Below are 72,089 nucleotides of genomic sequence, written 5' to 3'. Positions count from 1 at the left end.
TTCTTAGCAGCTTTATTGAAAATAGCCAAAAGCTAGAAACAAATTGGCAAGTGAATGGATGAACAAATTTTGGTATATTTGTAAAATGCAATACTACTGAACAATAAAAATGAACATATGTCCCATACCCTTAACAACATGGATGAACCTGATAGGAATTATGCCAAGTGAAAGTAGCAGGACACAATAGAGTACATGTTTTAATGATTCCATTAACATGAAATTCTATAACAGTGAACTGTCCTCTAGTGACAGAAATCAGATCTGTAGCTGCTTTTTGTACAAGGTGGTGTGGGGAGAAAACAAGTGCAAAGCAGCACAGAGAATGTGGGGAAAGATGGAAATGTCCTGGATCTTAATTGGGGTGGTAGTTTTACTGATGGGTTATATGTGATAAACTGATTGACTCATACTTAAATGGTGTAAATTTTATTGCATGTAAATTATACCTAATTAAAGTTGATTAAAATAAAGCTTTGAAATTTGCTATATTTAATTTATAGGTAGACTTTCTATTTTTAAAAAACATAAAAAATAACACGAGAAAATTCCTAGGCAAATATGTATTCCAAATACTTCTGAATAGGATTATTATTCCAGTATTTATTGAGCAAAAAGTAATGGTTAGTAGTAGCTCTCACTCTGAAGAAAAATACTTAACTTCAAAAAGGACATTCCCTACTCATATGCCTTGAAATTATGATAGTTAACTATTTATGAATGTCTACTACATGTATTTGTATGTGATACAATTTAAATTTTTAAAAATTTGTTTTTTCTCCCAGCAGTTCAATTTTTTTTTCAATAGCAAAATCACAAAATCATATGTGACATTATATTTACCTTTGAGAAAAAGTAAAAAAAAAATCCCAGACTTTTCTGAAAACTCTACAGTCTTTCATAATCCTGAAGGGAACTATCAACATTAAAACATTCTCAGATCAGTGGAAATCCATCCGAAAATCCATGAAGATTTCTTTCATGCATGATTAAAAGCATTTTCTCAGTAAGACACAAAATCAAGACCACTTCACTCAGATTATGTGTCTCAAGTTCACAAGTTCATTAACAAGCTCATGACTGCTTCAAACAGCCTAAAATAACAAAATTCTCTTTTTATTAGTGCATTTTGATTATATAGAACAACGGGCTTCCTTGTGCCACATTTGTACATAGAAATAAACATTCTGATATAATCTTTCTAAACTAATATTTTTCTCTAGAAATACTAATTCTGATATTATCCCAAGAAAGAGCTTCTTAAAGAAAAAAAATCAATAGATTGTCTGGAATTCATAGTATAATGAATTAAAAAAAAAAACAAAGAACACATTAGCAAATTGATGTTCCTCCAAGATGACTGGAAAGGGTAATACGGACATGGAAGACAATGTGAAGAGACATAGAAGAAGGCTGTCACCTTACAAGCTAAGGAGACAGGCCCAGAACCAATTCTTCCTTCACAGCTCTCAGGAAGAATGAACACTGCTAACCACCTTCATTTTGGCTTCTGCCCTCCAGATGTGTGAAACAATTTCGGTTAACCCACCTACTTGGTATTATTTTGTTACAACAGCCCTACCAAATTAATACACCCTACTAGAAAGGTCAATATCTACTAAGTAATCACAAGCACATCACTACAAGATCAAGCACATTGGGAGGAGTGCGATGATAAAATGTACTAATTTTGAGAGTGTGAATATTTTTACAATGGCTGATTTCAAGCTATCAATATTTCAACAATCTGATATAAAATTCCTGAAAATACAATAATCAGCTTTTACAAGCTACTATAAACTACCTCCATCACAAACCAAACACTCATGTCTTATCAGGAGGCTGAGGCAGGAGGATCTCAAGTGCAGGGCCACCCTGGGCAACTTAGTAAGACCCTGCCTCAAAATTGAAAACAAAAAAGGATGGGGATGCAGCTCAGTGGCTGAATGCTTGCCTATTATGTACAAGGCTGCATTCAATCCCCAGTACTGCAAAAGAACAATGATTAACACAGAAAATAATCATGCCTTGCTATCTTTTACTATCTACAGATGATTCCAATGTGCAGGCAAAGTTAGAACCATAGCTGGACATTTTTGGGCAAAATCATGAAAGCAATGACTATTAGAATACAGAATATTTTAAGAAATAAAAATAGCAAAAACCTGGAACAACCATGTGAGACTAGCTTAAGAATGATAGAAAAACAAGTGATGAAAGCAGGAGGTAACATTTACTGAACACTTAACAAGTTTCCAGGCATTGTTCTCAGCCTATTGTGTGTATTAAGCCACTTAGTGGTTACTGCAACTCTATGAAATAATTACACACCTGCTTTTGAATAAAGAAACCAAAGTACGGGGAGGTTAAGATTTACAACAAATAAGTAAGGAGAGTAGGATCCAAGTCCAAGCTATCTACCCCAGCCTCTGTACTCAGAACCACTGTTTTGTGCTGCTACTGACTATACATGATACTTGTAGAATACAACAATTAGTCTAGTGTAGCTAGAGCCCAGAGTGAGAGGAATCAGATCAGGCTGGAGAAAGCATGCAGTACTTGTGGCCTCAGGTGTATGCTAACTTTATACCAGTTTGCAAGTTAAACTTGAAAAGTGAATCATTTTAGCCTTTTTGCACAACTTTTTACTTAAATGCATCAAATCAAAATAAAATTTGAAAAAAAAAAAGAAAACCTAGAGGTCTGCAAATGAAGTTCTCTCTGGAAAACAAAATCACCAACAACTTTTTTTTACCTTATTTCTAAATCCTAATTTTTACCTTTAAAGACTTTTACAAGTAAAAGCAACTGTAATCACACAGGAGCAATCAGCAGCAGCCTAGAGTCTCTGAGAACAAAAGCAGGAAAATCATACCAGTTCCTAAGCCACAGATAGTCTGGAAGATGAGACTGCACCAATTAAACACCTGGAGCCCAGGCTACACCCAGTACAAGAAGCTTAAGTTTTCCCCTTCTGAGGTTTCAAGACAGAAACCCACAAACACTTCACATCACCATGGTCCCGGAGGACCCTGTGGGGGAGACTTCTGAAAAATCTAGCATTCTTTTCTACATTCAACCAGTACACCTCAGGAACTGTACTTCCAAAAAAAAAGTCAGTCTTTATATCTGCACAGAATATTGTGATATATCAGCATTTTGACAAAGCTACACGGGATAATGAAAGCAGTAAGCAAAACACACATCCCTGAAGTAAAATATTTACATTGTTAGTACAGAGGCAAGTATGTTAGCAGGTAGCTTCTCTCCTCCTAGAAGCACATATTTCAATGTGTAAGAACCTTGGAATTGACCTAAGGAATCCCTTACCTTTGGAGCTCCAGGAAAATGACAGAATATGAAAAGAGGCTAAGCTATGTGTCACTCTGTGGGAATAAGCAAGTAGGAGAGAGGCAATCCACAGACCAGGCTATTCTCTAAAAGGCAGAAGAAATAGGATTTTATTCTGTATGGGAAGGTAATCTCTTACTCAATTTAATCACCCACAAGTAAATGTGTAATATCAAAGGCTGATACATAAGAGTTACATAAAAGACAGTAAAGTATACTTACCTACGAGGTAATTTATATATACATAAATGATACCTAACTTAGTAACCAGAAATTGCTCAAACTAATATTCATTTTATCAAGGACTTCCCAAATGCCCAATATTTCAGTCAGAACTAAAACTCATATTTATATTCCTATTGGCAAGAAAAATTATGTCTGTTTAAATAGTATTCAACACCAGTCATCTTTCAACCAGTTTTTCAAAATGTAGTAGAAGAAACAGGACCCCTAAGGAAGAGAAGTAGTGATGTGACTTAATTGCAGTAAATAGCTAACAATTAACAAAAAGTTCTTCAAACCCAGGACTCATATTATAAATATAAAAGATTTTACATCATTACCTAGTGCCTATACCTATTGCTAGTGTTTTACTCCTATTCTCCTGTAACAAATAACCATAAAGTTAGTGGCTTAAAGCAACACAGATTTATTACCTTGTAAGACAATAAATTCTGTAGGTCAGAATTCCAACACCAATCTCACCAGGATAATCTCAAGGTATACCATTCTGAAGACTCTAGGAGAATTTATTTTCAGCTTCCACAGCAGCCTGCATCCTGGACTTTACTTCTCGCACCTTCCTCCATTTTCAAAGCCAGTGTGGGCAAGTAAGATAGATACATCACTTTGACCTCATCCACCTGCTGCTCCATATCTAAAGGACTCTTGTTTAAATGGGCTCACCTGGATAAACCAGGATTACCTCCCTTTCTTAAGGTCAGCTGATTAGCATCCATAATTCCAAATGCAATCTTAATTTCCCTCTGCCCCGTAACCTAACAAAGTCACACACTCCAGGAATTAGGAAGTAGCTAACTTTAGGGTTATTTTTCTGCTCACCAGATACATGGATAGATAATTCTACTTCACCTCTCCTCTTTCCTCATTTATAAAATACACATACTAGTAACCATCTCAAAGGGTTGTTATAAAAATTACATGAATTAATATCAGTACTAGTCACATAATGTATGAGCTATTTTATACCAATCATTTCACCTAAAAACTTTTTTTCTTATTGTGGAGTGTAACTTCCAAAAATCTGTCTAATTCAGTATTACTTTTTGTCTAATTAGTAGGTGTAAACCACGTGCAGACACTGAGCAACTACAAAGTCACTAGTCAGAACTGAGATATGTTAGAAGTGTAATACATATACTGCAGTTTGAAAACTTAGCATGTAAAAGAATTACATGTGGAAATGATAACACTTGTGCTGTATTCAACAAAATATATTTATTAAATTAATTTTACATGTTTCTTTTTTTACTTTGTGTAAAAAAAAGAAATATGTGCTAGGGAATATAATTTCACACTAAGCATGCCTTTCACACTAAGCATGCACTCTACCATTGAGCTATACTCCCAACCTCTCTTTTTATTTTATATTTGCCAAATTATATTGTTATATTGTACACATAAATAATATGTAATGATAATCCCACCATTATGTGCAACTGCAGTGCACAAATAACAAAATAAAACAAAAAAGCCTGTGAACTACTTCCTTCTAAAATCTCAACAGTTGATAAAATTAAGTAGTGAAAATGGTACCTATATTCTTAACTCCCCTACTTTAGACTGGGATTGGGTCATGTAAGTATGGAGGCTGAGAAATTCCAGGATTTGCAGTTGACAAGATGGAAACCAAGGAGAGCCAAAGTGCAGTTCCCAGTCCAAGTCTAGGGCCTGAAAACCAGGAGAGCTGATGGTATAAGTTATAGTCTAAAAGATGGCAGGCTGGAGATCCAAGACGAGCTGATGTTTCAGTCTGAGTCTGAAGGCCAGATAAGACCAATGTCTCAGTTCAGGTGGCCAGGAAGCACTTCCCTTAGCTAGCCCTTTTTGTTTATTCAGTTCTTCAATTGATTGTACAAGGGCCATCATATTAGATAGAGGAATCTTTTATTCAGTTTACTGATTTAAATGTTAATGTCATCTAGAAACACCCTCACAGATACACCCAGAATTATATTTGGCCAAATGTCTGGGCACCCTTTTGTCTAGTCATTTTATGTGTAAAATCAACCATCACAGTCACCAAAGTATACCCCATTTTCTATAATTGATGTATCATATCTTGAACACATAACCATGCAAGAAATCAAGCCTCTTGTCTTGATGCCAAGTTTTTCAAGAGGAAATAACTAGCTCCACGATCCATCTCCTCTGCTCAACATTTTTAGTTTCCTTTTCTTTCTTCAATATGGCTGAAGGCATCTATTCTAAATGAGCTTGACTTTGATCAGCCATGGAGTACTCACTAACCCATATTAATTATGAAGAACTGGACCTCTGGAAGTAAACTGCTAGGGTCCAAACACCATCTCTAACCAACCTCTCTTCTTACCTTTTTAATGTAACTACCAGAAAATTTTAAATTATACATGTGGCTCACATTTGTGGAATACATTATATTTTTAGTGAACAGTGCTGCTCTAGACAAATTTACTCTCTACTTCTGTGGTCTTAGTATTTAGTTTAGTTCCTTAGTATTTAGTTTAGTTTAGGGAACTAAACTATATCAATCTGCTTTGTGCTGGAGCAATCTGTATTCATGTTGTCTCTCCAAATGGATTGGGAGCCCTCACTAGCCAACCGTCATGGACCTTTAAATAACAGTAAGATTCATGGTAAATTTACAATGAACATTTGTGGAGCTTATTAAAAGTAAAGGAAAATATTAACTGCTAATGTGCTGTCTGAATACATTATTTGATCTACTATAAACCAAAATATCCAAAAGTCAATTTGTCCTTTTGGAAGCAATTTTTCTTGGGTAAAAGTCAGGATTGGGATATACAGCAAATGGGGGTGAGGGGAATTTCATGAAAAAATACTCAAGCTTAGCAAGCCCACATGTAACCCCAGTGACTAGGGAGGCTGAAACAGGAGGATTCCAAGTTTAAAACCAGCCTCAGCAACTCAGCAAGGCCCTAAGCAACTCAGTAAGACCCTGACTCAAAATTGAAAATAAAATAAAAAGGATCTGGGGATGTAGCTCAGAAGTAAAGTGCCCCTGGGTTAAATCCTCAGTACCAAAAAGAAAACAAACAAACAAATAAAAAAAAACCCTCAGGCTTATTACATACAATGTATTCAAATATCATCAACTCTATAATATCCTATTTCATTTTTTAAGTGGTAACTACAACCCACAAAATTGTTCCATAATCCACTAATGATGTGTGACCAAGTTGGAAAAGCACTGCCCTAATGTTTCAGGAGCAGACTTTCCTGGCTAGAGACAATCCATCTTAAAGATCTACAGGTCACTTAGCACTCCTCTGTTCTTGTATCTCCCAACAGGAGGGACCAACCCTGGGGCCAGCCATGGCCCTGGGTGGCCATCAGAGAAGGCATGCAGACCCACTTACCATGCAGTCTTCTCAACCAGCCTTCATACTAGGATTGGGGACAATGGAGGACACCACACACAGTGTTCCAGGATCCATGTCCACTCCCATGAGGTACAAAGCCCAGCTCTGCCTGGCCAAGAAGAGTTGGTCAGAGCTGAAGGTACACAGGAAGAAAGAGTTCATGCCGTTGTTCAGAGAAAGACTCTAGGAACTTGCACTAGATTATTCTGGCAAACCTGAGAAAATATCATCAACTTCAGAGTTATGTATGTTAAGTCAAACTAGAGAAAGATAATATCAAATACCAGACAGGCATTTTTATTAACAAGAAAGGGAAGAAAAACTGTAAGGAAAAAATCTATCAGAACTTCACACATTTTTGCCGCTTTAGTGATCAAGCCTTGGGCAAGAGGCTATAAAGTATTCACACACACACACACACACACACACACACACACACACAGACACAGCATGGGAGTAGGAAGAAATTCCCAGCCTGAAAACAAGAGAGAATAATCTCAGAGTAATGAGGGGCAAATAGTAGAAATTAGTAAGAAATCTCCTTTCAGCAGGGAGGTTTGATAGGAAGGAGTCACTAAAAAGACTGATAGACAAGGCTAAGTCCACAAAGATAAGCAGGCACAGAGGAGCTCTGAAGCAAGTCTTTCACTTAAGACAAAGGAACAGGAAGCTTTGCTAGAAGGAAACAGAGGGAAAGGAATCTCTCTGAGCAATAAAAAAGAAATAGGAAAAAAAGTTAGAAATACTGACATCCTGAGGACAGCTGGTAACTGCATTAAGAGTTCAATTACAGGGGGATTTCTACCCTTTTATATGGATATCAGGTTATATCCTAATGAGGGTAGAAGGTCAACTCTTCCTGGAGGATCTAGTAAGCTTTGCCACTTACTCCCTACATTATCTTATAACTCTGAAAGAGGATTAACACTTCAGTATTTCTGCACCTCACTGTAAAATGAGGATAACTACATTTGCTTCACAGGCTTGTGTAAGAGTTACTAAAACCAGAAACAGTGTAACTGGAATATGGTAGGGAATCCATCTTTCCTTTCATCTCCTGAAATCACTTTTCTTCCTTCAGCCCCACCTTGCAATTCATAGTTTCCCCATCTTCACCTGAAATGATAGAAACTACTTTGATATTTAGTGTAGAAATTTTTGTTTTTATCAGTGCATGATAATTGTGCTCACTGTGATATATTCATATATGCACATAACATGATTTGTTCCAATTCGTTCCCCAACATATTCTCTTGCCTCCCTTCCTCCTTCTCGCTAATGTAGGACTTTTTTGCTGCTAACATAAATGATTTAAAAGTACTCCCCTCTTCCCTCAGTACTGGAGACAGAACCCAGGGGAACTCTACCACTAAGCTATATCCCCAATCTTTTTTTTATTTTTTATTTTGAAACAGGGCCTAATTAACTTGCTGCCCTTGAACTTGTAATTCTCCTGCCTCAACCTCCCAGGCTCTGAGATTACAGGCCTGCACCACCATGCCTGGCTGAATGATGACTAATTTTTAAAACTATTTTTTGCAAATTAAATATAAATAAAACTCTCTACAGCAGACTGGAAAGGCATACTTTCAGGATATTAAGATTTACAACACAAACCTCTGAGAAAAACCTTAAGGGACAAAGTGCTTTGGTTAGTGAGGAGACTGTGCAATTAAATTTTCAACCCTAAATGAACAGGTGCATTTACAAAAGTCCGGTAGAATTAGTAAAGCAAATGCTATACACCTCATACAATTGCTTCTGAAATTTCTGTTCAAGCAGAGTGAACCCCCCCACCCCCCGCCCCTCAGAGCTCTCTGTAGTAATCAGTAAAATCATTTCCTGGAGGCTCCTCAAATACTGTTTCTTCCTATTCAACTCCTGTCAATAAATGTACTGCCTATATACCCCATTTATTCTTTTCAAGTAGATATATTACTAAGAAGATTTACTCAATGAAAGAAGCTCATTATTTAAATGAACCCTAGAGCAAACATTCTTACAGAGTAACAATCATCTATTAATTTATTATGTTTTAAAATCTGGATTTTCATATATGAGTTAAGCATGCCTATTAAAAGCACTACCTAGGGGCTGGGGTTGTGGCTCAGTGGTATAGTGCTCACCTAGCATGTGTGAGACACTGGGTACAATCCTCAGCACCACATAAAAAATAAACAAACAAAATACAAGTATTATCTACAACTAAAAAAAATTAAAGCACTAGCTACATATGCAAAAAGAAATCAATATCAAGGAAACTACTGAAAATACAATGGCACTTCCTCTTGGAAAGAAACAGATATCATTTTTTAAAAGGATGAGCACTCCCCATATAAAACATATAAAACAGATTTTTAATACTTCTTTAGAATACTTCCTCTCAAAGTGCTTTCCTGGAGATAAGCATTTTCCTACTGTGTATGAAATTTATTTCTATTATTGAATCCACTACCATCTCTGCTAACACAAGTTTTTAATTCTGGATTTTCTAAACAGCTAAGTAAAATTATAGTTTAATAAACATAATAAAGTAAAATAACAAAGAACTCAACTTTATAATTACTTTCTACTCTAAAAAAGAAGATGAACTAGAATATAAAGAGAAAAAAAATGATTTCCTAAGAACACAACAACAACAAAAAAATTTCAAGTGCCAGAGATGGGACTGAGGCACAGTTATGATCAACATCAATCTTTAAAATAGTTACTTAACTCCTTAATCATAATTTAACCATGTAGCTTCCATTAATAGATACTATAAGAGAACATCTTTAAAAAATGTCAGGATGCTTAAACTAATTTAAAGTAATTTTTTTATTTTAAAGAATGAAAATAATGGAAAGAAAATGATAGGAAATTAAAATGGTCTTCCCAAGAGAAGTAAATGAGTTGACTATATGTATCCCATGTAACTATACACTGATCATCACACATATTTTATGTATGAATTTCTAGCTAATCCAGCAAACTTTCTAGGTTTATAAAAGGCAAATCATTTTTCTTAAATAAAAAGGAGAGCTGAAGTTGTGGCTCAGTGGTAGAACACTTGTCTGGTACATGCAGGGCACTGGGTTCGATCCTCAGCACCACACTAAAATAAATAAATAACATGAAGGTATTATGTCCATCTACAACTTAAAAATATTAAAAAACAAACAAAAAGGAGAGATCCATTATTTTCCTTATTCAAACTGTCACTTATTTAATCATTCATTATCAAGCACATAAAGTACTTACTGTATGTGAGCTACTATGAGAGGTGTTAGGGACAGAAAAAGATCACTATTATACTATTCCCATCACCATCCATCTCATCTCAGTCTTTTTCACATAAAACCCCATATCCAACCCCTTGTCTTCTTGCCCCTCCACTGTTTCTTTCTCCTTGATTCTTTTTTTTTTTTTTGGCTGGGGGGAGCAGGGATTGAATTCAGCCCTATTTTTTATTTTATTTAGAGACAGGATCTCATTGAGTTGTTTAGTGCCTCACTTTTGCTGAGGCTGGCTTTGAACTCACAACCCTCCTGCCTCAGCCTCCAGAGGTACTGGAATTACGGGCATGCACCATGGAACCGAGCTCACCTTGATTCTTTAACTACTTTCCACACCTTTTTTCTCCAAAGTCCACCTCTGTCTTGCCTCGGGTCACCATGTTCATGCAGAACAGCCTAACCATATGAGTTTTACTCCCCACGACTTCCATCTACCTGGCCATAATTTTCCCAGTCTCAGTTCTACCATACTCCTCAGGGATACTCTGCCTGATTCCTTTGGGCAAACCCTGATGCTCCCATGCTAGAAGTATTTCTTAAAACCTTAACAATCAATACTTCCATACTGGTTTGTTTCCACTCCTACCTTCCTCTCTAGACTGTAAGTATTCCAAAAGGTAAGAATTATATTCATTTTTACCACCTAGTAACAAACTTAGCACACAGCACCCAATAAATGTTTCTAAGAATGATTAAATGAATGAATACATAATAATATTCAACTAACAGAATTGACAGTAAAATGAGATTCTACTGGAACTATCTGTCAAGACTGAAACTTTTCTTAATAGGAAAAGAGCCAGGAGTGGTGGTACACACCTATCATCTCAGAGGCTCAGGAGGCTGAGGCAGGATTGCAAATTCAAATCCAGCCTCAACATCTTAGTGAGACCCTGTCTCAAAATAAAAAAAAAAATTTAAAAAGGGCTGGAGAGGTAGCTCAGTAGTAAAGCACCTGAGTAGTAAAGTAAATCTCCAATACCAAAAATAAAATAATTTTAAAAGGATAATTGATTAGAATTTACTGCTAGCCACCTAAGTTAAAAAAATTAACTTAAACTCTTTTTCTTTTCTTTTGTGGTACTAGGGATGAAAGCCAAAGCCTAGTGCATGCTAGGCAAGCACTCTACCACTGATCCATACCCAGCCCTAGAATAAAATATCCCAATAATAAAGGAGAGCCAATGGAGAACAGCCCATTTTCAAGAACTTAAATGCCCTTTTAAATCAGGAAATCATTATCTATCTTTCTCTATGCCATGACTTTGAAATTTTTTTAAATATTCAAACAATGGTCCAATTTATATTAGATGTAACCTAAACAAACAAACAGAAACTAAATAACAAGCAGATAAATGTGACATAGATTGTCCCACCATGTATTCTAATACATTCCCTAATTTCAGCCATTCCTCCTCCATCTTCAATAATGTCACATTTGTCACATTAACCTGAGAGTTTTTGTTAAATCAACTCAGGTTTTTAACTCAAATACCAGTGTAAGAATCTTTCTACACCATAAAAATTTATGAAATCAGGTTTGATTCACTAATCACATGTTTTTAATATATCTTAAGTAAATATTTAACTACAAAAGTAAAAAATGCTTATTTGTAAACCACTTAAAATTCTATCAGGTTCATAAAACAGGTGCAACACAGCTCTACCTGTGGTGGCCAATGCCCCGGGTAACTCAATCTGGCACCTTTCCTACTTTAGGGCCATTCCCCTTTCAACTAAGGGCTCTGTACATGATTTATGCCTTTCTCTGGGCTCCATGAGTCTACTTGGTATTGAGGTTCATTCACATACTTTTGATTTTTAAGGTTAATACTTAATTTTTTGTGTTCAATAAACAAGAAAGGATAAACTTTATAAGAAGGTGATATGACCTAATCACATGATGGAAAGCTAGCAAAATTTTACTATTACTTTGTGAATGCTTAAATTCACCAAGAATGAGACAACAATTTTTTCCCCACTGATTGTTCTTTAAAAAAAAAAAACCCAAAACTAACATGCTTAAACTTCAAGTGATTCTAAAAATACAAAAAGCAACTTAAATTACAAAAGAAAAAAAAATTTTCTTTTAAACAGATTCACCCACAAATTCAATTTTACTGCAGGAAAGATTTACAAATTGGCATTATCCAAGCATTCATTTTTATTTAGATTAAAAGAATATCAAAGGGTGTGCTGAGGTTATAGCTCAGTGGTGGAATGCTTGCCTAGCATGTGTGGGGCACTGGGTTCGATTATCAGCACTACATATAAATGAATAAAATAAAGGTCCATCAATAACTAAATACACGTGTGTGTGTGTGTGTGTGTGTGTACACAAAAGAGCCGGGTGCAGTGGTGCATGCTTGTAATCCTAGCAGCTTGAGAGGCTGAGGCAGGAGGACTGTGAGTTCAAAGCCAGCCTCAGCATTTTAGCAAGGCCCTAAGCAACTCAGTGAGACTCTGGCTCTAAATAAAATATAAAAAGGGATGGGGATGTGGTTCAGTGGTTAAGTGCTCCTGGGTTCAATTGTGGTACAAAAAAAAAGAACATCAAAAAAAACAAAGTTTATGCACTAAAATAAGATTGTGACCAAAGGATGTCTGCTCCAGGAAGAAGTAACAGATGTATTTTCCTTATTTCTATTCCTCCCACTAAGTAAAGCTTCCTGTATGTTACATAAAAAACAAACATTAGAGGGTGAGGGGTGTAACTTAGTGGTAGAACACTTGCCTACCACATACAAGCCCTGGGTTCAATATTCAGTGCTGCCAAGAAAAAACAAGAGAACAAAACAAAAAACTAAGACAACTCTGAAAGGTAGAGAAAATGTGGATGAGCTGAGAAATCTGGAATCTGAGGAATGGCACAATGTTTATTCTTCATATTTAACCCAAAATTGGAGTTAAGCAGCTGACAATCTAGAAAGGTCAAGGGGGCACAGATCCCCATCCCCAAAAAAAGTCCCACAAAATCTCTTGTCCCTAGATAAACACACAGGAAAAGTCAGATTAAAAAGAGAAAACTTTTAGACAATAACTACTCTACCTAACCAAAGTCTACAAAGAAACCTATGGTCTCACCTCTACCTGTATTAGCAGTGACTAAGGGACACCTAAATATCTACTCTCATCAGGCTGATGTGAAGCACTCCAAACCCCTTGCTAATTATGTCAGAGAAGCACAAGTAGAAACCCAAGACTCTCATCCTCACTGGCCAGGAAGGAGCCCTTGAACCCCATGATATCTGAGGAGCCCATGTAAGGAGCATAGAATTCCACTCCCACCCAACAGTAATGAGGCTCCTCTCCCTCTGACAATGATATGTCAGAGAACTGATGGCAATCATATGGGGAACTGGAACTCCCACCCCACTCAGCAGGAACAAGAAGCATCCATTTCTCTCAGGTAACAACAGAGGCCACTTAGGGAACCCACACTTCTATCCCACCTGTCAATAATGAGTCAGCACACCTCCATCCTGCTGAGGCAGCATCAGGGAAATCAGAAGGCTTGAATAAAATCCAGATTCTTAAAAGCACAGGAATAAAAAATCACTCATACCAAATAACAGGAAGATCTCAAACTAGATTGAAAAATACAATCAATAGTCAACACTAAGATGGCACAATTGTCAGAATTATCTGGCAAAGCTTTCAGAACAGCCACAATGAAAAATGCTTTAATAGCAAAACATATATGCCTGAAGCAAATGGAAAGATAAAAGCCAAGGCAAGGAAAACTTCTCTGCAAAGAGATGACATAGTGAAAAACTAAACAAAAATTTTAAAAGTGAAAAATACAATAACCAAAACAGAAAGCATAATGGATAGAATCAATAGCTGAACAAAGAGGACAAAGGTAATTATCAGTGAACCGGAAAAATGGAACAAACAAATGACATAACCCAATCTGAACAGAAATCCTCAAGGCCTGCACAACCAAAACAACAAAATCTAACATTTTTTTAAATCAGCATCCTGGAAGGAGAGAAGACAAAAGCAGGCTGAAAAACAAAAAAGAAATAAAGTATGGATGGGGCTGGGGCTGGGGCTCAGCGATGGAACACTCGCCTGGCACATGTAAAGCACTGGGTTATAAATAAAATAAAGGCATTGTATCCATATACAACTAAAAGTATTAGAAGTAAAAACTCTTTGATTTAAAAAAAGAAAGAAAGAATGAATGGATGAATGAAAAATTCACAAATTTGGCAATATTAAATCTACAGATTCAAGAAGCTGAGTGAACTTTAGACAGAATAAAACCAATGATCTCCATGCCAAGACACATCATAATTAAAATCCTAAAAACTGAAGACAAAGTAAAATTTGAAAGGAGCAGGAAAGAAACTATAATTTAACTACAAGGGAAAATCAATTTGAATGACAGTAGATTTCTCATGAGAAGTGGCATAATATTTTTCAAGTGCTGAAAGAAAAGAATATATACCCAGAATCCCATATCTGGCAGGAAAAAAAAAAAACATCCTTCAAAATGAAGGAGAAACTGATATTTTCAGATGAAGGAAAACTAAGAGAATGTCACAAGTTGACCTCCTCTAAAAGAATAACTAATGGAAGTTCTCTCAACAAAAAGCAAACACGAAGAAGTAAACAGGACACAAGGAAAATAGAAATCTGCTTAGAACACCATGGAAAAAGTTGTTGCTAACACTTCATCTTTATAAATTATCTTATATTTAATGACTTTGCTGAATTCTGATTATCTCAAATAATTTGTCACTTCTGGATATTCTATGTAGGCAACATATAATCAGCAAATCATGTCAACTCTAGAATTTTTAATTCATTAGCCTGTAATTATTCACTTCCTTTGAGTTGTGTTATTTAAAAATATACTTCTGGGTAATATCTAATCAATAAAACATATGAAATAATCACCAAACTACATTAATAAATTACATTTAACTGATATTAAATTAGAAGTTTAAATTATTTTCTTGGACCATTATAAACATGATAGGTATTGGAGAGAGGATTAGAAATTATACACAGATAAAACTAAAAAAAAGATTTCATAAAATACCCACCCTAACCACACATTTGCACTATTCTATATCCTATTCTAAGTCAGTGTTAGTTATTAATGATCAAATTGATTTCATTACCTTCAATTTGAAAAACACTATCCTAGATCCCCAACTACCAATTTTTAAAACGAATGCTGCTACATGCTTCAATTCCTGCACCTGGCCTTAACATTTAAGATCATATTAGTGAGGCTGGGGCTGGGACTCAGTGGTAGAACACTCGCCTAGCATGGGTGAGGCTCTGGGTTCGATCCTCAGCACCACATAAAGATAAATAAATAAAGGTATTGTATCCATTTACAACTAAAAGAAATTCATATTAGCAATAAAGAACACTTTAATGGGTGCCAAAGTTTAATTGGTGGTGGTGGGGGGGGAATGGAAGCAGTCTTAAAAGTGGTATGTTTGTACCAAGAGGAAGGCAAACAACCTAAGTCAAGCTATAGTTCAAAGAGAGAAAAAAGTAATGAACTGAATCTTTACACAATGCATTATAGAGCACAGCAACGTTGAATTGAAAAGAATTTTCCCACTTTGGTGAAAGATGTTGATAACAGAGGAGACTATGCATGTGTGGGGACTGGAGATCTATGGTCAATCTCTATGCCTTCCTCTCAATTTTGCTAAACTTGTAAACCTAAAACTGGTCTAAAAAACATAAAGCCAAAAAGAGAGAGAGAGAAAAAGAGAGAGAGAGGGAGAGAGAGAGAAAGAGCATGCGCCTAATTCTCAGTTGAGGTACACCACTCCAATTGGGAGGAACAGTTTATTTTCAGTATCAAGAATAACATTCTTCTCAACAAACAACCACTTACTTATATGAGTTTGACTTGATTCTTATTTATATTTGCATGACTTGATTCTCAGGTTTTGTTTTTAACTCTATTGCTATACAAATTTATAAACTAATCACTAGGTTTTTTTAATATTTAAATAATGTGGTTAACAAAAATCATTTTTCTTTTAAAAAATACACATTTTCTCACTTATACAAGAAACATGAGTTGCTACTATAATTTTTTATATTACAATTTAACAAATGTAAAACAAATTATTATTCTAACACAAAATAATAAACACCTTTAAAAGAAGTGAATAGGCCAACTTTGAGAAATATCAATACAAATTCCCACTAGTGCCCAATCTCCTGAATGAAAAGTTCCAGTCTTTCTTTTTGCCTTGAACATACAGACATTCAACAAATACTCACTGAGAATCTCTTATGTGTTAGCATGTGCCTGGCCACTCCTCATCCACACTCATCTGACTTTCTAGTCGACCTGCAATTCCCTTGTTCCATTCTGTGTTCACACTTCCCAGAATGCCCTGACTTTATCCAACCTCACTTTTCCATAAAATTTAAGGGGTCTGTTATTCATGTCAGTATGCTACTCAGTGTTTAGAACAGCATTCCTCATTTACTTAGCTCCTAATGCCTAAGAATCATATTGAAATGACCTCATATGAGCCCAAGGAATTGAGATTATTATACTTTGATAGAACAAATTGGAACACTGCAATTACTAAATTGGTACCCTTAAGTATTGATCCCTAAATAACATTTCATATTATTAACCACGTTAATGAGTAAAACCTCCATTCCCCCCATCCTTCAAAAAGTCTTGATTTTTTTTAACTGATACTAAACTCAAATAATGACATTAGAAAGAATTGGACTTCAGCCATAACAGAGTGCTAGTCCACAGAAGAGTTGCTGTTAATAGCATACACAGTCTCCCACTATAACTTCATTTTGAGACTAAAACTACTGAACATTTTCTATTAAGAAACTGAAAATTAAAGTACAACAAAACAAATTGGTAAGCAGTCTCTAGTAGTTACATTAATAAGAAAATACAAAATTAAAATGCTACAACAGTAACATCAAGTATCTGTCATCATAAATGGCATTCAGATGATACAAATTTTCAATATAAAAACAACATGTTAGCTAATGGTCTGGGTTAAACCATAGATGATATAAATGTTTCAATAATGTAGTATTTCAATGCTTTCTTTAAATCTGCAGTATACTCCCCTTTCTTTGAAGAAACATTGACATGTTCAAGCATTTATTTCAAAGGTCAAATTGCTAAAGTCACTGTACTACTGCAGGATCTTCTTTCACAAAGCATCAACTGGTTAGAGCTAGCTTCTACTTGAGCAGAAGGAAGTCTAGTAGCACTGAGGAAGGATGCAAGAGGGGAAGGAGAAGAAGAATGGAAAAGGGGAGGGAGTACAGGAGGGAAAAGGGAGGGATCATGAGGGATCATAAATGGAAACTGATTTCCATGCATGTATGAGTCAATCGGGATGAACCTAACTACTATGTATAACCATAAAACTCTAAGAAGAGGAGGAGGAGGAGGAGTAAAAGCTAGCACTACTACATGTCATGTGGTTTCAGTGAAATATAAGAGTCAATATTGTAAAAAACTAATTCACTATTAATATCAGTGCAACAAATAAATTATAACTCCACATCCCTACCTTGTTCCAGTTCTCCACCCAACTCTTTATGTCCTCCCTTTCTATTTCCATTCTTCTTCCTCCTATTCCCAACTACTGGCATTCTCCAAACTCCTCAATCTTATTCTTCTCATGTATGCTTTTTCCTTTAGGGGAAGTATTCATTTTTTACAATTCACTGTCCCATCTAAGCAGCAGAATCTCCTCTTCTTTTTTACATTGCCCCAAACCTTACTGACTTTCCACAAAGGGTCCACCATACCCACTTTCCTGGATTTGCTCCTCTGGGACACTTTCTTCCTCAGTTCTCAACATGGGAGTTTCCCCCTAATAAGGAAAGTCTTGTCACTGTCTTTACATTTTCCTACTATTTCTCCATATGCCTCAGGGTTCATACTGTTTGCATTCACACACAACATACCTTCTTTCCTCCCCTCTTCCAATTCAAAGCCTTCCACCCTGAAAATGTCCCCATCCAAGCCTACCTCCTCCACAAAGCCTTCTTTGGCTAGACCAGTACCCAGGATCCTCTCATTTCTCTAAACATAAAATTGAGAATCATCTGCTGTGTTTAATTTAACCCTACCTGCCTCAAAAACTGGTTTCTGTAGAACTAGTAAATATTAATAATATTTAATAATAATGTTATTTTTTTTTTGCTTTCTATAGCTTTCCTCTCAACTAGTTTTATACAACATCTCTAAGCTAAAGCAATCTTAATTGAGGTTAATGCAGAGCTCAAAATCATTGATTTCCATTTCTTTCTCTTTATATATTCTTAAAACAAATGGAAGGGTAGCAAAATACTATAACTGATTTCCTCAGACCCGGCTGAAATCTTATAAATGCATTTTACATAAAGATAAATAACCCTAGAAAAATTGATAGCTTGTCACTATTTAGAAATAATAATTCTAGCTTAGCTTACTATGATCTTGGACTAATACTTGTTCTAAATTACAATGTAATATAAAGCAAGTAGTCTGAGCCCTGTGGTACATGCCTGTAATGCCAGTGACTTGGGAGGCTGAAGCAGGAGAATCACCAGTTTGAGGCAAGCCTCAGCCACTTAATGAGGCCCTGAGCAACTTAGCGAGATCCTGTCTCAAAACAAAAAATAAAAAAGGGCTGGAATGTAGCTTAGCGCCCCTGATTCGATCCCTGGCATTAAAAAGGTAAATTAGGGGCTGGGGTTGTGGCTCAGAGGTAGAGTAGCATGTGTGGGGAACTGGATTCAATCCTCAGCATGACATAAAAATAAAATGAAAGTACTGTGTACACTTATAAGTAAAAAATAAATATTTTTTTAAAAAATGGTAAATTAAGTAAGTCTATATCTGAAGATAGAAAATAAATGTGAAGTAAAGTTTTAGTAGTCTTTTAAATTGCCATTCATAGATATAAAATCTTTTGGAGACCTCTTGTGGTAAATGTTAAGATTACCCAAAAAAAAAAGCTAATACTTCAGGATATTCAATTTCTTTTGTCTTTTTCACATAGCATTAATATACAATGTCTTCAATATTAACAAAATATCAACCAGTAATTGATGAAAACTTCTTTTTACCTTTACATATACTGAAGAAGAAAAAAGGGGATTCTAGAGGGTTCTAGGATACTGCCAAAAACAAAAATTCTTTTATATTTGAAAATTCAATGCTATATTATTTATTGGTAATAAATATGGCAGAATTCTAGAGTTATCTTCTTCATACCTAAATAAAAGTATTCCCTATGCAACTGGCTAAGTTATCTTGTTTAAAAAATACATCTAGGAGTTATAGCTCAGGTTGCTAAAGCTAAACTTCATGGATGTTAACTGGAACCACTAGTATTTAGTGGGGGAATTATGGTAAGATTTTACCTCACAGAGTAAAGTAAAACAAAGAAAAAGTGACTAATGTGAAATATAGATGAAAATAAAAATGAAGTACTTTCAGTATGGGGAGTGAACTTTTTAAGTATAAAAATAAAGGAATATGATTAGAGGCATGGAGGACTTAACTGGTCCAGACAGTCTATTAAAATCAATACATAAGCAGTGAACTCAAATATAATAAAAAAAAATTTTAAAGAAGAGTCAAAATTCTTTTAATTTTGAAGGAGAAAAATTCAAAAGGATATAAAAAACAGCTATAGATGGAGACTTATACAATTAGACCATAAAGAATCATGCACAGAGAGTAAATAAGAAGGTCTAAAAAACATATGACAGAGTTCCAGGAGTGAACAGGAGAGAGACAATGTTAAAAGAGATAAGGACTGATCTACCTTTAACATATTAACTTATTTAATCCATACAGCAATCCCATAAGGTAAACACACTTATCACCCAGAAAAGAACAATAATGGGTAATACTGTTGACTTATTTACTTAGTCACTAAGGGGAAGATCAGTTTTCCAACCTAATCCTATGTTACAGGGGTCTGCACTGTTTGACCCTATGATTCTTCAATCTCCACTGCTCCACTCTGTCCACAGATATAAATTAGCTATAGGCACTCCACAGAAATACCAACTTTTGGCTGTTTAGTCAAATGAAACTAAAATAAACAAAGTATGCAAAAGAATGAGCACTTACATGTGGTCATTAAACAGAGGAAAAAATATAAACTCCCAATGCTAACCAAAGAAATACAAATCAAAACAAGACAGATGCAATCATTAAATTTGGTAAAACTCATATATGACATCTAAAATGTCTCCAAATTTAGGCTTTGGTATGTCATGTGATAAATGGACATTTATGAATATCACTAGGCAATGGTTCTTGTTAAACAAAAATTCAGTTTTGGAAATGTCTTCATTGTGGGATGTTTTGACATTGTACTGAATTTTGTCTTTATTATTTTGAATAAATAAGCAGAAGAGAGAAAATGAGCCTGATAATGCAACTGATCAAATTTAATTTCTATTAGCCTAAGTCAAATAAATACTCAATTATGAAAAAAATGAAGTCAAATGTGAAATACTGAAAATATAGCTCTAGAAGACTAGTCTTAAAAATAAAAAGTAGATATCTGATTAATTCTTTTAGCTCTCCAATAGCAGCACCCCTTGTAACTTTACTATATGATTTTTAATCATTCAAGTTTGAACACAGAAAAGAATTAAGAACAAAATTAGGGGACCTGATGTGGAATTTTTTACCTATGTGAAAGGTTAAAAATTTTTAAATTATCACCCCCAATGTTGGCATGGGTTCAAGGAACCCTCTTGTGCTATACTGGTGGAAATATAAATTAATATTATTTATTCTAAAAAGTAATCAAGAACTTTATAAATATATAGTTATCACCCCCTGAGTTAGAAATTCTATTTTCAGGAATTCATTTGAAGGAAATAAAGATGCACCACACATACAGAAATATTTGCATAGATATTCATCACAGCAATATTTGTAATACTGAAAAAAAAATGATTACAACATAACAAAAGGGAAATGGATAAATGATGACCTATTTACATAACTAAATGTTGTGCGATCATTTTGCCTTCAAGAGTACCTACTGAAATATTAGCAGATAAAATAATGTTTACTAAGATTTGCTTCAAAATAAATTAACCAGAGAGGGAGATGGATGAAATAAGACAAGCTCCGAATTGAGAAATGGTAAAGCTAGTTGATGGGTTCATGAGCTTTTACTACACTATTCTGAATAATTTTTTATGTTTGAAGTTTTCCAAAATAAACAAAAGACATGGGAAGCTTTTAAGTTAAAAAAAAAAAGGATACCAAAATAGTTTCTAATTTTCTTCTATATTTCAATAGTGTCTGTTATGATATTTCCTTTTTCATCACAAATTTTAGTAATTTGAGTTTTTCTCCCTTCTTTTCATTAGGGTGGCTAAGGGTTTGTCAATTTTATTTATTTTTTCAAAGAACTATCTTTTTGTCAATTTTTTGAATTGTTTCTTCTGTTTCAATTTCATTGATTTCCACCCTGATTTTAATTATGTCCTGTCTTCTACTATTTTGGGGGTTGTTTTTTTCTTCTTTTTCTAGGGCTTTGATATTTTTATTTGTTGAGTTTTTCTTTGTTTAATGAAGGTTTGTAGCAGTTCAATTCACAATAGTTAAAACTGTGGAAGCAACTTAGATACCCTTCAATAGATGAATGGAAAAAAAACTGTGATACACACACACACACACACACACACACACACAATGGAATATTACTCAGCATTAAAAGAGAATAAAATTATGGCATTTGCAGGTAAATGGATGGAGTTGGAGAATATCATGCTAAGTGAAGTAAGCCAATCCCCAAAAAACAAGGACTGAATGTTCTCTCTGACAAGTGGATGATCCATAATGGGGGCGACAAGGGAAAAATGGGGGAACTTTGATCAGGCATGGGGAAGGAATGGTAGGGAAGGGACATGGGGATACGAAAGATGGTGGGATGAGATGGATATCATTAACCTAGGTTCATGTATGACTGCACATATAGTGTGACACTACATCGTGTACGACCATAGAAATGTAAAGTTGTGCTGCTATGTGTACAATGAATGAAATGCATTCTGTCATATATATCTAATTAAAATAAATTTTTTAAAAAATTTAAAATTTTCAAAAAGTAAAAACACAAACAACAACAACAAAAAACTTCTGGGGCTTCACAGATCTGCTCTTTCTTCAATGTTCCTTGACACATGTCAGAATAAATTACTCAGGATTGGCTCAAAAAGAAAGAAAAAAAGTATACTGAAGTGATTTTGCCATACAAATCCAAGTTCATTAATGAAAAAAGTGGTATACGTATACAGAAATAATACACTAAAATGTAGTTATCTCTGGGTTTTACAATTTTGAATTACTTTATCTTTCTTTTTTGTAAATCCTAACTTCTAAATGAACATATGTCTGTGTTATAATCAAAAAACAAATTATGAAAGCTACTTTGTTGGAAGTTACATTTAAATAGAATGAACACTCTTAACTTTAAGATCAAAGAAACATATGGAACTTCACTTAATAAATCAGTTTGATTTTCTGTTTTGTCGACTTACTAAATGAAAATCTTTATGTGCTTGCTTGCCTAATTCTAAAGTCCAGTTCCTCAATATACAACTTCCTCTTCATTTAAGCCCCAGCCCAAAATTTTGGTCTCTTCACCACCACTGCTGGTCTTCACCACTGCTCCACAGTGGCAGTATAGAATCCTCCTCAATGGTACATAACATATCATGCCTCATGAATCCAGTTAGATATGTACATATTTGCCTCTCCTACTGGGTTGTCAACTGTGCCAGACACATATAATAGACTCATTTTATTCCTCTACAGCCACAGTGCCCATTACACCATTTCATATATAAGTCATGTGACCTTAGATCTTGTAAATAAAACTACTGGACACTACTGGACGCAGCACTGAACTGAAACTTAAAGCACAAAAAGGGGGATAGTAGAGGATAGGAAAGGCAGCAGAATACAACAGACACTAGTATGGCAATATGTAAATCAGTGGATGTGTAACCGATGTGATTCTGCAATCTGTATACAGGGTAAAAATGGGAGTTCATAACCCACTTGAATCAAAGTGTGAAATATGATATGTCAAGAACTATGTAATGTTTTGAACAACCAACAATAAAATTTTTTTAAAAATAGAAAAAAGAAAATAAAGCACAAAGAAAGCATTTTCAAAACTATGTAAGATTTCCAAAAAATGAATCTTATCTCCAGAAACTGAAAATTACCAAACAATATACTGAAGTAATATCATAAGCCCCTTAATTACCAAACAATAGCATTAAGTAATATCAGAAGCCCCTTTAAAATGATCATTTTTATAGTCTTACATTAAAGAGACAGTAGGGGTAATTTTCTTTTGAAAATTTCCATTACTTTGAAATACAATTCTGAAATGTAATTTTTTAAAAAGCTGAAATATAAAATTTTTTAAGTTACATTGAAATATAATTTTTATAATTATAAACTATTTTTAACAACTTTAACAAGTTTGGCTTTGTCAGTAAATCAGTTTCATAATCATTATCTTCAAACAGCATGCCAACATACCTAATAGCAGTGACCCTGTGAATGAGCATCTCTGTTTGCTCTGACAAGTCTGATGGAAGTAGCAGCTCCACTGGCTGCAGGCTTGATATCCGAGTCCAGCTCAGAACGGGAAGGAGAGTCCTGGAAACTATCCAACACAACTTCACCTGTGGCAGGCTTCACACCCTGAAAACAAGCACAAATGTAATATCACAGACAATATAATTTCTTCCAGTTATGGTTAAACATGCAAATAGTAAAGATGATACATTCCATTTCTAAAGTGTTTGAAAACCTGTTGTTTTTCAAGACTCATTTACGTAAGTCAGAGTCACTGAACTAAAAGAAACTAAATGGGAGTTTCAAAAGGCACCTGAGTACAGGCCCTGGACCTAATGCAAAGATGGAGTGACTATGACAAGTCACCAAATTCTACTTGGGCCTCAGTTTCCTCCTCCAAAATGGAAATAAGTCAGTTTATTTCCCTAACAGAACTATTGTAAGGATCAAGTCAGAAAAGAAAATGTGAATGCTTTAGAAAATATAAGGCATTGTACAGATAGATACAGAAGTAATAAGTGATATGGTCCTAGTAATCTGAAAACCAAAATGTTCAAGAATACACTTAATCATATAAACAAATAAATAAAAAGCAAACTTTTGCAAAAAAAAACAACAACAATATACATGTAACAAATTCTCATGAACCCCAACCAGGCAGTCTATTCAATTAAATAACTTGAAGATACCCCATTACCCTATGCCAAAAGACAAACTGGAAAATATTACCACTTGGAAGAGGTTAAATAAAATGTCAAGTTACTTAGCCAAGGTCTCAGTACTAAATGGTGGATTCAAACCCACACAGTCTAACTCCCCAGGCCACACTCTTATATACTACTAATGCCTATGAGAAGCCTAGGGTGAGTTACAGCCTCCACCAGCTAAAAGAAGGGAGAATCATTAATCCCTATGTTCATATGCTATTGATGGCTAACCAACTGACACAGCCTCTTTCTAAAACAGCCCGCTGAAAATATCCACATCCTATAATCAGCAATTCCTTCCCCAGATGTAAATTCCTGAAAAATTCAGGCATGTATAAAGTAGAAGACATGCACAAAAACATTTATACATATAGCAGCATTCTTTGTAGAACCAAAAACTAGAGAGAACCCATATGTCCACCAACAGAGGAATATGTAAACTGTACACCATAAAATATAATAGGACACAGCAATGAAAAACCTACAGCAACAAATGTAAATAAATCTCACATAAAAACATAGGAAACAAAAGAAGCAGGATCTAAAGAAAAATACATACAGTATATCTACACTTGTGATTAAAGTGGTAAAACTAGAACTAAAAGGAAGGAACTTATTACCTCAAAAGTCTGGATTACAGTCACTTCTGGAGTGAAGAGACACACAAGGATCTTATGGGTTGTAGTAGTTATAGTTCTGACCTGGGTGACTGTCTTATGCTACCCTGCCAAATTTATTTTATGCATTTTTCATTGAATATTTTATAATTTTTTAAATATCTCACGCATAGATCAAAAAAATACTTTCATTCAAAAAAGACTACAATTTTATAAAAAGAAAAATCTTTTAATTCCATTCAAAAAGCTTTCTATAGTATTCCATACTATACTATCTATAGTATCAGTGTCTCAGGATACATATCTAAGTTTCAAAGCCAGCCTCAGCAAAAGCAAGGTGCTAAGCAACTCAGTGAGACCCATTCTCTAAATAAAATACAAAATGGGACTGGGATGTGGCTCAGTGGTCAAGTTCCCCCGAGTTCAATCACTGGTACCAAAAAAACAAGAAGAGAAATTTAAAGTCAATCTGTTTAGAACCATACTGTCCATACTTAAGGCAATGGTCCTAATCACCGTGTTTTTCCAATAGTGAAGCCTTCGATTCTAGACTCACTGCCAGTACACGAAGATGACTCCCAGGCTGTGACTATGGAATGGCTAACACTGATCACAGCAGGGAAAAATCCAGGAAGAACTTTTCTGAAGGTAAAGGAAAATGAATTCCATTTCAGCCACTGAGTTTGAAGGGTCATAAAATTCTGAGTGCCCTTGCTTAATACTAATTTAGATGCAAAAGCCTGGAGCTCAGGAGAGAGGTTGAGCCAGCTGAAAATATCCACATCCTATAATTCATCCTATATCCACACCCTATAACCACTTTTGGACTGATGATATCCTTAACTCTGGATATCATCAATCCAAAAGTGGTTTCTGAGATCAAGAGAGGATCCAAAAAAAAAAAAACCAAAACAAACAAACACTGAAAGTGCAAATTACCACTTTCATTTTATTTTTGTATCCCACTTCACATACTATGGTTAGATCTGGCAGTAGATTAGAGGTTATTTCTAAATGTGCTAATAAGGAACTATACATTGTCAACTCTGTTCTTTAAACTGAGTTTCAGGTAAATATAAAATAGCATACAACATATGTTAAAGCCTAAAAGCAAATAACTTTACTATTTGTAGATAGGTCCAACTGTGTCTGCAGTTAGATAAAAAGTGCTTCTCAAGGAAGAAAAAAAATCTAATTGGCTTAGAGCCATCCAATCCCCAAGGTAATGCTAACTCCCTGAGAGAAGAGCTTACAGGTTAAGCAAATGCCAAGTTAGCACAGAGTAACACAGAATAAGGTATTAAAAGTCACACTGGAGACATTTAGATTGTAAGAATTTATTGATATTGTCAATGACTGTAGAAATTTTAAAAAGCAAAGAGAAATTATTACTCAGGCAAAAAGCCCTGCTTTCACTTAATGTACAACAGGACAAAGGTATTTAATAATTGTCAAAGGCCCTAAAAATATTTTGAGCATGGTCCAGGTAGGCATGTAAATGGGCAAATGTATTCATAAATTGCCATAAGGCAAGGGCAAGAAAACTATAATTCACGAACCATGTTTATATGAAACACTGAGTATAAATATTCCTAACACTTAGTCTGGTGTTTTACATTGGTCAATTATCACTTCTCTAACTATCCCTTTCTCCAAATCTAGATAGAATATTCTAGAATCATTCATGTTTAATTTCAAGCCTGTAGAGGAAATCTAGAAAACTCTTGCTACCCATGCATGTGGCTGGCTTATGTTTTATTCTACTATGTGCACACTGTCCACATTTATGCCTATTACTCCACTTACCTTCAACCCTAAAATCCTGAAGCATATGAACCAAAACTATCTGTATCTTTCCATAGCACAGAATGCTGAGATAGGAGTATACTGTAACTAGTAATGTAACATATAATCTAATGCTTCCCAGTTCAACTACTTCAAGGCATATCTCATCAGTTATCCTCATTATAAACCATTTGTGATTCTCATGTTTAGAAATACCATGAACAGTTATTATTCCTTTTTCACCTACAAAATACTTACCACAATGCCAATGAAAATGTTCCCCATTTTTTTGTCCTTAATGTTTTCCTTATTTTCATAGATACATAGAAGGTAGCTGGTAGAAGTATCAGTCAGTATCTCATCAACATCTACAGCATCATCCAGCTTGATCAGAGGATTCACATGTAATAATGATTAAAGAAAAATAATGTCCTAAAGTGCCACTAATGTTTAATATTAACTGTTTTCTCCATTAAAACAATGGTTCATTTTCTGAGTATTTTCCTCTATGCAAAACTCTTCCATGCAGCACATTCTTCTGATTTACCATGAGCATAGCTGCATGTAAGGTTCATGAGGACAGATAACTATTATTGTCTCACTCCCAAAGGCCCTAGGAGAATACATCAGATGCTGTGGATGCCCAAATATTAACCCCCTTTAATTGGATGATGCTGAGACTTGAATTATTAACAATTCTAAAATACTTGATTCTATAAATCAAAGCATGAATATACTAAAATAAGTATAAATTAATTTTTTTCTTTAACATACCTAAAGCTCCCAGAAAGGTAAAACAGTTTTAAAAGACATTTTAAAAAATCAGAAATAAATGTATATGTGTGTAGGTTGTGCATGCGTGCATTGTGTGTGTGTGTGTGTGTGTGTGTGTGTGTGTGTGTGTGTGTAAAATGAGTCCATTAATCCAATTCTCAAGAGGTAAAAGCTAATTCTGGAAAAAGCTGGTCTGGATACATCCAATTTGGGTATAAGAAGATAAAAGAAAGGAGGAAACACTGCCAAATTCATTCTATGAAGCCAGTTATCACCCTGATACCAAAACCAGATAAAAGCATATCAAGGAAAGAAAACTACAGACCAATATCCCTGATGAACACAGATGAAAAACTTCTTAATAAAATGCTTCAAATTACATTCAAAAACACAGTAAATAAAGATAGTACACCATGATCGGGGATGCAAGCCTAGCTCAACGTAGACAAATCAATAAATGAATTCACCACATAAATAGATTTAAGGACAAGAATCACATGATTATTTCGATACAGAATAAGCATTGGACAAAGTCCAGCACTCATTCATGTTTAAAACACTAGAGAAACCAGGGATAGAAGGAACTGACCTCAACATCGTAAAGGCTATATATGACAAACCAAAGGCCAATATAATACTGAACAGAGAAAAACTGAGAATATTTCCTCTGAAAACAGGAATAAGACAAGGATGTCCAATCTCACCACTCCAATTCAACATATTCCATAAAACTCAAGCCAGAGCAATTAGGCAAGAGAAGGAAATTAAAGGGAGAGAAATAGGAAAAAAAGAAGTCAAATTATCTGTCCACCGATGACATTATCCTATGTTTAGAAGACCTGAAAAACTCCAAGAGAAGACTTCTAAAGATGATAAACAAATTTAGCAGGATACAAGAACAACATATTGCTTTCCTATGCACCAATAATGAATCCGCTGAGAAAGAAATCAGGAAAACTATCGCATTTACAATAACTTGAAAAAAAAAATCTTTAGAATAAATCTAACCAAGGAGGTGAAAGACCTGTATGAAAACACTGAAAAAAGAAATAGAAAATCTCAGAAGATGAAAGACCTCCTATGTTCTAGGATAGGCAGAATTTTATCAAAATGGCCATACTACCAAAGCAGCATATAGATTCAACACAATCCCCACCAAAATACCAATGGCATTCTTCACAGAACTAGAACCAAAAAAAAAAATAGTTCTAAAATTCATTTGGAAGAATAATAGACCCAGAATGGCAAAAGCAATCCTGAACAAAAAGAGCAATTCTGGAGGCATCACAATACCTGATCTCAAATTATACCACAGAGTTACAGTAACAAAATTAATATGGTACTGGCACCAATGAAACAGAACAGAAGATCCAGAGACAAACTCATATACTTACTTATAGCCCTATGATACTTGACAAAGATTCTAAAAAGAGAAAGGATGACCATTTTAACAAAAGGTGCTTGGAAAACTGGATACCTATATGTAGAAGAATGAAACTTGATCCCTATCTCTCACTCTGGACAAAGGTCATTTCAAAGTGGACCAAAGAAAATAGAAGATCAGTGGAGTAGAAGAAAGGGATCGAGGGAGAAGGAGATGGGACAAGAGAAGGAAAGAACAATGAATGAATCTGACCTAACTTTCCTATACATATATGAATACACCACAGTGAAATCTCACCATTATGTATTTATCTATTAGTACTAATTTAAAAACAAAACTATAAGTAAACAGAAAGATCAGTAGAATGAGGGGAATAGGGGGATGGAAGAGGAGAGGGAAAGGGGAAGTAGTGGGGACTGAATTAGAACAAATTACAATCCATGCTTTTACAATTATGTCCAAATGAATCTTAATGTTATGTATAACTAAGAAGAACCATTTTTTTAACAAAAAAGATCAAAGACCTAGATCAAAGACCCAGGAATTAGACCAGAAACTCTATAACTTCTAAGAAGAAAATGTAGGCTCAACATTTCAACATATACGCACAGGCATCAACTTACTTAACAAGACTCATTAAGCACAAGAAATAAAAACAAGAATCAATAAGTGGGACAGCATACAATTAGAAAGCTTCTGCACAGCAACAGAAACAAGAGTGTGAAGAGAGAGCCTACAAGATGGGAGAATGTCTTTGCCACCTGCTCCTCAGATAAAGGATTAATATCCAGAATATATATATATATATAAACTTAACATCAAAAAAACAAATAACCCAATAAATAAATGGGCAAAAGAACTAAACAGATGTTTCTCAAAAAAAGAAATACAAATGGCCAAGAAATATATGAAAAAATGGTCAACATATATAGCAAATAGGGAAATGCAAATTAAAACGACATGGAGATTTCATCTCATTCTAGTCAGAATAGCAATTATCAAGATAACAAATAGCAATAAATACTGGTGAGGAGATGGGGGAAAAGGTACATTCATATATTGTTGGTGGGACTCAAAATAGTGCAACCATCCTGGAAAGCAGTATGGAGATTTTTCAAAAAACTAGGAAGAAATCACCATAACACCTAGCTATTCCACTCCTTGGTATATGTTCAAAAGATCTAAAATCCGCAAAATATAAGAATGCAGCCACATCAATGTTTTTAGAGGTGCAATTCAAAATAGTCAAGCTATGGAACCACTCTAGGTGCCCATCAACAGAAATTGATAAAGAAAAAATAGTATATATATATACAATAGAGTTTTACTCAGCCATAAAGAATAATGAATATATGGCATTTGCTGGTAAATGGACGAAACTAGAAAACATTATGCCAAGTGAATTAAGCCAGACCCAGAAAGTCAAGGATTCAATTTTTTTTTGAAACTAGACCAAAATATACGGAGAGTGGGGGGCAAGGGCAAGGGGGATCCCATAAAAATAGAAGAGAGATTGATGGTGTAGAGAAATGAAACTTAGGGGGAAGGTAAAAGGATGGGAAAAGAGAAGCATAGTGGAATGAGCATGACCAAACTTTCCTATGTACATATATGAATACACCACAGTGAATTTTGCCTTTCTGTATGTTCATAACACACTAATTTTTTAATTTATCCTAATCAATTATACCTGACAGTAGAAAGCTCTTCAATTCATTGTTAACGGAGCATAATTTTTCACTTCTCTGGTTGCACAAGAAGTAGGGTAATGATGTCTGTCTCATTCCACCATCTTTCCTATCCCCTTGCTCCATTCCCTCCCTCCACTTTGCCCCATCCAAAGTTCCTCCAACTCATTCCATCCTGCGCCCCCCTCCCATTATGGATTAGTATCCACTTATCAGAGAAAACATTCTGTCCCTGTTTTTTTGGTTTTTTTTTTTTTTGATTGACTTATTTCACTTAGCATGATATTCTCCAACTCTATCCATTGATCTGCAAATGCAATAATTTTATTCTCCTTAAATGCTGAGTAACATTCCATTGCACTCATTTTTAAAAAGTTATTTTTTAAAAAAAGAGCCATAAGCATAGCAGATGTGAAGCAGGGAAGGATACTCTTTTACGAATGGGTTTCAAGTAGGAGACTCAGCTTAGGTAAAAAAGAAAAAAATAAACTACCATGTTTTTACAGCCTGATCAGATTAGAACAACCAAAGGGATGCAAATGGTTTAGAGTTTGCTCCGAATGACAGTTATTCACTATTTGTGATCTTAAACAACAAAATAATCCTCAGAATTTGCATAGAAACTAAGAGGCCTCTAAATATGCAGATTTGTAATAAACCATAAAAGAAATACTTTAGCACATGATTTAAGGCCTTCTTTATCCCTAGATTATTTTATTATAAGAGACCCAACCTAAGTAAACATTATTAAATGCACCCTCACATTATTTTATATACAACTATTTGGCTTTAAAAACAGAATTTTATGACTTTGCTTTTAAAATTACTTAGCTTCAATTAACACAACAAATTTATGAAAATCTATAAATTTTGGCAGCAATCTTCAGTATGCCATTGGGCATACTGAAGATTTCTGTAAAGTAATAAAGTTTTACCCACAATTCATTTTCAAAAGCAATAAGATCTTCACAAATTAACAATTAATGAAGATGGCCTATATTATATTTTATAAGCATTTAAGTGTATTTTAATTTTGACTTCATAGTTTTCTTTCCACATTAAGTTACTAAGTTTTTATTTTTCAGGTCTCAAAGTAGGAAGATCCTAAGGAATGTATAGGCCCTAAACACCTAACCTTTGTCCACAAATGATCCAAGAAAGCACACAATTTCAAATCAGTTGCTAACTTGACATTATCATTTATTAGGTTCACTTCTTCTTGCTCTTAGTATATGATGAATTTGTATTTCACTATGACATTTGAAAATGTTTGTTTCTAGTTACTATCAATCCTTCCTCTTCATTAGTGCACTATCCAAGGATTCAAGTAACTGTACCACCTCACCTCATCGAAAAGGTTCCCAAAGGACTTTTTTTTAAATGTCACCTTAAAACAAAGCAGTTGTAACAACTAAGAGAAAAATTACTATTCAAAAAGGATATCTTCTCCAATGAGTGTGGATTTTGTATAAAGAGCAGTCAGTTTCCGGGAAAAGAGAGAACTTTTGTTGTCTCCAATAGCCTTTAATGCTGCAGTTTCAGTTTGCTTTACAACTCCCACCTTCAACAAAGTAAGAGATATTTAATATCAAATCTGATGAAAAACCAATCTAACAAACTCATTTCAAAATGCTTAAATATTAATTCTGAAATACTTAAAATAAGTGAATTAGTCCACAGTGTCCAGATATAAGGGTTAAGCAACAAGGACCATGAGCAGCTGACTAGTGTACACAAATCACTAAGAAGCACTCTGTTACTGAGTCTTAAAATTTTTTTTCTGTAAATACCTAACAATATGCTCTTAAAAATCAAGGTACGTTAATAATTATGAAACATTTTTCATTTCTTCAAATGCCAAATTCTAAAACTCATTAAAGCCTGCCTGTTACTTTAAAGGCATGTTTTCACTCCCTGGAAGAGAATCTCCCTCCCTTCTCCCTTGAAGTAAAAAATCAAAGCTGACCTTATATCCTTTAGCCACAAGACAGCGTACATGAACAAATAGTCTGTGAGTTGGTATACTTGCTGTCATAAAGTTGTGATCTAAATGGCAATAAATATTCAGCTCCCGGGCAGCAATCTAATATTAAAAAAAAGAAAGAATGTTAATAAATTTCTATTTCAAGATTCCATGTGGGATTTGTTAACTTTGTTAAAAATTCATCAAGGTATACATTTAGGATTTGTGTACTTCTCTAAATGTGTGGTACATCAATAAAAAGTTTGAAAGAAACTCCCCATATAAATTCCCTGGTCTCATCTATTTTTTGGCAGTTCCTACCACCTGACATCAGGGCCAAAATCTGTATCTCTAAATGTCTCCAAAAAATGACAACTCTTTTTCTATGTCCTTAGATGTTCCAAAACCTAAAAGTGCTGAGGTGTATTTACATAAGGACTATTCAATATAAAAAGGAAGAGGCCAAAAGAATAAGAATTTTCTATGCAAATGGCATATACAAGTAACTGATGATTAGAAGATACTACAGAGTATGCATAAATAATAAATCCACTTGGACAGAGGAAACTTTTAATAAGTGACATGAAGAACTCTCTAGACTGGTTTGTTAATTAATGATGCATGGTTGATAGAAATGCAAAAACAGGAAGCAGTCCCTGATTCCCTGCTTTCTTCCAGAACACACTTAGACACCACCAAATAGAGCCATGGAAGTCTCTTCCAGTACTTTCACTCCTTTACCCCTTTACATCTAAACTGTATTCACCCATCACTGAAGACAAGAAAATATCATCCTCTACTATCTATGGTCAAAACATTTATCATTTAACCTAGATGGTTTCTTTTTTCTCCTTCACCTATAGGATGCCAGCTATGTATCTGTTCTTTTTTTAATATTTTTATTAGTTGTTGATGAATTTATTTTATTTTATTTATTTGTATGTGGTGCTGAGAATCAAACCCAGTTCCTCACACATGCTGGGCAAAGGGCTCTACCACTAAGCCACAATCCCAGCCCCCGTACCTGTTCTTGACCTCAGGAAATATGTCAATACTATTTCATAACACAGAACACAATGGAACTTAGAAGAACACCACCTTTCTGCCCCAACATGATTCAGAAAACATGAACAAGAAAACATTGGCCAACTCTTCTCTTCCCATCCAAGGGGTGGCAGATATACTACATCATCATGTTCTGATGTTATATGACCTAACCAGTCTTGAGACTATGTAGTCATGACAATCAACCACCGCTTCCAGCAAAAGCTTCCCTCTACTTGCCTGTTGAATGTGCAAATTCACTTTAAACCTTCTTGATCTGTATCAAATACCCCTAAGTTAAATTGAGACATAGCTTAGGCTAAGATCGAAAGATGACTGACACAAAGACCTGTGGGTAGTTGGCAGAATTAATGTGCTCTTTTCATTGAAACTTAACTTTGTATCTGGCTATGAAAATTCATTAATTAAGGTAAGGAGAACTTCCATACATCTCAAAAAAATTGTTTTTCGCTTGAGATTCTCCTAAAAAACATATTTGTGGGCTGGGGTTGTGGCTCAGTGGTAGAAACTTTGCCTACCATGTGTGAGGTACTAGATTCAATTGTCAGCACCATATATAAATAAATAAAATAAAGATATACTGACAACTAAAAAAAATAGTTAAAAAAAAACACATTGGCAATGGTTCATCCATCAATTGATTCATCTAATCAACTTTTTATGGATGAAAAGTATTGGCTTAGCACCATAGAAAATAAACAGTAACATTCCAGTAGGGACTCCTCACTTCTCCCCCACAAGTCTAGCTCCATCAACTTTGCTTGTGCTTGAGTTTTATTTTAAATGACAGCATTTTAAAGGGTGACTGATCAAATTAGCTTTTCACAAAGTCAAGAAATAAAACAAAAATATTGAAAAATATCTAAAGCTGAAAAAAAAATTAAAACAACTTACCTCTGCATCTTCCCCAAAGAATCTATACTTATATCCACATTCCACACATAAAATTGCATCTTTATGCTGCTGTTTCATCTCTATATATTGCAACTCTAATGGTGTGTAGATGCTTTTCGATTGTCTATTAGATGGTTTATCAGAAGTTTTCTGTAAGTTTTCATGAGTCCTATGTGATAGGCCAAACTGACTGTCCTGGCAACCAAAAAATTTAAATAGTTTAACAAGAATAAACTATTATAATAAATTCTCAGAGAAAGCAAATGCAAAATTAGCAAAAAGCTAATAGTTGGTAAATCTAGGTGAAAGGTTTCCCAAGACACAATGTAGTATTCAGGCAAATTATCCCTAGACCACTAGGCAATTATGTTCATTTGGTAGATTTTTACCATTCATCTTTGTCTTTTCAAGCTCTCAAACAGCTTATTGCTTGTAATAATGTCCTTATATTGCTTCTAGATAACCCTTCTATTTGATTATTTCTAATTTCACAGAAAAATAAAGTTGGTCATTTTATGTACAAAGCAATATGTACAAAGGTTTGAAATTTTTTCAAAGTAAAACGTTTTAAAAAATTATGAACCAAAAAAACAAAAACTGCCAGTATTTAAGTAAATTTTGCAAATCTAACCAACCTGAATGTTTTATATACTTCTTTTTAAATTTGATGTTATTGGACCTATAATTAATAAACATTTATTTTCTTATTTATTCCCAGGTATACAATGAATAAAAGTCAACTGGGGATAAATCTTGGGCAAAAACACTTGCAGCAAGCATGCCAACATGTAAAGCTGCACTTAATGTTTCATGTTTCCAAGCATGCTCTAAAAGATAGTATATTCTATAAATCTGTATTACAAGAGAGAATCATCATTGTTTTGGTAAATAAATAGGGGAAAGAAGTTTTGGGAAACAAAGAGCATTGGGCAACATTTTGAATATTAGTACTCCTACTATCCTGAACTTCCTGTAACATAAAACCATAATTAATTCCAACTTACAGCTTAGAGAAAATCCCTTGATTATTAGACTTGATTAAGAAATGGAAAAATGAGAAAAATTGATAGGATAAATCAATTTTTAAGTAAGAGCCATGCTGTCACTCTCAATATCTAAAAAGTCACTCAACTACCACTGGAATAAAAAATATGCCCTAAAAAACTAGTGAGCAGAAGAAGAGGAATGGACAGAGAGCAGAAAAGTGTAGTCTCGTATCAATAGAAACCCCAGAAACATGTATTCTGTGGATGTCAAGTAAATGTTTGTAAGAAAAAAAAAAAACAGCTTAGCTGGGACGGCACAGAAAGACATTAATTTCAAAAAGACTCAATCTATCTAAATAACATAGCCCAGAAAACTCGCAAAGATTCGCAATAGGAAGATGGTAAGGTGTGGAGAGGAATGGCCAAAGAAACGTAGCTCATCGTAACATCTGAGAATGCAACTGTTTTTCATTTTGAGGGATTTTCAATTTTGTTTCTATGACTCTTACATAAATTCCAGGAATACTACATAATATAAAAGTTAATTAATACTTACAAAAATATATTTCCTAGAAAAAAAGTTGCTCTCATTTTTTTTAACTTATTCTTTTACTAAATAAGACAGACTTCTGGGGGGTGAGGTGGAGGGGGGAGTTCTCTCCATGTGGGATACTAACAAGTAAATCTAAGTACTTGATTATTAAGCAACTTAATTTTTATATGATTTGGGTGGAAATATTTCTAAGATATACTATATTTTCTTTAATATTCACAGATGCAGCATGTTGAACTCAACCTTGTCTTGACAATTCAGAGTGATCAGAATAAATTTCAGAACCTATCCAGAGTCATGTTGACCCTTCATTAATATCCCTAGACCACTGGGCAATTATGTTCAATTGGTAGATTTTTACCATTCATCTGTGTCTTTTCAAGCTCTCAAATAGCTTATTGCTTGTAATAATATCCTTATATTGCTTCTAGATAACCCTTCTATTTGATCATTTCTAATTTCACAGAAAAATCAAGTTGGTCATTTTATGTACAAAGCAATAGTAGATAGGCTCTACTGAGCCCCCAGGGTAAATGTTCCAATTCATAAAATGAGATTTCATAGACTTTATGACTTCTATCCATAATGATCACCCTATACCATGGTGAAATGCTTCTCAGTATTAAAAGGTAATAGAAAAGAAAACATTCTTTCCTTTTCTGATGACCTAAGATAAGTGAGTTTAACCTATAGTAGCCCATTTGAGACAGAAGTCCATAGATCTGAACTTTGTGGGAAGGGAAAACTGTAAGCAAAATTCTATTATCCTAGTCATTTTTCTAAGAAAAAGTACATTTCATTAAAATTTTAATAAATAAATGTATATGCATATATACACACACACACATATAAATTCAAAAAGCATTTCTCTAATTCAATGATCATCCACCATGTCTACACATTAAAATAAGAGCTTCTAAGAAAATAGCCATGCACAATTCTCAGTGAAGACCAAATAAATAAGATTCTAAAGGAAGGTTGTAAATACCAATTTTTGTTTTGTTTTGTTTTGTTTTTAATTTCTCCAGATGAGTCTAATGTAAAGCTAAGGTTGAAAGTCAACCATTTGTCTGAATTATAGATTTCAATGATGGTGCCAGACAAGATTCTGTAATGATAGGAACCATTAATAAGTCACAAAATAAACAGTAGAAGAAGTAAAAACACATATTTATTTGGTTTATCTCTAAGTTTACTTAATACATGACAAGCTTTCAACTGGAAACCTCAAAACATTGATAGATAGATGTTGCCCAACATTATTTTCCATGCAAATCATGAAAACTTTAAGGAGAGCTATAATAAAATTATGCATGTATCAATAATCTAAAAAATTCCCCCAAGTCAGTGATTCCTAATACAGGCAGTAAGTACATCACAATCAGAGACTGTGAAATAAGGGAGGTTCTAAAATAAAGAGTATTGGCTCAAAATAATTTGGGAGTCTTTTAATTTTTTGTTTTGTTTTGTTTGAACACAAACCAATTCATCCCTCATCATACACAGCAAATTAGAATATACATATGTTAGTTAGAATTTCTTATGTTTCACAATATATCTGTGAAACAAAAGATCTGTCAGGTAACTCAGATGATCAGTCAAGTGTCCTCAGTGACCACACAGAAACTAAAGGATTTCAGAACATACTGTTCTGGGTAACTGGAAATACATCTATATAACAATTACATACCTTTTGGTTCACTTGGGATTTAGAATCTTCAGAAGAAACTGCATTCTTTGCACGTTGAAAACTGATATCCTCAAAATCAGTACATTTTGGTAGAACTGCAAACCTCTCTTGAAGAGGTGCTATCTGGACTCTATTTTGATGAATGGCAGAATCGCAGCAGAATTCTTTCAGTTTTTCCAGAGACTTTGAGACAGTCCTGGTCCTCAGACATTTTTTTGGCTCTTGGAAAACAAATGAGAAGAAAATATAACCACGGTATTTTGGTCTCATTATGTCAACTTATAATAAACACAGAATTTTCTAAAAAGGGAGATTCCCATTAATGGACTGAACTATAATGTAATAAAGGAATAAAGAACATCAAGTTCAGGGTAAAGGTGGCATATTCAAGCATACACCTGATTTCACTCATTGCTGAGACCCCATTGAATAACTACAGTAGCAAGCTGGGGCTAGAGTTCAGTGGTAGAGCTCTTGCTTCTCCTGCTCACATGCAAAGCCCTGGGTTCTATCTCAGCACTACAAAAGAAGAGAGAGAGAAAGAAAGGAAAACTACACTGCAGTTTGATTCTGGTTTTTATTTGTTGGTTTGTTTTCACATTTAAGGACAGACAGGAGAGGAGAGGCAACAATTGCAAATGAAATATCTGAAGCTAGAAGGGAAAATAGATGAGCTCTCACCAATCAGCCCACCCAACTCAAGCTAAGTCCTAAGTCAATAGTTAAGAAAACCAAGGACCAATCCTATTTGCAACACAAAATGATCAAGAGACTGGGGAATTACTACACCAGTAACTGTAGAAATGGAATACGGGAAGATCTAAAATAAAGGCACTGAATTCAAGTAATTTGGTTTCTAGACACCCCACACACACTCCAAAGTTAAAGGCAACTATCTTTTCCTCACCTCAGCAGCACACGGGAGATAGCTCTGGAAAGGCAAAACAGGCATAGCTGATGGAGCAGCAACTCAGAAGGGTGATGGGAATGTACGTTGACTATATGCTGACACCCCAAGCTCTCCAGAACCTAGGAAGCTAGGAGGTTTCTAATTGAAGAATCTGAACAGATTAAGGGGAAAGTCTTAGATAATGACATCAAGGGTTCACCAAGGAAATCCAATCACCCCACTCAAACACCTGTTTTCCTGCTTCCAAGCTTTGCACATGCTATACTTTCTACGTATCAAAATTGTATTCATTCTTCAAGTTCCATCTCAAAGCTATCTTTTCCATGAAATTCTCTAACTCTCCCAGCTTTAAATCATTTTTCTTTTACATTCCTATAAGAAGCTCAAATTTTTATATAGTACACAGTCTGCCTAGTAGGAGTTGTTTATAAGCAAGCAATCCATAGAGAAGGGATCTATCATTTATTGGATCTTTACCATGTACCACAATATATTATTTCACTATTTAAAGCAATAGTATTAGGTAGCTATTAGCAAATATAAGGGAACTGGGGTTGCATGAATTTATCATCTTTTACCCTTCCTATGAAAGCAAGAACATTCTGAGGGCATTCTGTTCATTTCTGAAAGTATAAAACTTTCATAATTTAAGTGTGTACACAGATTTCCCTCCTGTGGTTAAAAAAAAAAAAAAAAAACTTTCCCAGAATGTAGGTCAGTGAAAATCTTGGGGTTGTAGTTTTTGAAAACACAAAACAAAACAAAAGACGGATCTTTAGTTGAAGTGTTGAAAACAGAAGTGAAGTACTAAGGCTCTACTGCATGGTGTATGTTTGTGATTGAGTAAAACTCAAACTTCATCACTTCCTAAAAGCTGTATTACATTTTATTTTTACTTATGTCTTAACATTATTAGTGTCTTTTATCTCTGTATGGTGGAAATACGCATTATGGTATGTTGCTGCTACTTTGCAACCCTTCTGATTCAAGAAAGGTGAAGCTTTAGGGACAGGCTCACCTAGTGCTAGACATACTCTGACAAAATTTAAAAACAATCCTGAAAACAATCAAAATGACCCATGAGGAAGTTAACTAAATGCAAGAATAAAGTACAACACTCTAAAGAAATACAAAATCCAGTAGAAAATAATAAAGAACTCAAAACAGCCACGATCCAATCAATTGCTGGACATGTGAAAAGTATGAAAAATCAATTCAATGATGCAGATCCAGAGAGGACAGATATGATGAAATTAATATATACAGACATGTTTTATAAATACACTCCACATAACGAGAAGGCAAAGAAAAACATAAGCAAAAAGAGGGGTAAAAGGATACTTTTTTTCTATTAATAGTTTTACTGAAATATAATTCACACAGAGAAATTGAAGATATTATTTTTAAAAAAAGGAACTTCAGAGATAACATCTAAAATATCTAAAACAGGGCTGGGGATGTGGCTCAAGCGGTAGCATGCTCGCCTGGCATGCATGCGGCCCGGGTTCGATCCTCAGCACCACATGCAAAGATGTTGTGTCCGCCGAAAACTAAAAAATAAATTTTTTTAAAAAAATAAAATATCTAAAACAAAAATTTATTGAAAGTGCTTTATAGCAGATTAGATGCTACAGAAAAAAGATCACTGAATTTGAAAGCATTCTATCCAAAATGAAACACGAGGAGAAATAAGACCTGAAAACAAAGCTTCAGTGATTTCAGGGACAATGTCAAGTAGTTCAACATCCCTGAAATAAACTTTGAGAAGAAGAGAGAGGAAGGAAACAGAAAAAAAGCAGTTGATAAAATAATGCCTAAAAGAGCTTTCCAAATTTGATGAGAGCTTTAAACCCATAGACCCAAGAAGCTTTAAATGAGCTTCAAACAGGATAAAAATCAATTCAAAGTGGCCTAAGGCCCAACAAAATCTAATCTGTGGAAATCTATAATGATGAGAAAATCCTAGCCAAGAGAAAATGGACAGGAAAATTGGCCCTCTATAATTAAAACAAAACAAATGAATAAACCAAAAAAACCTAGATTGTCACATGCTAAAATTCAAAAATCCTTGAACATGGTGACTCTCTTTCTTCTAAATACATGAATTATTTAATATATACTTTACCTTGTTTACTATTATTTCTCTTATTTTAAAAGCATATTTTTAGTATATTTTCCAAGGTATGTTTTACCTTTGATTATTTCCATGATTTCCAAAATACATTCTAAAATAACTTTTCAAAAGCATGTAAGTTCCCTTGTGAATACAAAGTTTTCCTCTCCTGTGGAAACCAGATTAAAAAAAAAAACACAATAAAAAAAATTTTAAAAACTGGATATGTGGCTCAGTGGTAAAGAATGTGATTTAACATGTATGGGGCCATAGATTCCATCTCCAGCACCAAAAAAAAAAAAAAATACCCTTGTAAATTGAAAAATTGAGAAATGAGGCGGATATGAAAAATATTCAACATCCCTAGCAATTATAGAAATGCAAATTAAAACTACATTGAGATTTTATCTCACTCCTGTCAGAACGGCAATTATAACGAATACAAGTAACAATAAATGTTGGCAAGGATGTGGCCAAAAAGGTACACTCATGCATTGCTGGTAGGACTGCAAATTGGTACAACCACTTTGGAAAGCAGTAATGAAGAGTCCTCAGAAAACTTGAAATGGAACCACCATTTGACCCAGTTATCCCACTCCTTGGCATATAGCCAAAAAACTTAAAATCAGCATACTATAGTGATGAGGCCACATCAATGTTTATAGTGGCTCAACTCACAATAGCTAAGCTATGGAACCAAATAGATGCTCTTCAACGGATGAATGAATAAAGAAAATATGCTATCTATACACATGGAATATTACTTAGCCATAAAGAAGAATAAAATTATGGCATTTGCTGGTAAATGGATGAAACTGGAGACTATCATGCTATCTGAAATAAGCCAATCCCCCAAAACCAAGGGCCAAATGTTCTCTCTGATATGCAGATGCTAACACACAATAGGGGAGGGGGAATAGAAGTTCACTGGATTAAACAAAGAGGAATGAAGGGAATGGAGGAATGGAGGGGGGATGGGAATAGGAATCACAGTAGAATGAATGAGACATAACTTTCCTATGTTCATATATGAATACATGACCAGTGTAATTCCACATCATGTACAACCACAGAATGGAAAGTTATACTCCATGTATGTATAATATGTCAAAATATACTCTACTGTCATGAATATCTAAAAAGAACAAATAAAAAATAAAAAGAAATGAGATGAATCTAAACAGTTGCATATTACCTAGAAATAAAAAGAATGAATGTAGTTTAGAGCAGTCGAAATTATAGAGGCAGAAAGTAGAATGGTGTGGAGAGCAGATGAACCCATAGTCATTGGCTGATCCTGCAGTGTTGGAAAAAGCCAAGCCTGGGAAACATTTCTTGCCAAAAAGCAAAGAGGTTAACAGCCTTGACACTTGGCTCTGATGCTAACAGTTATGAGACGTTCCAGTACAGTGGGCTTCCTGGGTGCAGCAGGATAGTCATAAAAATGTTTCTATCTCTGTAACTTTTTAGTGCACAAAGAAGCCTCTTGATAACTCAGAAGCCTTGAACAATTTACAATGCCCCTATAGTTTAACTTCCTGATTATGAGACTCTATATAATAAATTTGCAGAGCTAGTTCCAGGTCACTGTTCCTCCATTAGAGGGCAGTGTCCCACCTGGCCTTAGCTTTGCTTAAAAATGTTTTCTTTTTCTTTGTGTTTTTCTCCATCTCCAGTCACCCCTACTCAAGATCCTTTGTTGATGCTTGGCAGGTTGTGGCAGAATGGTAGCTGCCAGAACTGGAGGTGGGAGAATGGGAGTTATTATTCAATGGGTAGAGTTTTAGAAATGCAAAAGGAAAAAAGAGTTCTGGAGATGAATAGTAGGGATGATAGAACAATTTAATTGTACTAAATACCACTAAACTGCACACTTAGAAATGGTTCATGGTGAATTTTATGTTTCTTACAACTTAAAAAAAATGAATTTTAAAAAAGGAATGAAGTACTGCTACCACGCAGATGAACCTTGAAAATACGATACTAAAGAAAATAAACCATATACAACAAGCCACAAATTGTATGATTCTATTTATATGAAATTATTTCAATAGATAAATCTACAGCAGAAAGTAGATTAGTGGCTGCTAGGGCTGGAGAGTGTTACAAGGAAACGAAGGTAGCTGCGACTGGGTATAGGTCTTCTTTTGGGATGATGAAAATGTTCTAAAATTGACTCCCTGCCACAGCCTTCAGCCCCAGTGCTAGGGATCAAACCCAGGGCCTTATGCATGCTACACAAGTACTCTCTACCACTGGTCACATCCCAAGGCCCTAAAATTGACTTTGAAAATGTTTGCACAAATCTTGAAACAACTTAAAAGTCATTAAATTGGTGAACTATATGGTATGAGAACTGTATTTTAATGATCGTGAAGAAGAAGGAGGAGGAGGAGGAGGAGGAGACTACGATGATGACAACCACCCTGGGACAGAACAGATACCCACCTTCTGAATGCCAATTTTTTAAAATATTTTTTTAGTTATAGATGGAGACAATATCCTTTTTCTTTGTTTGTTTATTTTTACGTGGTGCCGGGGATTGAACCCAGTGTCTCACACATGCTAGGCAAGCGCTGTACCACTGAGTCACAACCCCAGTAACCCTGAATTAACAAATGACAAGCATTTTAATTTCAACAATTTCCAATCTCAACTGTCCTGTGTGGCCCCCGTTAAGCCACTTAACTATGGCAGCCCTCAGTTCTCCTCACCTGTCATCTACCTTTTCCTCTATAAAAGAAAATAAAACCAAGTTTTTAGGAAGAATAAATGAGCTACAAGAAGCTTTAGAATAAAAGCAGACTTTAAAAAAAGAGCACTCACTGCTAATAGAATTTACTGAAAAACTGAACAATCAGGTCTATATAGAGCAATGAAACAAAAAGAAAAAAGGCAAAGAGCCCCAGAAAATGCAAAATTAACCAGTGGCAAATCTGTCAAGTCATGCCTCCTTCGAGCCCCCTCCAGAAAAGAAAAGGACTATGGTATTAACAGATGTTATCAGATATATTTTTCTCATTAGTCATACATCTCCATTTTTGTAGTTAGTTCTTATTCATGTTGGCCCTAAATCCAAATTTTACCATTTATATGGAAAAATAAGTATCCGACTTATTATCTCTAGCCGTATAGACAAGTTATCTTCAATGAAATGGGACATTTTGTTAATTTGTTTGTTTTATGTTCTGGGAATTATGAATAAAGATGGATTTCCTGTCTCTTCTTATCACAAAATCTCTGGAGCCAAAAACTAGAAAAAATCTGCTCACTCAATCATCTACACCCAAAATCACCTCTGGAAGTCCAGCAGCTCAGCAATGCTGTTTTTTTGTTTTGTTTTGTTTTAATTAACATTTCTTGTTAATAATATAATATGTAAACTATGAAATTATTACTAATTAACTAATTTGTGGGTCTATGTTGTGCACACATGTGTGTGTGTAAATATAGAAAAATTTGGAACAACACACAGTACCCAAACAATGAGCAGTAGACCTCACTAAAAGGGAAGGTCTTTCACTGTCTACCATCCAAATTTGTGTACTGTTTGAAATTTTTATAACAAGAATATCTCATTTTTAAAAACATGACAAAAATGGTTAGAGTGGAAAAAAAGAGAAAGTTGGGAGAATTACAGCCAAATTGCAGAACTCCAGCTCCTCCACTGTCCCCCTCACCTCCTATACATATCACCACAAACTCAAGCACAATAGTGATCATTGTCCAAAAAGAACAAAGTTTCAACCCTCCAAGAGCTTTCTCTGCCATCCAGAAAAACTCAAGAATATCAGAGCCATGACTGCTGAGAAGAATCATCGCCCAGACTCACCAGGGTTACCAGGCATTACCAAGTCATTTCTTTCTTCCTTTTCTTGGACTTTCTTTGCTTTTTTTTAACAGGCCCATCTTTATCCAGCTGTCTTTTTTTCCTTTGTTAACTTCTGTAGCCTACAGACAAAGGTCACAAAATGAGGTGTTATCTATTCTGTGAAAGCTTGATGTATGTGAAGTAATTTAAACATTATTTCTGAATGACACCAACTTCTCTGCAATCCATTCCTCATAGAATTATTGTTAGCTCTGGAAAGTCCTGAGTTAACTGTTTTTACCTCCATCAAGGACAGGGTGGAAACTGGCAGGTCATGAGCCTCAGAACCTCTAGTCCTGCTAGAATAAATGAAACTAAGCCATATAATACCTTCCTTTACTCAATCAGCCTTTACTTATCTCAAATTATAAAACCTGATTCACCCCACTTACATGTTAAATAAAATACCCCTAAGAAATAAAATAGTACTTATCAAAGCCAAAATTAGGAGCCAAAGATTAAATATACAATATCACTTTTTAAATACTAATCAATATTTAACTATGTCCTGTTTAAATACAATATGTTCACCATTAAAGTTGCCACAAGACTATGAACTATCTATTGGCAGGAAGCCTGACAAAAATTTAAGTCCTTCACCAAATAGTCTCTAAATGGTAGACGCAAAATAAAATTTTGGTGAATTCGTGAAAATTAGGTCATCCTTAAAAAAAAAAAAAGGAAAAGAGAGGAGCAATTACTATAGGAAAGAAATGTAAATGAAGAGAACTTTTTAAAGCAGGTTAGTTGTAACTCCATTAAAATGTGGTTTGTGATTAAAATTCAGTCTGTAATCCCCTTCCACACACCCTTAGTTTGGGAAGCATACAGGGTACCCTAGGGAAGACTCCCTCTTGGGAAAGCCCAGAGGAGGAGGAGGGGGAGGAGGGGAGAAGGGGCGGGGGAGGGGGAGGGGAGAGGAGGGAAGGGAGGGGGAAGGGGAAGAGGGAAGGGGAAGGGGGAAGGGGAAGGGGGAGGGGAGGGAAGGGAGGGGGAAGGGGGAGGGGAGGGAAGGGGGAGGGGAGGGAAGGGAGGGGGAAGGGGGAGGGGGAAGGGGGAGGGGAGGGAAGGGAGGGGGAAGGGGGAGGGGAGGGGGAAGGGGGAGGGGGAAGGGGGAGGGGAGGGAAGGGAGGGGGAAGGGGGAGGGGAGGGGGAAGGGGGAGGGGAGGGAAGGGAGGGGGGAGAGAAAGGAGGAAGGAAGGAAGGAAGGAAGGAAGGAAGGAAGGAAGGAAGGAAGGAAAGAAGGACAAAACAAAAAATCTTAGTTTATTTCACTAAAGATTGGAAAGCAAAAGGGACTGGGGTTGTGGCTCAGAGCTACAGGGCTCGCCTAACATGCGTGCTGCACTGGGTTCCATCCTCAGCACCACATAAAAATAAATTAAAGATACTGTGTTCTCCTATAACTAAAAAATAATATTTAAAAAAAGACTGGCAAACAACAAAGTATCCAATGATTAACCATTGGCATTTATAGACACTTCATACATCCAAATTGAACGTCACACATTAAGACGTGAACTATAAGATGGTGACCACTACTCAGCTTCAGCCCACAGTGATTTAAAATATTCAGCAATGCTGTTCAGTGATAAGAACTACATATGAGCAGATTTCTTAAAGTCACCCAACCAAGCGTGTGGAGAGAAGCCCCTTTTCAAACATCAGTCCAGGAAAGAAGAGGGAGAATTAAAAGACACAAGTATGCCAGACCAACTGGCACTCTCCATTCGTCAGAATGGAAATTCCCTTCAGGTCTCCTCTTAACAACCAGAGGGACCTTGGCCTCAAATCTATTCCCTCAAAACAGGTGATGCAAAAAAAAGAAAAAAAAAAGAGGTAATGCAATCTCTCAGCCACACCTCGATGTGGACCCAGCTGGGCTTTCCCAGCCTCTGCTTCTGCGGCCCCGCCTCTCCCGTTCTCTTCCGGCCCCAGCATCTCGGGGATTGTCCCACACAGTCGCCACCTCCTCCTATTCCTCTCACAAGCTCTGCCCCACCGATGGCCTTGCCCCGCCCTGGACCGAACCCACCACCAGTGGCGGCAAATGAGGCTGGGCGGTGGACGCTGAGGGCGCTGCAGAGCCGTGGTTTGCCTTCGTGGCGGCTTCCGTGGGAGACGAAGTGGATTTGAGGCTTCCCGTGGAGTGAAAGAATTGGCTCAAAACTGCTTGTCTCCCATGGGCTGGGCCGGCTGCAGAAAGACTGCCCGATACAGGCTTCCACGGAGACATTGCAGGACGGGTAGTGGTGGCCCGCCTACAGGGCCCAGCCGGTAGCGCGAGCCCGCCCCAGTTCCAGGGAGTCTGCGGGAGCGAGCACGCCGCGACCTTGCCCTGAGGCGGGGCGGAGGCGGGGCCTTGCCTCCTCAAATGAGACAGAGGGGGCGGAGTGGCTATCATTTTGCGCCAAAATCCAAGCGGAATCCGGGTGTAGCTGGGGAGCTGGGTGATCACTGCTGCTGTCATGGTTCGTCCGCTAAACTGCATTGTCGCCGTGTCCTAGAACATGGGCATCGGCAAGAACGGGGGACCTGCCCTGGCCCCCGCTCAGGTATCAGCCGGGCTGGAGGTGAGGGTACAAAGGCTGCGCTCACTGGCTTAAATCTAGTCACCTGGGTGCGGACGCACAGGGCCTACAGGCCAACTGGAGCCAGTTCCAATGGACAAGGGCATGGAGACCCTAGGTGGCCTCCGCGGCTATAGCACAAAGCCAAATTGTTGATTTCCCACGGGATCCTGCTTCCCTGCCACGGCCTCTGCCCTGTGGTGCTCTGGCCTAGGGCAAAGTCCCTTGCCTGGAGAATACCACCCTCTGCAAAGTACAATGTTTGTCATGCGCTTTAGAACCTGAGCCAACCAGATAATGTTTTGAGTAACGCTGTGTTTCTCTAACTTGCAGGAATGAATTCAAGTATTTCCAAAGAATGATGACAACCCCTTCAGTAGAAGGTAATGAAGGCATTTTTAAATGTTTGGGATTGTCAAGGATTTTTCTTGAAGTTTTCCAATGCAATTGTTGTTTTAAATGGAAAGCTTCACATTAATCTGGGATCTTTAATCTTACTAAAAATCTGTCTGAAGTTCCCAAGGTTCATTAAGCGTCCCTTTTTTAAAAATTCTGGGCACATGTACAGTTCAGGTATTGCAAAATTGGCAGCTGAACAGAGGTCTTCACATTGGAGGTTAGCGCTCCAAATGGAGGCCAAAGGAGGTCTTTGGAAGAGCTGCTGGGAGAGATGGTAAACCTGAACTGGGGCAAAGATGAAGAGAGTGGCTACAGGATCCTCCACATGAGTTATTTGGAATGTAATTATGATGCATGAAGGCATCAATGATGAACTCTCAGCATTTCAGTGTGGGAGAGTCTCAGTGACTAGAAGAATTAAGGAATGGAGAATGGTGTGCGATTGTGATGAGGATGATTTTGAGTTGTCTGTAAGGACATTCAGGACAATTTCAGACAGAGAGAGCTAGGTGAGTTGAGCTATGGGAGAAAAGAGGATAAACAAAGAAAAAAATATGAAAATGGAGGAATACCCTGCTTAAAACCTAAGAAACGTGTATTTGTGGGTATAGGAAGAGGAATGGCAGAATAAATAAGGAAAGTCAGAGGGAGCAGATGCTGCATAACATTAATAAAAGATATAAGGCCCTTGGAATTGGCTATTATGTCGCTGGTAGAGACAAAATGGCAAGAGCGGAAAGCTCCAGGGACACAAATCCCTCTCAAGAATCCTTAAGTATGATCTGATAATATTAATGTTTCTTTGATCCAAATGTCTTGACTCAAGGTCTTTTTTTTTCCTCCTAAGAAGTCAAAAATGGAATCTATATATATATCAGGTTTTTACAAAAGCATTATCTGTGGAAGTATAATGCTGAAAAGGCAAGAGTTCAACGTAACCTGTTTTAAGATAAATTGAGGAAACTGTTAAGGAACTGTTTTTTTAAATATGATTATGGAAATCTACAAAGTACCCAAATATGAATAGTGTGATTATCCAACAATGATAACTACTCATATGCTGAACATTGTTCTAAGTCTAATCACCCCAACAATTGTAGAGGTATGCACTATTCTTATCCCTATTTCATAGCCAAGGAAAGTAAGACGGAGGAGTACTGGTTAAGACGGAGGATGCCTGGTTAATAATGATAGAATGCATTGGATTAGAACACTTCAACCCAAAAATCTTCCCTCTTTACTACATCATATGTAGTTGCAATTGATTATAATTAAATATTGGATACAAGTTGGGTAAAGTCCGAGGGGAAAATAAATACTATATTTAGGTTAGGAAAGATAAATGTAAATTTTGGTAAAGCTGTTTTAAGTTTTAATATTTTTAAAGCAAATCCACTAGATGTCACTATGACAAATATCTACATGTATATGATTAAAAATATTTGTATAGTCCCAAAATATATTTATCCTTTCCATGTGATTTTATAGGTAAACAGAATCTGGTGATTATGGGTAGGAAGACCTGGTTCTCTATTCCTGAAAAGAATCGACCTTTAAAGGACAGAATTAATATAGTTCTCAGTAGAGAACTCAAGTAAGTACTATAACATAAAGTCACTACAGGAAAGTCATGTTCCATTTATTAAAGTGCATACCAGTATATGACAAGATGAAATAGTATAAAAGTAGCTATTAGTGAAGCTACCTAATATCACAAAGGTGATTACAGAAAATGAATAAGTTGTTACACCACATGGCAACTTATTCTGCTCCTTAAGTGACTAATGGATTTTAACACCTTGAAATGTTATATTGATAGATTTTCAAGTTACCTTGAATCTTCAATAAACTTAAATATCAGTTATACAATGTAATCAATAACTTTTTCCTAGTTTCACATAAAATCACAATATTCAAGTTTTGGGATTTGCCAAAATTAAGCAATTATCCTATCTTCAGTTGACTTAACACAAACATAAGAAGATATGAATTTTAGGATTTTAAAAGTGGTTATAATCTTATGCCCTGCTATTCCTAGTTAACTGGATTACCTGAATATCACTGCACTTGTGTTCATTTCCCCGTGTCTGAAGGCAAAATATTTTAAAGCATTGAAAATGGCTCTAGGGATTGTCTAGAGAAGGGAGCATGTCTAGTTGGTTTCTGCTAACAATGGAGTAGATAGTTCCTGACACCAGAAATGCCAAGGCGAAAAGCAGGGTGTGGAATTATTGCCCCATGAAGTCATCTCCGGTGGCTTCCATGTCATTTACACCACATGTAGTATATCCTGATTTCTATTTTGTTTCTTTTTGTTGATAGTGGCATTGATCCTAACCTAATAAAATAATTTTCCATACCTCATGGTTTTGCTTTGGTGGAGGGGTAATGCAAATTAAACTTAAGGGAAAGTTTGGGATCAAAATGTTAAGCATTCTTCCTTAAACTAATAATGTAGTTACCAAAAAGAGTGCAGTATCATAAGGTACTACTTGCTTGACAACAGTGGTCATAATGGTCATAATATTCCTTTCCTGCATGTATCAGTTAGGGTTCAACCAGAAAATATTTATCTATATGGATTTTTTTTTTGAGGCAGTGTCTTGCTAAGTTATCGAGAATGGCCATGGGCTTAGCAATTCTTTTGCCTCAGTCTCCCAGGTCATAGGATTATTTATTTTTTAAATTTTGAGATAGGGTCTCACTATGTTGCCAAGGCTGGCCTCGAGCTTGTGATCCTCCTGACTCAACCTTCTGAGTCACTATGGATACAGGCACTTTTATCAGTCTTATTGCAAGGAATTGGCTTTCACAGTTGTATGAGAAACCAAAACTCTTTGGAGAAGGCCATTGGGCTGAAATTCTCTAGCCAGGGCTAAGGCAACACAGGTAAAATTTCTTCTTCTAGGAAACTTCAGCTCTGTTCTTAAAGCCTTTGAATTGATGAATCAGGCCTACCCAGATTAAAGTCAATTAATTACAGATGTTATCACATCTACAAAATACCTTGGCAGCACCACTTGAAATACTCTTTTAATAACCAGTAACTATGGCCTACCCAAGTTAATATACCCTGGGAAAGAAAAAAATTGTACAGTTATAGGCTAACAGATTCAGGCTCATAGACATTTTCTGCCACATCTGTCCTAGAATGTCATAGGTAAAAAACTAGATTTACCAGGGTGTTTGCATTGATTGCCTCGGGGTGATGGGAAATACATTGATGTGTGTCCTGCCATCTGCCTTGGTCTTTATGCTATTCCTTTTCCTGGTAGCTAGGATATTCTGATGATATCTTTTTTTCATAGAAACCAAATTCACAGAGTATATTGCCATTCCCAGAGACTTTTAATAACATGAATACTATTCAAGTTTATTTATGACTATCTTCAACTAAAATAAACATAAAGAAATCTCAGTGGGGAGGATGTTCAGTTGAGCCAGGATTTCTCCTTAAATGATGAGTCTAATTTTTTTTTATGATTCCCCCTGTGGTGTATGTAATTGGGTTTAGCTGCTTCTTACGTATGTATATATAACATTTTTTGGTGTATTTAACTTTTTTTTAGGGCTGAGAAAATTTGAAGTCTTTATTATCAAGCATACCAGAGAAACAGTAATGCCAGTTAGTAAAATATTTTACTAGGGTTTTTTTTTGTTGTTGTTGTTCTCCTGTCTCCCTGCTTGTTAGCCAGTTCCACACATATACTGAGAACCTGCTGGGTCCTGCACAAAAGGGCAGTTTAACAATCAGAAACCACTATTTTTTTGTGCAAGTTTTTAAAGGTACTTAATTTTTTTTAACCTCCTCCCCAGTACAGAAAGAAATTGAATCCTCTAAGTAACCTCAATTCAGTGCCAAACATACTTATTTGTGGTAACTATTTAGTTAATGAGGAATGGGGGAAAGTGTTTTTCCAAAGCTTTCTGGACAAATTGTGACTTTTTAAGAGAACCAAGGATGGAGAGGGTGACTACTAATAGGTCTCTTTTTGTTGTGAACTAGTGGTAGTTGCACAAATCTAAATATACTGAAAATCACCAATTTTTACACTTTAAAAGGGTGAATTGTGTGGTATTGTGATTTATATCACACAAAGCAGATTTTTAAAGTATTTGGTACCAAAAATTAAGTAAAGAATTTTTACTACAATGCATCTTGACACCATCTCTAAAAAATCCAAAATATCTTCCATGATTTAAGATGTTGTAAATCATCTTCAATCCATGAAAGTTATCTAAATTTTATATCATGTATATATATATATATTTTTCATCTCACTCTCATATCTTTTCTAGTGATTAACACACTCTCTGCTTCTTAAAGTCTATCTCTCCAACTCATAAATTTAGCATAGCAAACACTGACAGACCTTGCTTCTTAAATCTACTCTGGTACCTAGTAACTTTGGGGCCTATAGCAGGTTAAACCTAAAAGTTTGCTAAACCTAAACTTCTTTACATACTAAGTAGATTAATAATGACAGTTTTTGAAGGTTCACTGAAATTTTATATATAAAGTTTCTGCTCACAAGATACCTTACATGTCAGTTCCTACCCCTACACCTTGTAAATTTATAGCTTCTAGAAAATATTAACATGAACAAAATCACAATGAACACATTCATGATCTCATTTTCTTTTCTTTTTTTTAATATTTTTTTTCTTTCTTTCTTTGGTTCTGAGGATCAAACCAGTGCCTCACATGTGCCAGGCAAGCATTCTACCACTGAGCCACAACCCCATCCCCTCATTTTCATTTTAATAAAACACTTTGTTCTTTTTTTTGTTGATTGTGAGACAAAAATCTCATCCTATCTAAATTACTATTTTCCTCAACTCCCACTTTTTTCTAAATTCTATTTTTCTCTGACTTCAGGACCTTGTACTATTGCCCCATCCATTGGCATTTTAATCCTCACCACAGATTACATTCTTTTACCCTCAACTTTGTCTCAGCTTTCTTGTGTTAAATAACTGCACTGTAACTATCAATAGTATCTGTGGGTAGTCTGTCATCTCTGTGCTTTTGCACGTCTTTATCTTCTTTGACACCCAGCTAAAGAGTTCCCTCTTCACCCCAACCCAGATGATGCACTGTTTCTGGTCTCCTGAAGTATCCTCTGCGCATCTTCATTGTGTGTCTTTTTCATATGTTATGGCCACTGCTGAGATATTCTTTTGACTACCATCATGATCTTTTGGGTGCCAGGACTACTGTTTTGTTTTTGAAATCTCTTGTCCCAGTATCTAACATAGATATAGCATAGTAGGGATTCAGAACTCTTCAAAAGGAATGCTCCACAAGTTACTTATAGAAAGAGAATAATCCCACTTGGGAAAAGTTTGCAACCTGTTTTTTTCCCCACTTAATTATTTACAGAAAATAAATTTTTATAAATATCTGTAGTGGTCACATGAGGATAGATCATACTTGAAATAGTTGGTAATTGTTGGAAATCAAATTTTTAAAAGCTGAGTATAAATGGTCTCAAGTTGAACATTATTTCTCAGTTCTACATAAGACACCATTCTAGCCTGAAGCTTTTGTGATTAAGTAGTATCCCAGCAGTCCCCAAAGATATCAGGCCAGAATTTGATCTGCAATGCATTTATCTTTTACATCAAGCACAGTGGGAAGGGATAAGGTCTCTATAGTAGCCTGGAGTAATCAGATAAGGCTGCTTGAGGCCAGAGGACATGGAGTAGGGAGGTTGCCTAATCTAAGCCCCAGCATCCCAATGTCTCAGGCCTGGTATCTCAGGCACTTAAAGCCCCTGGTCACCCATTAAATATCTGTTGTAATGTAAGCTGCTGGAGTTCAACTACCATGCCCACCAATTCCTAGCTGTGTGATCATCGGTTACTTAACCCCTCATCTTTAATCTCACCTGTAAAAAGGAATAGTACCTACGTAAGTTTAGTATTTATATTAAGTGGAATGCCTACTGTGTGCATTATATTATTTCATCATCACAAAACTCTTGGTCAGAAATAAGATACCAAGAATACCCACTTGGGTCTTGACACAGAATACATGTACTGTTACAAACCAGCTCTCCCTTCTTGGAAAATCCAATCTAGATTGGTTTGAAGAAAGATTATAGGCAGGAAATTAGCACTGAAACAAGGCATGATATAAAATGTTTACTATGTGTTATTCACTGTTCTTTTCTATAATGTGTGCTGCAAAGGGACTAACAGACTCAAATATTAGCTGGACTTTTTGCCTGTTCTTTTTTAGCCATCTAGGGGTCTAGTGTTTCCTGTGAAACATTTCTAAACTAATGTTTTAGCAACATTTTTCAGAAGCATTTCCTCTAGCCTTTGCTAAAACTTAAATCTGAAACCAATCCTTAATCAGGTTTTTGCTTTTGCAAACTCACTACAAAGGGCAATGAAATCTTCACAAAATTATCACCCCTTTCTCTGAGGTCCACACCAACAATTTATAACACCTTGGAAGTCATATTGCTATTATACATCCACTTTAAGGATAGTGCTTCCTGTCTGAGCACGGTGGCACACACCTGTAATCCCAGTGACTCAAGAGACTAAGCAGGAGGATCACAAATTCAAGGCCAATCTAGGCAACTTAGTGAGACCCTGTCTCAAAATAAAGAATTTTAGGAAATTTCAGGAAGGTAGCTCAATGGTAAAGTGCCCCTGAGTTCAGTCTCTAGTACCACAAATAAAAAAAAGAATGCTTCTTTCAGTTTTTCCTCATATCAGTTCCTGTATCACCATTTTCCATTCTACTCCATCTTTGTTATCCATCCTTACTTCAGCATCTTTACTTACTAAAACCACCATGACTATTTCAGTTGTCCTGTACTTTATTAACTAGACTATCTTCTCCAATTCCAAATTTTTGAAGTCTAAGTTTTCTCCCTGAACAGCCTAGTCCAACTCAGCCCTTATGACTGCCCTGATTCCTTAAGAGATAGTTCATTTAACTTCACCCTGGTCTCCACTTCTTTTTCTAGGCTGAGTCAAAGTATATTCTTTGCTCTATCCTAACTTCTTTACCAGATGACAAAGAGTGAAATAAGCAAAATAAATTTCAGGAGGAGAGGGAGGATGCAACCAAGAGAATGAATAATCCCCATTAGTTCTTGATTAATCATTGTTATAACCTCTAGTTCAAAGGCAGTTATGTAATCTTTTTAAAGCACCAGCCTAAGACCTTGACATTGAATTGTAATTTTTGTTCCATATCTAATTACTATGAAAGCCTAGTTCTGCATGTTTTCTCATTTATAAATGGAATTAGACCCCCTGCCAAAACAATAATTGGTTTGGAGATTGAGAGAGATTGTTAGTTCACATAAACAGTAAAATTATTGAACTTTTCCCTTTTGGGTCTTTAATTATATAAGTAGCAAAGAACTGATTTTCAAATAGTTCAACCATTTCTGTTTGTTTGGAACAGTAAAGTTTTTTTTTCCACTCCCCAAAGGTATTAGCAGTTTGAATATTGCTGCAAACTTATCTACACTCAAACATTCTCTTTCCAATATTTTATTATGAAAATTTTCAAACATACACAAAGAACTTTAAATAGCTATATACCACCACTTAGATTCTACGAATAACATTTTTTTGTGTTAACTTTATCACATATCCATCTGTTCAGCTTGTCTTGTTCATATTTGCATGTCAAAATTAATTGCAGCCTTCTATTCTTCATACATATAAATAACTAGAATTCAGTATTTCTCTACAGTTTTTTTTCTTTTAAGGTAAATATTACAATGAGGTGCACAAGTCTTAAATGTACATTTATTAAAGTTTTGACAAATGTGTATACCTGTGTAACCCAGCCCCTATCAAAGATACAGAAAAGATAACGCCCAGAAAGTTGTCTCATGTCCCCTCACAATTCTTTATGCCACTACTTTAGAGACTACTGTTGTGACTTTATATCACATGTGATTTTGATTAACATATGGACCCTAGATGTACAAATGTAGGTAGGTATTGATTGTAGGCCATACTATTTTTTAAAGGATTCATATTTATGATGATTTTGGTTTTATAATCACTGCTTCCTATTCATATAATTTGATTAATATGGATGGGTTTTACAAAAATTGTATGTAATTCTTTTACTTTTAGAGAACTTCCAAAAGGAGCTCATTTTCTTGCCAAAATCTGACCGATGCCTTAAAACTTACTGAGCAGCCAGAATTAGCAAGTAAAATAGACATGATTTGGATAGTAGGAGGCAGTTCTGTTTATAAGGTAAGTAGAGTTATCTACAAATAAAAAGAAATGTTCCCTACTTTCTTTTAGTTCTCTTGACATTTAAAGGGAGTTTGGGAGGAAACATTAAGCCATAAGCATAAGAAACAGTACATTATCTCTAAAAAAGTTAGATATTTTGTCATTCTGAATTATTTGATTTTGTCCCTGCAACGTAAACTAAATAAAAATGTAAAAGTAAAATGTTTGGTCTATATGAGTCTATTTTCTTTTTATTGACTAATAGTTGTATACTTATTGTGTACAACATGTTTTGAAATATGTATACTTTGTGAAATGGCTAAATCAAGCCAATTAGCATATAAATAACACCTCACTTTTTATGGTGAGAACACTTAAAATCATTCTTGAGCCATTTTCAAGAGTACAATATAAGGTTGGTAATAACTAAAGTCATCACGTTGCATGATAGACCTTTGGAGCTTATTCTTCCTATTTAACTGAAATTTTGTGTCCTTTAAACAACATCTCCCCACATACCACTTTATTTTCAATTCAAAATACTAGTTAATATTTACAGCTTAAGAACCATTCTAAATGTCTCCCCAAGATTTGCATTTGCACTGTACTAGTTTCTACCTCCACCCCCATCCCCATGCCCTAAATAAGCTGTTATATACCTTCTCTTACAGGATGAAAATCTCACTGAGAAAAGAGTAGGGGTCTAGTTGATATATACTTACTAGATATATATGAATTTGTTAAAAGCAGAAAGCTTTTCCTCAATAATTTTCATTTAATGTAAGGACATAAGAGAAGGGTTTCATGATTTCAGATCAAAAGGGTAAATAGTTGGGCTGGGGATGTGGCTCAAGTGGTAGCACGCTCACCTGGCATGCTTGCGGCCCGGGTTCAATCCTCAGCACCACATACAAACAAAGATGTTGTGTCTGCCGAAAACTACTCTCTCTCTCTCTCTCTCTCTCTCTTTAAAAAAACGGGAGGGGGGGTAAATAGTGTGTTAATGAAGAATTCTTTTTTCTGATACAAATTGACTTCCAGCTTTTTTTAAAAAAATGAGGATACTAAATAGAATTCTTTAGCTCTTGACCTGGGTACAGTGCTGAGTCAAGAGGATATTAAATTCAAAGCCAGCCTCAACAACAGCAAGGCACTAAGCACCTCAGTGAGACCCTGTCTTTAAATCTCTAATAAAAAGGACTGAGAATGTTGATGAGTGCCCCTGAGTTCAATCCCTGGTACACCCCACTCCCCCCAAAAAAGCACTATTGAAAGGGTAACATTTAGAGGGAAAAGAAAAATCAGTCCCTACCTTTTGGGGTTTAGGGTAAAATATACACTGAAATTATTTGAGAAAGAAGAGGTATTCCAGGATCTTAGAAGGGATTTTAGAAACTCTCAGTTTCTTATGTTCCTGATTCCACAATCTCTTCTTTTTTCCCCATTGTAATAAGGGGAAATGAACATTTTTTTTCTTTAGTCTTTCCATCCACATATGAATTTCTTCTAGAAAACAAGTTCATTTTATTATTTATCACATTTTGAGTGACTCAAATCATATCACTTGAAAATGTACTTTTTAATAAGCACTAAGTACTTAAAAACATGTATATAAAATGACTTTTGTATAAGGAAATAAAGCCTTCAGGTGATTTGTGTTATTCACGTGCCTCTCATCACAGCTGCTCATCAGTCATTCAGGCTGATCTTCCCAAGTACCACGTAAATAAAGTTTCATTGGAACACAGCCACACTTGTTTGTTTAGTGTCATCTGTGGCTGCTTCTGCCTATAAAAGTAAGAAACCGTATGACCCTCAAACCCTAAAGTGTTTACTGCCTGACTATTCACAGAAAGTTTGCCTCACACCATCAACTTTGATATAGAACTTAAAATGCTGCTGTGATTGGTTAATCCCACTCAGTTGTTCTGGGTTTTGTTTGTTTGTTTGTCTTGTTTTTTTGTTTTTTGTACAGTAAGAATTACTAGGGGCTAGGAATGTAGCTCAGTGGTAGAATGCCTACCTAGCATGCATGAGGCCCTGGGTTCAATCCCTAGCACCACACAAAAAAAGAATAGAATATTTATTTGGTTGTAGCAAAGATAACAATGGTTTAATACAAATGTAAGTATTCAAAATAAAATTTGTTCAGTGTCCCACTAAGTTTTTCTGGGTTTTTGGTTTGTTTTTTTGTTTTTGTTTTTGTTTTGTTTTGTTTTGTTTTGTTTTGTTTTGATTTTGTATAGTAAGAATTACTAGGGGCTGGGAATGTAGCTCAGTGGTAGAATGCCTACCTAGCATGCATGAGGCCCTGGATTCAATCCCTAGCACCACACACACACACACAAAAAGAATATTTATTTGGTTGTAGCAAAGATAACAATGGTTTAATATAAATATAAGTTTTCAAAATAAAATTTGTTCAGTTCCCTTATTTGGAACTTTAAGAATAACAAACACCTGGAGTTTTACATATGTATGTATGCATATAAAAATATTTTTTCTTTTAATCAATACACGTTTGAGAATCAAGTTATTACTGCAAAGCAAAATACACAAAAAGCGTTATTGCTTTGGTGAGTCTGTAAAGGATTCATACTGTTTATTAAAATTTTTAAGATATTTGTTTGAGAGCAATCCTTTCCGTAGAAACTGTCAATAGAATTGTAGATAGTAGTTAGAAAAATCATTTAACAAAAAAGGCTATAGTTGTTAGCAACAAGAGACATGTTAAATTACTGTATTGAGGAAAGAAAGCAATATTAAATTTTATATGAGTGTGCTGAGTAGGCCCTTGGTGTTCAGTAGTCAAGATCACATGAAACTGTACTATCTTGTATGGATATACATATGTAAGTTTTTCTTTGAAAATAACTTGATAACTTTGGATTAATGTCCCTTATTTATTTATTTGTTTGTTTGTTTGTTTATTCATTTTTCGTGGCCCTGGGTCTTACATATTCAGATTAACGCTTTTTTTTTCAATATTTTATTAGTTGTTGATGGATCTTTATTTATTTTCATGTGGTGCTGAAAATCAAACCCAGTTCCTCACACATGCTAGGCAAGCACTCTACCGCTGAGCCACAACTCCAGCCACAGATTAACTCTTAAAAGAGCAGCCAAAGGAAAACAACCAAACTGAATTCTTAAATCAAAAAGTATTTCTCATAAGCAAACTAGAGACCAGAATATAATAATTATGATTATGATTAGTTCCATTCTTAAGGTAACTAAGGCACATTTTAGAGGATCCCAGATTTAAGAATAGGGTATTTATGTAGTATACTTTGGCAATAATAAACAAGTCTTTAAGGCCTAGTATAAGGCATTTCTTTAGTAACTAAAACAAACAAAAATCTTAGAGTGTCTTATGATATAGATTAAGGAAAGTGATGCCTTTTTTGTTTTGTTTCAAAGGAAGCCATGATTCAACCAGGCCATATTAAATTGTTTGTGACAAGGATCATGCAGGAATTTGAAAGTGACACATTTTTTCCCAGAAATTGATTTGGAGAAATATAAACTTCTTCCAGAGTAAGTATAAAGTTCTTATTAAAGTGCTTTTGGACTTTCTATGTAAGAATTATAGAAAAGAACATTTTCTTCTTTCAAATTGAGTTCAGGGTAGGAATGTGTTATTGTATATAGATAAAGTTAGGAATCTTTAGACGTCTTCAGTATACTGGAAATGCTCGGTATATTAATGATGTCAATAAAATCTAGAATTAATGTATTCAGTTCAACCTAGGAGAGTCAGACATGTCATAGGCACTGGGGAAATAGTGTTGACTAGGCCTGATGATATTGCTGACCCCCTGGAGATACACTTTCTGGTCAGGGGGAGTGCAAGTGACAGTCATAAAAAGAGGTGTTGGGTAGAGAACTAAAACATTGGGATGTGATAGACATGGAGTAGTCTGAGAAGTCCTCTCAGAAGAATGACATCTATAGTGAGATCTAAATGTGAAGAAGCCAGCCATGTAATAGCAAGAAGAGAATTCCAGGAACCAGAAATAGCTAGTTCAGAGGCTGAGGCAGAAATGAGATTGGCCTCTTCCCTGAGTCTGAATGCTACTGTGGCCAGTGGGAGCAAGGGGGAAGCCAACAAGGGTCAAACTGGGTGCAGGTTTAGTGAGTCTGAAAGGAGAGTTACAATGTTCTAGCTGCTTTATTGGAATGGACTGCAGGGGGACAAGAGTGAAGCAAGGAGACCAGTTAGTAATTCAGATGAAGGTTGAGGGGACTCAGATAAAGGTGGTAGCAATAGTGGAGGTGGAGAGAAGTTATACTTGCCTTCCTGTGCAGTTGTGACTCCAGCATGAGGCTGCTAAATCTTGAAAGCTCACAACATTTTTAGTTTAAAAGCACATTTCGCCATATTCTATAGAGAGAAAAAGATTAATTATATCAACCCTTTTAGACCAGCTTTTAGAGCATTCTTTCAGATATTCTCATTTGTATCTAGTAATTATCCCTTGAGTGTGAGTTTGTTTTTGAAATGCCCCCTAAATGAACCTTCAGAGCAAAGTCAATAAATGGATGGCCAAGCTTTAGAATAATAGTCTATTACTCTACAGAGTAATAGCCTTAGATCAAATAAAGTGAATGATTTTTCTTGAGCTCTTAACTCTAAAGAAAACTGAAAAGCATAAGAACTCTAAGCAGCTGAAATACAGGCTTGTGCTTAGGCTCCAAAGGTGACTACTTAGAAAAATCACATATGGAAATTTTATATAAATTTATGTAAATATCAGTTGTTTAACTTTGTCATACCTTACGTATTTTCTCTTCTGCTTTAATTGCTGAGTGTCACATTATATGGATATTGAGCTCAACTTTTCTTCATTTCTTACCTTTCTCTTTGCTGCTAACAACTGTGTGAATCAGCTTTATTTAAATACCTTTCCATCTTTCCAAGTCTTACTACTCTTAATCAGAACACTTTTCAAAACTGGAATCTTTGATAATTTAAAACAAATACCATTCTGCCTCTCCAGATTTAAAGAAAAAAATGTAGCATCTTTACTGAAATGTCCTGCATATATCATAGCATTTATTATACTAGTGTTTAATTCACTAGTGTTGGTATATTTACAAGGTTGTACAACCATCAGCACAATCTCAAGTGGCTATAAGTATGAGGGTTTTTTCCTGAACTCCCAGTTCTGCTCCACTGATATGTATGTATATCTTCATGCCAGTACCACAAGGTCTTCATTACTAACTTGTGAAATCAGAAAGTATAGTTTTTCCAACTTTGCTTTTTTTTCCAAGATTGGTTTAGCTCTTCTGGGCCCCTTGCATTTCCATACGAATTTTATGATCAGTTTGTCAGTTTCTGCCAGAAAGCAAGTTGTGATTTTGATAGGTGTCATCTGTAGGTTACTCTGGAGAGTATTGCCATTTCAATATTAAGTCTTCCAGACTTTGAGCCAGTGATGTCTTTCCATGTACTTAGGTCCTCTTTAATTTCTGTCAGTAAAATTTTGGTTGTATGTCTTGTACTTCTTTGTTAGTGTTTAATTCCTTTTATTTTTCCTTTTATTTCCTGTTTGTTCCTAGTGTTTAGAGTCATGAGATGGGAGGGAAAGGGAGAGAAAAGGGAAATTGCATGGAAATGAAGGGAGACCCTCATTGCTATACAGAATTACATATAAGAGGTTGTGAGGGGAATGGGAAAATTATCATGGAGAGAAATGAATTACAGTAGATGGGGTAGAGAGAGAAGATGTGAGGGAAGGGGAGGGGGGATAGTAGGGGATAGGAAAAGTAGTAGAATACAACAATTACTAATAGGGCATTATGTAAAATTGTGGATGTGTAACCTACGTGATTGTGCAATCTGCATTTGGGGTAAAAATTGGGAGTTCATAACCCACTTCAATCTAATGTATGAAATATGATATGTCAAGAGCTTTGTAATGTTGTGAACAACCAATAAAAAATGAAAAAAATAGAAATACAAGTGATTTGGGTTTATTAATCTGATATCCTACACCCTTGCTGAATTCAATAGTTCTAATTGTTAGATTTCTTAGGATTTTATTTATAAGGTATAATGTCATTTGCAAATAGAGATAGTTTAATTTCTAGTTTAGATTTTTTTTTTATTTCTTGCTTAATTGCCTGACTAGAACTTCAGTATGATGTTGTCTGGAAGATGAAAAGATCAGATGTCTTAGAGGGTAATGATTTAGTCTTCCTCGATAAAGTATAGAAGCTTTGAGTTGTCACACATGTCCTTTATCAGACTGAGGAAGATTCCTTCTATTTCTAGTTCATCTAGTATTTTTTTCATGAAGAGGTGTTGGATTTTGCCATGTAACTTTCTAAGTCTATTAGGTAATCATGGGTTCTTTTTCTTTTGCTAATTAATAATTTAATATACCATCAATACACTATATTACCTTCACTGATTTTCATGGTAATCTTGCATTTCTGGGATAAACTTCACTTGGTAATTGTGTATAAGCCTTTTTATATGTTGCTAGATTCAATTTGCTAGAATTTTGTTGAGAATTTTACATTTGTAATCAAAAGGGATATTGAGCTTCTTTGTTATGTCTTCACCTAGATTTGGTATCAGGATAACACTAACCTCACAAAATGAGCTGGAAAGTGTTCATTTTTCTGTTGTTTTCAGAAGAGTCTTTGAAGGAAAGTCTTCCACTGCAAGTTGTTATGGTCCTCTGTACTTTTGGGCCTGTACTAACATCACAACAGCCTCCTTAACGTGGGGTAGAGGGAATTCCTAAAGGGGAAAATAAGGAGAAGAGAAAAAGGAAACCTGCAAAGTAAATGTACTTTGTCCCTAAAGTCTGTAACCATGCTCAATTCTAGAGCTTTCTCTCCAAATCTGTCTACATTAGAGAACTTATCGTTTCCTACTCTCCAAAAATGAGCTTTGATCACTTTTTACCTTTTCCCCTTTTTCCCACAGTAACCCCTTAGTTTGGACCCCCATTTTCTTGTGTTTGTATAGGTTTCAGTTCAAACACAGTCTTTTATTAACACCATACTTTTTGGTTTAAAAAAAAAGAAAGCAATAGTATAATGAAATAAAAATGACAGTGAGAACTATTGTGAGATGAAAAGAGAATAAAATTAGAAAATAGATAAAGCCACAAATGGTAGACACCGAAGAGCAGAAGTTAATATTAACAAAATAAGATGTGTTGGGGTTTAAGTGTGCAGAGTTTAGCTCCCTCAGGCCTGACATACTGCAAGAGCTGTGGCTGTTATTTAGGTCAGCTGAGGCAAACCTCAGCTAGGAGGAGGAAAAGTTCTCTTCCCCTTATCGCAAGTCACAAGTTCTGCATGGTTTGGCCAAGAGGAAGAAGCTTCCTGCATACTGGACCTGGGAACAGTACATTCGGGGATTAGATAATGTCTACAAAGAACTTTGGGAGGGTACTTATCAAATGAACAGGAACAATCTGAATTTAGCTCTGTGTACCCGCTGAGGCATGATATTTGGGCTATGTGGGTGAAGTGTTACTGAAGAATTGCTTGCTTTGTTAGAAGAAGAATATAAAAGGAACTTGCAAATAAACCTCAGCATGCAGTTGCAATTGCTGCCTTGGCTCTGCATCCCCTATGTCCCGGTTATTTCGCGACCCTTACCCAGGGACCCAAACGCTCTAGATGTTCACAAAGATGGTTCTACTTTGTGGCTCCCTTTTTTTTTCCCCATAGGTCATTTTCTGTGCAATTATTCTTTCAACCACACTATGCTAGCCTGTCCTCTCAAGCTCTGTCCTCATTCATCTTGGAAGAAATTTTTCTATCTCAGACTGTCACATGAAGGCCCAACCAACCAGCAGGCCCAAGTGTTTTATATCAGCAGTTTTCTGTTTAATGAGCTCCAAACAGAATTTGCTGTCCACTTAAAAACCTTCCATGTGACTACCTAGTCAAAGATAAAGACCAAAACAGGCCTTTAGAGTCTATAATTGTCTGTTTTCATTACTATAATGAAATACCTGAGGCAGGCTAACTTTAGAAAAAAAGGTTTATTTGGCTCACAGTTATGGAGGTTCAAAGGCATGCTGCTGGCATCAGCTCGGTACTGGTGAGAACCTAAGGGCAGGGGCAGACTTGGGAAGAAGAGATCACATCTCAAAATAAGAAGCCAGAGAAAGAGTAGAATCCTACAGTCCCTTCCATGGGCATACTTCTAATTAATCCGAGTTCTTCCCACCAAGGGTCGTCATTGTTGTCATGTAGTCCCTGTCCCCCTGCCCCCAGTTGGTCCATAAGACACCTCCCAATATTACCTCACTAAGGACCAACACTTGAACCCTTCAGGGACAAACCATATCCAAACTATAACAGAAGTGGTAATTGGCTCCAGAGCTGACACAGGAAAACCTTATAGGTGGAAGTAGATTTCAGGTGAACTGATGTCTCCTCTTCTGACCCCACTACTTCCTGACTGTCCAAGTTCCTGGCATATTTGTCCACAGTATTTTTATATCCCTTCCTCCAACACCTGTGCTTCCTGGTTTTATTTTAGCTGCAATTTGTTTTTTTTAATGGGAAACTGTTTCAGGAACTCTATTTACCTCTTAAACCTTCCATCAAATCGTCTCTGGGTTATTCTTGTGGCGCTTTGTCAGTTTAGGTCTGATATTGATTCTTACTTATTGGCTTTCTTGGTGCCTGAAGGTACTAAATGGAGAGTCTCTGGGTGGGTGGTTCCTAACAAATAGGTGGTGTTTCCAAATCCTGTCAGACTTGAACTCAGCATCCAAGTGTGGATCTCAGACAGTTTGCTCTTTAAAAAGTTTGGAATGATGATTAGGAAATGTAATTATAACTGTTATTAAAATAGACTGAATGTGTAGATATTAGAGAAAGAAAAATGAAACAAGCAGAAATAAATTTTATTTTCACAGAGAAGATTTACATTAATACCATGGCTACTGATCATATTCAGCCAAAAGCACAGTCATTTTAAGTGTTATTATTCATGATTTTAGAAAGAACTTCTTACTGCTTTGTTTTTGTCTTATTAACTGACAGTCTTGACACTCCTGAGAATTTTACACATGAAAAAAATATGTAAATGTTACTCTTCATGACTCATTTCAAAGAGACTAAAATTATGGTTTCAAATTGGCCTAGTAAAAATCATTTGTTCAAAAAAAAAAAAGAGGCTACTACTAAAATAGTGGGACAGCAATAGCTAAGGAAATGGTTGCAAAATAAAAACATAGCTAACAAAAATTAATGCTTATTTTTACTGGGCAATGGTCATGGTCATGTATATTATGAGAGAAAAAAGTTTTCCTGTATCACCCTTGTCTAATAGTTAGGGGACAAAATAAACCAGTAGTAATGGGTAGCATTTGTGGAAAACTTACTGGGTCAGGCATGGTGCTGAATTCTTTACCATAATGAGAATTATTTACCATAATGAAGCCTTTTTATACCAGTCAGGCCTGGAGATAGGGTCACACAGCAAATCCAGGGACACTCACAGAGTGAATGTTAAACAGCTGCTGCTGACCCCCACTGGAGCAAATGGGTGCAGCCTCCAGGACACTAAGAAAGCACACTAAGATCTAGAGTGACATAAAAATGTTGATAGGAGGCAGAATGGTGAGAGCAGTCTTCAGCTGACAACCTGGGGTTTTTTGTTTTTGTTTTTGTTTTGCATTGTACTTTTTTACTTGACGAGTTATTAAGTTGTGAAAAAAGAAGTGTGTGTGTTGAGGGGGAGGGATAATAGGCTTTCCTTCCCCTCAAGCAAACAAAAGTGAATTTATTATCATTAACAAAAGTGAATTATTATTATAAGTGTGGGTTGGGTTGGGTTACCCTCCAGATAAAGAATAATTAGAGTGAGGATTGTTAAGTATTGACTGGGAGATGCTTTTAGGAGACTTTTTTTTTTAATTTGTTCAAATTAGTTATACATGACTGTACGATGCATTTTGACACATTGTATACAAATGGAGCACAACCTCCCCTTCCTCTGGCTGAATATGGTGTAGAGTCACACCAGTAGTGTAATCATACATGTATGTAGGGTAATAATGTCCGTCTCATTCCACCATCCTTCCCATACCACACCTCCTCCCCTCTGTACAATCCAAATTTCCTTCATTCTCCCCGCCCCTCCACCCCATTGTGGATTAGCATCTGCTTATCAGAGAAGACATTCCATCTTTGGTTTTGGGGTTTTGGTTTATTTCACTTAACATGGTATCATCTAGCTCCATCCATTTACCTGCAAATGCCATAATTGCATTCTTCTTTAAAGCTGACTAATAGTCCATTATGTGTATGTACCACATTTTCTTTATCCATTCATCTGTTGAAGGGTATTTAGGTTGGTTCCATAGTTTAGCTATTGTGAGTTGAGCTGCTGTAAACATTGATGTGGTTATGTCACTGTAGTATAAGCTGTTTTTAAGTCCTTTGGGTATAAACCAAGGAGTGGGATAGCTGGGTCAGACAGTGGTTCCATTCTAAGTTTTCTGAGGAATCTTCAGACTGCTTTCCATAGTGGTTGCACCAATTTGCAATCCCACCAGCAATGTATAAGTGTGCCTTTTTCCCACATCGTCACCAACACTTACTGTTGCTTGTATTCTTGATGATTGCCATTCTGACTGGAGTGAGAAGGAATCTTAGAGTAGTTTTGATTTGCATTTCTGTAATCACTAGAGATGTTGAACATCTTTCCATGTTTGATCAGTTGTAGTTCTTCTGTGAAGTATCTCTTCAGTTCCTTAGCCCATTTATTGATTGGGTTACAACCTGGGTTTTGAATGGAAAACTAAAGGGTGTAAAGAGTCAAGTGAGAGGGAAGAGGAAAGATTGAATTCATCCTGATTCTAGCCAAGAAATTGCAGTGTGCCATACATTGCAGAATTAGAGCCTTATGATGCACATCTCTTGAGTAAACAGGAATTGAGAATCTGTCACCATGCCAGATAACATGACTTCGGTTTTTGCTTTAAACAACTATAGATTGTATTTCATTTTCTTTTGCTTACATAAGAAATTTTTATCAGCTATAAAACTTACAAAGAATTCTTAGGAATTTTCATATTCCCTTGATGACAGAATAGAAATATACTAGGGAACTGCTATGGTGGTTAGTTTTTGAGGAAAGAATTAGGAATCAGAAGAAAAGGAGGAGAAATCACAACTTTCATTTTCTAAATTTATATACATAGTTTTGTAGGGTTTTTTCCTTATTATTTGCATATGTATTATATTTGCCTGATATTTGTCTACCTTAACAGTGGCTTACCTACAAGAAGAAAAATCTTACCTTGCTTTAGCACCGTTGATGCTTTTTGGTTGAGATTCAGGGAAGCTATGTTTTTGAGAGATTAATTATACATCTTTTTCTTTTACAGATACCCAGGTATTCTTTCTGAGGTCCAGGAGGAGAAAGGCATTAAGTACAAATTTGAAGTATATGAAAAGACTGATTAATGTGAAGATGTTTTCTGATTTATTTCATGTTATCCCTCCCTCTAAAAAATTCTGTATTTTTACATTAGAATAAAAAGACTTGTGTGGACTTTAGATCTATGGTTAATGATTTCTAAGCAGCATGTTTTATTCTCCATCAGTCATACTAGGTCATATAAAATATCATTTAGGAAGCATTTCTTGCTCTTTCTTGCTATAAGTTTCCTTCATTGGCTCTCCCCCAAAGTCTGGACTGAGTACCTAATACCTGCCTACCTATCTGCAAGACAGCTGCAGTCAACTTATATAGCATGAGTTGGCACCAGGGTCCTTAGAGATAGGAGCTAGATAGATTAGTCCAAAGGGCAGAAATGGATTATAAACAGAAGTGCTAGAACTCATTTTTTTTAAAGAAAATTAGATCAAGGTAAAAACTGTGAATTTTCCTTTTTTTTTCTTTTTCACATCCTACTTCTAAATAAACATTGTTTTCACTCAGGGAATGAATAAATTAAGAACTCAAATATGGACAATAAAGAAGCAAGTAGGAGATTACCAAAAGGAAAACTCTGAGACCTTTAAAATTTGCTTTTGATCTTCATTGAGATTCCAGGAGATACTACATTGATGGGCTGCTCTTTGCAAAAGAAATGTAATAACAAGTATATTAGCAGCAATTAAAAATTCTAAGAGATAATTGAGAATGGATATTTCTAGATACCAAAATCAGTAAGTTAGAAACTAAACCTTACAAAATGTCTTCTTTGATATAAAGAGAGCCACTAAGAATAGAACAGGAAGGAAGAGCATGAGGAAAAGACTACCAGCAAACTAAGACAAATGGGGGGAGAGAAAGGAAGAGAGAAGGGAAAACATATGGAAATGGTAGGAGACCTTCAGTGATACACAAAATTATAAGAGGTTATGAGGGGCAAGGGGGTGGGGGGAAAAAGGGGAGAGAATTGAACAACAGCAGAGGAGGTAGAGAGGGAAGATGGGAGGGGAGGGGAGGGGAGGGGGGATAGTAGGGGATAGGAAAGGTAGCAGAATACAACAGTCACTAATATGCCATTATGTAAAAATGTGAGTATGTAACAGAAGTGAGTCTGTATTATGTATTTGGGGAGTTCAAAACCCAATTGAGTTGAATGTATGAAAGATGATATGTCTTGAGCTCTGTAATGTTTTGAACAATCAATAAAAAAAAAGAAAAAAAGAACAAAAACAAAAACCTGTCTGAGCTATCATGTTAGCAAAGATTTAGAAACTAGGTATGCAAAAGAAATGGCATTTTCTGCCTTGTAAGCTTATACCACCATTTAAAGTGCAAGTTAGCAATATCAATTCAAATTCAGAAGATTCTGGATTTGGACCCAGATCTTCCACATCTAGAACTCAATCCTGAGCAAAGAGACGGACTCCAGAATATTTGTTGTAGCATTCTCTTGTAAACTTGGAAAGAGCCCAAATGTCAATAAATAAAGAAATGAATAACTAATGTGTCTATAAATTTTATTTATTTTTAATTTTGCAACAGTTAAAAAGAATGAGATACTATCAGAATAATGTCAGAGGTTGTTTAGTGAATGAAATAATTTTGTGTAATAACAGATTTTCTAATTTTAATATTTCTAAGAAGAAAGTACGCTTCAAATAGTTGACAGAATGAGAGTTTGACAAGTGTTATTGTCTGGCTTAGGTGCATCTACTGTGATTAGGATTGTGGGCAACTGTGCATATTTTCACAAAGACTTATTTAAGATAACAAACTGGGCCCTTTATGTTCATCAATAAAATAAATTTCAAATAATAATAAATATTTATTAGCCATAAATGTAATCCAACACAGGAAATTTTACAACTGTGTAGCTTGCTTAGAAAACAAACAGTAAAAATAATAGCTTATTGACAAATCTGGGACATTTGGAAAGAAGGAAGTTCATTGAAGATAAAGCAAATGTAAACATGAGGTTGATGAGGGGAGGTGATTAGGCAATCATTATTAAGTTTCAAAAGGATTTAATACTTACATGTATGAATACATGCATTTGCTTCAAAACTTGGAGAAATTTTAATTTGAAAAAAAAAAACAAAAAACATGAAGGTACTTACCAGAAAGCCAAGAGAATGAAGAGCACCCCTGGATAGAGCAACTAAGGGTAAAAAAAAGACAGAACCGGGCTGCAATGTGGCTCAGTGGTAGAGCACCGGCCTCACATATGATTTGATCCTCAGCACCACATAAAAATAAGTAAATAAAGACTGTATCCATCTACAACTAAAAAATATTTTAAAAAAAGGGACTGTTTTCATTTTAAGACTTTAAAACCCTTTGATTTTACTAATCCATGTTCATGTATTTCTTTAGTAAAAACATTTTTTTCCTAATAAAAATGCACTAATTCATGAAAGCTGGGCTTCTGTTATTTCTTGTACACCCCACTTAAAATTTCAAGGAAACTTTGACTGCAGTATATCTCCATGGTCAGCTTAAAAATGTAGAAAGGAAAACATAAGGAATTAGCTGTGGATCACACAGAAACCCAGAGAACAGTTTTAGGTGTCAGGATTTCTGCATGGTGCCTGCTTTGTTCATCTTTCATAGAGAATCAAGTCTCACTTTTTCCTGGTTGATTTATGGAGTAGCACTATACTAAAATATAAAAAATATGGCAAAAATGTAAATAATAAGACATATATTCTAACACTCAGAACGTTTTGTTTCTATGAACTTGTAATTGTTAACACCTACTTCCTTACAAGCACTGTTTCTCAAAATTTTCCCCACATCACCTGCATTAAGGAAAGGACTCAAAATCTGCCTTTCAAACAAGTACCCCTGATTCAGAATCCTGCTCAAATTTATGAAGCACTGATTTAGAACTTTTTCACCCTGCCTAAGTGAAGAAAAAAAATGATGTTTTCTATCCCTAGTTCTAAGAGAAGGAAAACATGCAAAGTGTAATAAGTTAACATGTAGAGATGGGAGAAGATAAAAGTAAAATAATGATTAGATTTACATGTTGCTGGTCTATTAAAAACTAAAGACTTCTTAAATATATAGTAAAAAAATGAATATGGAAGTATTTCGTATCAGCAAGTCAGAGACATAGTAAGCAACCTCAGTGATAGATGTCTCAACAAAATATATTTGTTAATAGTTAATAAACAAAAAATTGCAAAGCACATGACCTAATTAGCTAAGATGACTTTGTGAGGGAAATGTTGGCCAACTGCTGAAAGGATTTAGAAAAATAATTACCTCTGAAAGATTGAACCCTGTGATTAAGGATGTTCTGGCTGTAGAGAAGAAGAAATGCATAATTAAATGAGTACCTGGAATAGAAGTAGAAATTCTAGTGAAAACATATTAGTACTCACAAAGGAGATAAAGGCTATAACCAATCTACATGAAGTTGGGCTATTTATGTGGAAAGGAAAATTACATTAGTGATCATTTTTAATGATATGTCCCAGCCTTTTCTGTCCCTCAGGAGACCTCATGTGTACCAAAATGTTCTCAGACAATACATTGACATTTCTCTTAAACCACGTTCTTTCTGGAACTAAACAGAGAAAATCACATCAATATGGGATACTTGGAATAATTTTATAGTCAATAATCAAGGTACATAAAAAATTATTGGAAGGTAAATTTGAGGTGCTTTCTAATTCTGTGCCCCATGAGTCACAGGACACACACTCAGGACAAGCCCTAACAGAATGGAATTTAGTCTATTAGACCTGACAGTGCTGTAACTCAGGAAAAACTGAAGAAAACCCAAATTGGGATTCTAAATGAAACTACCCCTTTTCAGCCACTGGTCATGGTCCTCTTCTAAGGGAAGAAGACTTGGTTTCATGGCAAGACAAAGGCTTAGAGCTGCCTAGCACTGCCCAAAGCTGCCAGCTGTCTTTACTCTTGACAGGTGAATTAGCAAAACCTGAACTACATACTATTTTTCCACCAACATTTTGTTATGAACTGTTTTAATTACACAGAAAAGTTGAAAGAATGGTACAATAAGCACCCATCTATCCACTACCTAGATTCTATTTTTAATACTTGCTATCTCTGCTCCCACATATTTAGCCAGCTGCCCATCTTGCATTTTGCTGTATTTCAAAGTAATACTTCATGTTTCATTCTTCAGTTTGCACATCATTAACTACACCACAGTATTTGTTTATTTGTTTGGTAAAATTTGTGTAGTGAAATACAGATCTTAAGCATAGCATTCTACTTGGGTTTTTTTTTTTTTGGGGGGGAGGGGAGGATTGAACTCAGTGACACTCAACCAATGAGCCATATCCCCAACCCTATTTTATATTTTACTTTGAGACAGGGTCTCACTGAGTTGCTTAGTGCCTCGCTGTTGCTGATAGTGGCTTTGAACCTGGGATCCTTCTGCCTCAGCTTCCCAAACTGCTGGGATTACAAGTGTGTGCTGCCACACCTGGTGCATTCTATATTTGACCACTGTAACCCAAACTTCTCTCTGTCACTCCAAAAAACTCCTTCATATCCTTTCCCAGTCAATTGCCATCCCCGACACCAGAGTCAATCACTATTCTCGCTTTTGTGTCATTATAGATTAGTTTTGTGTATTCCTGAACTTCACATGAATAGAATCAT

At 35.6% G+C, this 72,089-nt stretch overlaps 1 protein-coding gene and 1 pseudogene across 2 annotated transcripts; one reads left to right on the top strand and one right to left on the bottom strand.

Annotated features, from left to right (window-relative positions):
• Nucleotides 1-23,652: 23,652 nt before the first annotated feature.
• Nucleotides 23,653-47,130, bottom strand: LOC144374884 (DNA mismatch repair protein Msh3-like). Its single transcript, XM_078037635.1, has 8 exons — nt 46,685-47,130; nt 44,784-44,902; nt 37,929-38,149; nt 34,700-34,894; nt 32,744-32,860; nt 32,221-32,338; nt 27,190-27,335; nt 23,653-23,948 (listed from the first exon to the last, which is right to left on the bottom strand). Exons 2-8 carry the CDS (start codon nt 44,797-44,799, stop codon nt 23,784-23,786), a joined length of 978 nt encoding a protein of 325 aa, XP_077893761.1. The 5' UTR covers nt 44,800-44,902; nt 46,685-47,130; the 3' UTR covers nt 23,653-23,783.
• On the top strand, nt 47,117-67,567 carry LOC144364778 (dihydrofolate reductase-like; annotated as a pseudogene). The gene is made up of 6 exons (XR_013434141.1): nt 47,117-47,377; nt 47,726-47,775; nt 49,280-49,385; nt 55,910-56,035; nt 59,438-59,554; nt 67,396-67,567. The product of XR_013434141.1 is annotated as a dihydrofolate reductase-like (transcript).
• The last annotated feature ends 4,522 nt before the right edge of the window (nt 67,568-72,089 follow it).

Source organism: Ictidomys tridecemlineatus, unplaced genomic scaffold, assembly GCF_052094955.1.
Source record: "Ictidomys tridecemlineatus isolate mIctTri1 unplaced genomic scaffold, mIctTri1.hap1 Scaffold_92, whole genome shotgun sequence".
Lineage (NCBI taxonomy): Eukaryota > Metazoa > Chordata > Mammalia > Rodentia > Sciuridae > Ictidomys > Ictidomys tridecemlineatus.
Note: the sequence above shows the minus strand (reverse complement) of the source record. Positions and strands in the feature narration are given on the sequence as shown.

Excerpts from the sequence above, each read along its gene's own strand:
- LOC144374884 (XM_078037635.1), bottom strand. Across the intron at positions 32,861-34,699 it reads TCTTTGGGGAAGATGCAGAG|ATTGCTGCCCGGGAGCTGAA; the intron begins GTAAGTTGTTTT and ends TTTTAATATTAG. Across the intron at positions 27,336-32,220 it reads ATCCACACTCATTGGAGAAG|ATGTGAATCCTCTGATCAAG; the intron begins ATATCCTTTTTG and ends AATCATTATTAC.